The following is a 72,089-nucleotide window of genomic DNA, read 5'->3' as shown; positions in this document are numbered from 1 at the left end:
TTCTACCTTCTATGTCCAAGGTCTTGGGGAAATTCATGAGAGTGGAAGTGAACAGTGCCAGGTGTAACAACCCGGGTGAAAATTTCATGTAATGAAAGTTAATAAAGATAAAACAAGACCACGATTAAGGGACACTTATTCCAAGTTGAATGTTGGGCAAATATATCCTAATGCGCATCACTGGATGTGTTTATGGCTAAGGAATTTGGAAAAAGTTAAGGCATTAAAAGGAAAGAAAGGAATTTTTGGCACATTTATTTATGAAAATAATGGAAATTAGGAGAAAAGTAAGGTGAAAGGTCACAGGTTGCATGTGAGAAGGAAAATGAAGGAAAATAATGGAAAATGAAGAAAATAGAAGCCTCATTAATAAAAAGGCTTCTAAGGATCAGATGGTAACCTTTTGTCAGTTCAAGTTTGGAGCTCTCTCATTATTCTCTCTCTCTCTCTCACTTAGAGTTTCCTTGGAGCACTGTAGTTTTGGAGCAAGGAAGGAAAAACAAGCAAGGGAAAGGAAGGAAAGCAAGGATCAAGGAAGGAAAATTACGATCAAGCAGCTTCAGCAGGAATACTTGCGGGTAACCTTTTGCATGTCTGATTTCCTATCTGGTTTAGACATGCATGGCTTTGCATGTTGGTGTATGATTCTTGTGTTGTCGGTGGCATGGTATTTTTGGGTTATGACAGTGGTTTTTAACATAGCCTTGCCTTTTTCCAGATGTCATGGTGTTGAGATGTTTATTTTGGTTTTGAGCTTTCGTTTGCTGGATGGATTTTAAAATTCAGGGCAGAGGTGGTCTCAAGTTTCATTCCCAAAGGCCTAGGAATCCCTTGATCGGTTTTGGCGAGATACACGGTAAAGCCTGAGGGGGGAGTCTCAGTTTAGGGGCTAGTGATTCGAGTTTGGATTGCAGTAAAGCCTGGGAGACTAGTCTTGGTTTAGGGCCTAGTGATCAGGGATTGGATTGAGGTAAATCCTAACAGACAATGAGACAGAAAATTCGTCAAGGATAGTTATGGATTCCGAATGGCATTCCAAGTTCGATTAAGTTGTGATTGGAGCATTGGATTTGGTGTGATCATGGTTTGATGAGGGTGGAGGTGGTTTAACCTCTGGATTCCCTTCATTGTTATTGGATTGGTTGTTCTATGAGATCCCACATTCATGCTTAGAATATGGCACGGGGGTAACTCGCTGAAAGAGAGATTTGGTTCAGCCATGTCTATGGTCAGGTGGTACGTGGAAGTCCCGAACCTGGTCGGATTTTCCTATAATTAATAAAAGATAAGTTCTCTTAATTTTGCACTTGTTTATATGTGAATGTAATGGCTGTCATATCTCTGATATTTATATGGTTTTATTTTGGTTGCAAGCATGGCTATATGAATGGTTCATGTCATGGTTATTTCATGGTTATTTCATGTATTTACTTGTAATTGTTAAAATGATGGATGCAAGACCTAATTGACGATATAATAGTTCAAAGGAGAAGGTGGTGATCCTTTTGGTTATGTTTCATAAGTGCTTTCAATCATTCACGCTCTGTCTTATATCCTAGACCTGTAGGTTGCATTGATGCCAAGTGTTTGACAGAATGTTAGTCCCGATTGGGGATGCTCAAGCCTAATCCTGAGGTTGATTTTGATTTATTAGCATTGCCATCATGTCTTTGATGGACTCTGGAGCTTGTAACAAGTTCTGGGCAGAGACCGGGATTCTGGGCTAGAAAACTGGCTCAAATCTCGGGGACACTGGAATAGGTCTGATGAAAAGAGTCCAGTGACGCTGACACATAGGCATGTGAGAGCGACTTTGGGTTATGGACATTATCATGCCTATATCATGAGAGCGACCAGGGGTTAAAAGGTTTAAAACATCAATGGGACTCAGGGATAAGATGTATGAGTGGCTGACATGTCTCCTAGGGGTGTTGTCGTTATTGTGGATGGGTTTGTCTAAGGTGTTTCATCGATTCCATTTCCTTAAGGTCACCAAGGAGGTTGAATCACTTATAGTGACCTCTCTCGTCGCATTTTTACCTCGGCTGGTCGGTTGCTTGGGTAGACCTGAGAGGAGGGGGTGTTACATATTGGTATTAGAGCATGGTTGCGCTCTCCTTGGGTGAATGTGTTGGTCATGCATGCATGTCAGTTGCATGTGTGTCTCTTACACTTGCATTCCATGTGCTTGTTGCATTGCATCATGTTGATCATGATTGTAGTAAGGTTGTCATGAGGAACTTGATGTTGATTTTGTGGAATGCATCGTTAGAAGTATATGATTGGTTATATGATTATATGCAGCTTGATTACATCCTTGTATGTTAAGTTGCATTCTTGGTTGTTTGATTACATGTATCAGTCTTGTAGGTTGGTTACAAGAATTGATCGCTTATGCTCGACTACATGCATTCATATGTATGTGTAGTTGATTAGGCATTGCTTATGCATGTTGATAGTTTCATGTGGCAATGTGTACATTGGAGTAATGGTTGTTGTCATGCATGAGGTCATAACATGCATTGTTGATATGGCCTTGCATTGATGACGAGACCCTAACTAGAATAATTTTTATGTGTTGATACACTTATTCGGTATATGTCTATATGCTATTATGTTTATGTTATACATGTATCACGTTGATTTGATGATCTTGCAGACAAGGTATCCTCCCCAAATTATGCTAAGGTACGTTGGTTTATTGTGATTTGGTTTAGCTGACATAGTATGCCTTGCAGGAAAGAGATAAAATGGCTAGCAAGGTGGTAGAATACATAGAATCTCCCTATGAATCAGATGGGAAGCGTGTTGTGGGGCACTCTTATGATTTGGAAGACACGTTGAGAAGCCTAAAGGAAGAAATAAGGAGCTGCAAAGAAGACAATGACAAAATCATGCAGGCACAAGAGAAACAAGCAGAGGTGAATGATATACTTCTTCAAAGTTTTTCTGAATTGCAATGACAAGGGCCACTTCGGATCAGCTATGGATAGGAGGAAAAAAATAATGGGGCATATGGCAGTAGGTCTCCTAGTAGACACAGGTTGATCTGAAACGGTGAGAGATGGTAGGTTGATGGATACTTCAGATAGGAGAGGTTATGGACACAGGTACTATTCTAGTTCTGGATCTGATAGGCATCATGATCATCATCGTTATCATCCTTACAAGAGGAGTGATAGGGGATACTTTCCATATGAGTTTAAGAAAGCAAAGCCACCTACCATTGATGGATAAATTAGGAAATCATAGGATGCAGAGGCATGGTTGCTTGGTATGAAGAAATTCTTCAGATTACATGATTATTCAGAAAACATGAAAGCAAAGATAACCATATTTGCTCTCAAAGGTAAAGTGAATATTTGGTGGGAAGACTTGAAGAATGTCAAAGGTATACATGAGGATGAATTGACTTGGCATGCGTTTGAAAGGCTCTTCAAGAAGAATTACTTGTCGGAGAGGTACTATGATGATAGAGCTAAGGAGTTTTATGAGTTGCGGATGGGTTCTATGACAAATGATGAGTATACTAGCAGGTTTTTGGAGTTGTTGAGATATGTGCCTTACCTCAAGGAGGAGAAAGCCAAGGTTCAAAGATTCATCAGTGGACTGTCAGTAGCGTACAGAGACTGAATTGAGTTCGATGAGTCTAGATCGCTAGAGTTGGCCATCTGAAAGTTGAAACATTGTTATGAGCAGTCGAAGTGCAAATTTGAGCCTAAGCATGACTTGAAAAGAAATGAGAAATCTAAAGGAAAATGGCTACTGAAGCGAGGAAGACCTGAAGATGCAAGTGAGAAAGAAAATGTAGTTCCTTACAAGAGATTCAATAAAGCTGAGAAAGGATGTTGAGAGTAGCAACCTAGAGGCGGTGGTAGGGAACCATTGTAGTGTTGGATATGTGGCAAGGATCATCGTAAGAGGGATTGTACACAATATTAGAGTGGTGGTAGACACCAGGTCTACAGTGCTCAGGATTCGCATACAGTTGGCGATGTTGGCCATAGCATTCCTCAGATTTATGCAGCTGTTGACAACAAGCAGGCAGACCATCAGGCATCAATTATTGAGATGACAGTGAGCTTTGTGATCAAGTTGTTTCTATTTTGATTGATCTTGGATCTAACTATAGTTATATTAATCCTGACCTGGTGGATAAGTGTGGTTTGAGAAAAGAAGTGCATGCAGAATCTTGGTTGGTACAATTGGCTACAGGTACGAAGAAGCGAGTTCACCATTGGGTAAGAGCTTACGCATTTGAGTTAAATGGTATGCCTATAACGACACATTTGAATGTATTGTCATTGGGATCGTATAGTATGATTTTGGGTATGGATTGGCTATATCTTCACAGAACCAAAGTGGATTACTTTGACAAGGCCATTGAGTGTGTGGATGATAGTGTAGAAAAGAGCACCTTGCAGGGAAAGAAGAAGCCTACATCAGTGAGGATGGTTATCGCTATGCAGGCTAAGCATAGTTGTAGAAAAGGTTGTGTGATGTTTGCAGTGCACATTTCTAGTGATAAGGGTAAGGAAGTTGAGGATGTAGATGTGTTAAGCACGTACCCAATTTTGCAGCAATTTCAGGATCTATTCTGTGAGGACATTATAAAGTTGCTACCTCACATGGAGGTAGACTTTTCTATTGAGTTGGTGCTAGGGGCAGCTCCAACATCAAAAGCACCTTATAGGATGAGCACACCTGAGTTGGTTGAGTTAAAGTTGCAGTTGAAGGAAATGTTGGACAAGGGGTACATTAGGTTGAGTGTATCACCTTGGGGCACATCAGTGTTATTCGTGAAGAAGAAAGATGGTACTCTTAGATTGTGCATTAACTACAAGAAGCTGAACAAAGTAACGATCAAGAATATGTACCATTTGTCAAGGATTGATGATTTGTTTGATCAGTTGAAGGGAGCAAAAGTGTTCTCTAAGATTTACTTGAGATCAGGATACCATCAAGTATGCATAAGGAAGAGGATATCTTCAAGACCAAGTAAGGGCATTATAAGTTTGTCGTTGTTCCATTCGGCTTGAATAATGCTCCAAATACATTTATGTGTTTGATGAATAGTATGTTGTGTCCTTATCTGAACAAGTTTGTCATTGTATTCATTGATTATATACCTGTATATTCTAAGAATGAGGAAGAACATGCCGAGCATTTAACAACAACATTGAAATTGCTAAGAGAGCATTAGTTATATGCTAAACTTAGCAAGTGCAACTTCTTCCAGACCGAGGTACATTATTTGGGGCATGTTGTCTCCAAGGATGGCACAATAATGGATCCAAAAAAGATAAGGGCTACATGGAGTGGGCAACTCCTAAGAATGTGGATGAGGTGAGATCATTCATGGGATTGGAAAGTTACTACAGGAGGTTCATCAAGAACTTATCACACATTCAATATCCTATCACATCATTGTAGAGGAAAGGTAAGAAGTTGGAATGGGCAAAAGAATGTGAGGCTAGTTTTGAGCAGCTTAAGTAGTTGTTGACACATGCACCACTGCTAAAGATTACCGATCCAGACGAGGATTTTGTAATGCGTACAAATGCTTACAAGAGAGGACTTGGTGGATTTCTCATGCAAGAGGGACAGGTAGTGTGCTATGAGTCACGAAAACTGAATAAGCATGAGCAGAACCATCCAACACATGATCTTGAGCTAGCAACTATTCTACATGCATTGAAGATGTGGAGACATTATCTTATGGGTAGGAGGTTTACATTGACAAGAAATCACAAGGGGTTGAGGTATTTGTTTGACCAACCAAATTTAAATGCTAGGTAAGCTAGATGGTTGGCCACCCTTAGTGAGTTCAACTTTGAGATCATATACTTCAAAGGGAATGAGAACTGGGTTGCAAATGCTCTTAGTAGGAAGGTACAAGTAAATCATATAGCAGCTATGAGCTCTTATGGGACAGAGTTACAGGATAGGATCTTGCAGGCAGAACAACGGGATGAAAAAAACATGGAGATTATGCACAGGTTATAACAGAGCACAGGTACAGGTACAGGTGCAGGTACAGGAACAAGTGATCGGGATGCAGACTATCATCTCATAGTAGATGGTCTGGAGAGATTTAGAGAAAATATCTATGTGTCGAATTGCAGTGAGCTCAATAATCTTATCTTGAGGGAGTTTCACACCAATCCATACTCGGGTCATCCAGGATATCAAAAGACGTTGACGACGGTGAATAAGTTCTACTATTGGTCGAAATCTAAAGAAGGAAGTGTCAGAGTTTGTAGCTAGATGTTTATATTTCATCATTTCCATCGTGGAAATGGGAGGTCATTTCCATGGATTTCATTACAGGTCTTCCGAGGACAACGAGGCAGCATGATTATATTATGGTAGTGGTCTACAGGTTGAGCAAGGTAGCTCACTTCATTCCAATGAAGACTACATATTCAGCCAGTGAGGTAGCGCATGTGTTTATCAAAGAGATAGTGGGATTACATGGTGTTCCAAAGAAGATTGTGTCGGACAAGGATGCAAAGTCCACTTCCAAGTTTTGGAAGGAGCTATTTGCAGGTTTGGGTACAGAGTTGGCCTTTAGTACAACCTATCATCAGCAGACAAGTGGACAGACATAGAAGGTCAATAGGATCTTGGAGGATATGTTGAGGATGTACGTGATGCACCAACAGAGGAAATGGGAGGAGTATCTTCCATTGGTTGAGTTCACGTAAAAAAATGGTTATCAGGAGTCATTGAGGATGAGTCTTTTCGAGGCATTGTATGGATGAAGTTGTAGCACTCCCATTAGCTGGAGTGATTTAGTGAATAAGGTACTTATTGGACTGAATATGTTGGTGGACATGGAGTAGGAAATGCAGGTTATAAAGAATAATCTAAAGGAAACAAAAGATAGATAGAAAATTTATGCAAATCAGCACAAGGTATTCAAGGAGTTTCAGGTTGGGGAGCATGTGTATTTGTGCATCAAGCCCAAGAAAATATCTTTGAGGATTGGTTCATGTGCCAAGTTGGCACCACAGTATTGCGGGCCTTTCGAGATCCTTGAGAGGATTGGACCAATGGCATATCGACTTGCACTACCTCCAACAATGAAAGTCCATGATGTTTTCCATATTTCATTGCTTAAGAAGTATATAAAGGATGTTGATCATGTTATTGATTGGTCTGTATTGCAGGTGGAGCAAGAAGGAGAGTTCCAGTTGGAGCCTTAGTGCATATTGTAGCAGAAGCATCTCATTCTTAGGAACATAGCCATAGAGCAACTTAAAGTGTAGTGGAAGCACTTTGGGCTTGAAGAAGCTACATGGGACATGGCGCATCAGATGCTGGCCCTGTATCCTTCATTGTTTGTCGATTGAGGCAAAGTAGGTTTGGTTTGATGTTGGTATATATTTGGCATATGTTTTTTTGATGTTTTTGTATGTGTATGTATATGTATGGGGATGTAAATACCACCATAAGCTAAGTTATAAAGCTCCAATAAGCGGTATGGGTGTCATGTTATTATGGTTGTTATCTTGTCATGTTGTCATGAGGTTTTTCTTTTGAGCAGGTCTTTCATTGTAAATACTGCAACTAGCTAATTTATAAAGCTCCATGGGTTGTATGTTTGCTTTTCAGTGGTTTTTCTGAGGTCTTGGTGTGGTTTAACACTGAGAACAGTGTTCCCTGAGGGGGAGGGTTCTGTAATAGCCTTGGTGAAAAGTTCATGTAATAAAAGTTAATAAAGGAAAAACAAGACCACGTTTAAGGGACACTTATTCCAAGCTGAATGTTGGGCAAAGATATCCTAATGGGAATCACTGAAGCTAAGGAATTGGAAAAGGCTAAGGTAAAGGCATTAAAAGACAAAAAGACATTTTTGGCACATTTATTTATAAAAATAATGGAAAATAGGAGAAAAGTAAGGTGAAAGGTCATAGGTTGCATGTGAGGAGGAAAATGAAGGGAAATAATGGAAAATGAAGAAAATAGAGGCCTCATTAATAAAAAGGTTTCTGAGGATCAGTTGGTAACCTTTTTTCAGTTCAATTTTGGAGTTCTTTCATTATTCTCTCTCTTTCCCTCTCTCTCTCTCTCTCTCTCACTTAGAGTTTCCTTGGAGCACTCTAGTTTTGGAGCAAGGAAGGAAAAGAAAGCAAAGGGAAAGGAAGGAAAGCAAGGAGAAAGGAAGGAAAAGCAGGATCAAGTAGCTTCAACAGGAATGCTTGTAGGTAGCCTTTTTCATCTGTGATTCCCTAGCAAGTTTGGACATGCATGGCTTTGAATGTTGGTGTATGGTTCTCTTGTTGTCGCTATCATGGTTTTGTCGATTTATGACAGTGGTTTTCAGCCTAACCTTGCCTTTTTTCGGATGCCATGGTGTTGGGATTTTTATTTTTATTTTTAGTTTTGGTTTGTCGAATGGATTTCAGAATTCAGGGTGAAGGTCGTCTCAAGTTTCATTCCCAAAGGCCTAGGAATCCCTTGACCATTTTTTGCAGGATACATGGTAAAGGTTGAGGGAGGAGTCTTGATTTAGGGCCTAATGATCTAAGTTTGGATTGCGGTAAAACCTGAGAGACAAGGAGATGAAAATTCCTTAAGGATAGTGATGGATTCCAGATGGCATTCCAAGTGTGGTTTGATTGTGATCGGAGCACCGGTTTTGGTGTGATCATGGTTTGATGAGGGTGGAGGTGGTTTAATCCCTGGATTCCCTTGATTGTTCTTGGATTGGTTGTTCTATGATATCCCACATTCATGCTTGGAATATGGCACATGGGTGATTGGCTGAAAGAGAGATTTGGTTCAGCCATGTCTATGGTCAAGTGGTACGTGGAAGTCCCGAACGTGGTTGGATTTGCCTATGATTAATAAAATTTAAGTTCTATTACTTTTGCACTTGTTTATATGTGGATTTAATGGTTGTCGTATCTATGATATTTATATGGTTTTATGTTGGTTGCAAGCATGGTTATATGACTGGTTCATGTCATGGTTATTTCATGTATTTACTTGTAATTGTTAAAATGATGGATGCAAGACCTAATTGATGATATAATAGTTCAAAGGAGAAGGTGGTGATCCTTCTGGTTATGTTTCATAAGTGATTTCAGTCATTTATTATCTATCTTGTATCCTATACCTGTAGGTTGAATTGATGTCGTGTTTGACAAAATGTCAGTCCCGGTTGGGAATAATCAAGCCTAATCCTGAGGTTGATTTTGATTTATTAGCATTGTCATCATGTCTTTGATGGATTCTGGAGGCTGTAACAATTTATGGGCAGAGGTCGGGATTCTAAACTAGAAAAGTGGCTCAAATGTTGGGGACGTTGGCACAAGTCTGCTGGAAAGAGTCTAGGGGCGCTGGCACATAGGCTTGTGAGAGCGAATTTTGGTTATGGGCTTTGTCATGCCTATAGCATGAGAGCGACCAGGGTTTAAAAGACTTAAAACATCAATGAGACTCAAGGACAGGATATCTGAGTGACTGACATGTCTCTTGAGGGTGTTGTTGCTGATGTGAATGGGTTTGTTTAAGGTGTTCCATCGATTCCATTTCCTTAAGGTCACCAAGGAGGTTGAATCCCTTATAGTGACCTCTCTCATCGCATGTTTACACTGGCTGGCCAGTTGCTTGGTTAGACTTGGGAGGAGGGGGTGTTACACCAGGGAAGCCATGAGGATGGCACATATTGTCATTGGGGACAATCTTAAAAATTGATGGATGATAATACTCCCAAGCCACGTTGCAAGGAATTAGCTTCATGAAGGTATGGTTACATTCCTTGAAATTTTTCCTACGATAAATCTCATTAGAATTCTTATATTGTGAAGCAGGAAGATTGTGCGAGTGAGTTTGGCTGCAAGAGGAGTAAATACAACGAGATGATATCAGAGTCTGCAACAAAGCACCAGAGGATTGTAAGAGACCTAATGAAATATGTCTAATGTACTAAATACTATAACCTTTTAGTTGTTACTTAAGCAACTGTGTGTGCAAGTTGAATGTAAATTAGCTACAAATATAAAACACACTATCCTTATGCTTGAGTTAAGCATGTTTTGTTTTTTTTTGGGATCAGAACACTAAGGATGATGTTCCCCCAAGGGGGAGGGGTTTGTAACAATCCTAGTAAAATTAAATCCAATTCTAAATAATTTTAATTACACAAAGTCTGAGAAATGGAACACAAACTCCAGTTTGCTTGAGGTGGATATCACTTGAGGAAATGAGCAAAATTAAATACATCAGCCATGGTTGGCTAAGACAATCAAATAATCTCACTGAGGATTAAATCTAACTACAGAGACAAGGACTGGCCCAGCTGTACTTAGCCTCTAACAACAAGAAAATAGGACAAAACTTAATGGAGTTGGCATGGTCGTTTTCCAAGAAGAGTGGGTTGTGTGGAGTCTGGGAGAAGGAGGAACAGTTCTATCAATTAAGTGAATGGATGAAGGATAATTGAAGACTCCTAAAGAGAAACATGGGGGAATTTTTTTTGATAATTCACCTACTAATTTGGTATGTGCAAGGGAAAATGCAGAGGAAGAGTGTTGTGAAGAGCGTTGGTTAAAAGAAAAGAATTCATAGACTAGTTGAAGAACCCTCATGAAGAGGCTTGTTGGGAAGAATAATTCAAAGGTCAGCTGAAGAACCCTTGTGAAAAGGCTTGCTGGGATGAAAACAGAGAGTGACCAGTTGAAGAGCCCTCATGAAAAATCTTGCTGGGAAAAAAAATATCAAGACCAGCTGAAGAACCCTCGGGAACAAGGTTGATGGAAATAAATTAGAGAGAGAAACAATTGACTGAATACTGAAGGAATCCACTGGAAGCTTGGGGATTGAAGAACTTACTATGTTGGGGAAGAAACACTCTAGTGTTGTGAGACTTAGGAACCACCAAGAGTTTCCTTGGGGCTGAAACTGGTGTTTGCCTCACTAATGAATCACCCATAGAAGTTATTCTTCTATCCAACAATAACTTATCCACTAAAGAAAATTCTTGTAGTGTGGATTCTCATCTCCTGATAGTGAGTTGATAATTCTCTATTGTATAACATCATGATAAGGATGTTAATCTTAGTTGTAAGTCTAAAAGCCTGAGAAGAATTTTGTGTAGTTGGTGGATAAAGGTGTTGCGTCCTTGTAACATCATGTTCAACAAAAAACATGGTTTGGTTCCCTTTCCAAAAAGCACTCCACCTCAAGCATTGGAATCTAGCTCAAGGGTGATCACTGCAAGTGAAAATTGGCTTGGTCCAGGTGGATATTGGCGGCCACCCGCCTATTCCACCTAGACCCGCCAGTCAGTTTCATCTGTTTCCTTAATTGTAGCACAATTTACTATTTTCGGCAGTTTTTCGGGTCCTGAACTTCTGAAGCTGTTTTGAGGCCCTAAACAACATTTTTTTTTGGGCAAAATTGCTTTTTCCATTAGTAATGATATTGCTTAGCTGATGCAGTACTCGAAGACATCTTTCCAACGAGGTATCATACGTGTCAAACAGAGATAATATGACCAAGTTACATCCCGGGAAGTTGGCGTCCCAACTAACCCCAACGAGGCCCATAAACTCTTGGTGTTACATCTCCTCGGGCTAGGGTTTTGGTTGTTTAGGGTTTTCTCTCATTGTTCAATAATAAAAAGGCCCTTGAGCCTCATTGTAACTTATTTTAGAGGCATGTAGCCGCCACATCTCTTCTCAGAGATAAGCTACCATCGCCCGAGCCAGTCTTCTCACCATTCTGTTTGTAAGCATAATTCAATATTTGATATTAATGAAATGAAGTGTTATTTCTATTGCATCTCTGTATTTGTGGTTATATATGTAATTTGTTGCATTCCTGTTTAAATCTAGATCAGTGGTATCAGAGCAGTCTGCTCTTTCTCTGTTTTTATTTGCATGTCCCCAACAAGGTCAGGATATAAGGATTTAGGGCTTGAACTGGTCGAACCTTTGCAAGACCAGCCTCGCAAATCCTGACAACCTCCCATGGCAGATGAAAATAAATATGATGGGGCAGGATATCCTATCAAAATCTTGCTCGAAGAAGCCCTCGAGCGACAAAGGAACACGATGATGGACAACTTTGCCTAAATCCTTCAATGGCTACGCAGGGGCGAAGCATCTACTTCCAGCAGCTACTCTGGAAGTGCCATACCATTTAAGGTACAAGTTAACTTTGATATTCCCATATTTGAAGGTCAGATAGATGCAAACGCCATAGATAAATGGTTAAATCTGCTAGAAGGATGCTTTTTTGTTCATGATTTTTCTAGCCGGAAAAATATTACTTTTGCACTTCTCAAAGCCGCCTCCCACGTCAAGGATTGGTGGGAAACCTACTGTGAACAGAAGGACGAGAGGGAAACCTCACTGTTTTCAGCCGCACCCACTTGGAATTCATTCCTAGATGCCATTAAGGAGCAATAATACCCTATTAGAAGCTATGAGGATAAATACATAAAGTGGACCACACTGCGGTAGGGAAGGGACCAAGATGTGCCATAATTTACTAATATTTTTCATACCCTTCACACGAAGTTGGGTATCAAGGATTATGAGAAACATTTGGTAGATAAGTATCGCGGCTTCCTACACAGGTACATCCAGGATGAAATGGAGTTCCTGGACATCTCCTCACTCAACACGACATACTGATATGCTGTCAAGATTGAGCAAAAGTTTAAACAAAAGAAGCGAGACTCTAGATCTGTGAATTTGAAGCAAGGGAAAGGCTTCCCCAAACCGTAGAACCAAGGACAAAGCCAAGACGGGGTGACCCAAGACAACCCATCGAAGCCGCAAGAAAAGAACAACACCACAAAGTCGAAGGACACAGGAAAGTGGTGTGAGTTCCATAATAGCCCCACTCATAACACAAGTGAGTGTCGGGCCAAGCAGCCGCTGGTGGCCGAGTTGAAGGCTTCAGAATCAAATGCATGTTCTGACTCTGAGTCAGAACACAATAAGAGGAATGACAAAGGGAAGCAGATTATTGATGCGGAGCTCAGCGCCACTGTTGCCATTGATAAGATCCAAAAGAATGAGCCCAAAGATCCAGAGGAGGGGGAGCGTCTTTTGCACTCACAGATGTGGGTGAAGGGTTCGTTGCTACAATTCATAGTCAACAACGGGAGCCAAAAGAACCTCATTTCAACAGAGGTCGTGAAGTGTCTAGGCCTACCGACTACATCACACCTGCAGTTGTACACTATCGGGTGGCTTCATTAAGGACGAGATCTCTGAGTCAGCCACTAGTGTCGACTTCCCTACAACACAAAGCCCTTACCATATGAGGTATTGTGTGAAGTTGCTCCTATTGACGTTTGTGATGTATTATCAGGACAACCATACTTATGGAAGCGACATGTTTTATATGAGTCTAGACCTCGCTCTGTGATTATTTCTTGGGTAATACATTATATAGGATAACGAAAGTAGCCCCACCTACCGCCACCTCTTTGATCTCTGCTAAGAAATGCAGTAAGATCATCTCCCAAACTAGGAAATTTATTTTATTTTTGGTTTGCTCTCAAAGTAAGGAGAAGATAGTAGCCACATCCATGGCCCCCAGGAAGGGCTCCTCCACGCAGCAGAAGCAGGTGGATACATTCATGAAAGAATACAAGGACATCTTCTCCTCACCCACAGGGGCACTGTTGCACTGTCAGGTCAAGCATTCGTTCGATCTAACTCTCGGAGCACCTCTACCCAACAGGCCGATATATCTCCACTCCATTGTGGATAATGCCAAGTAAAAGTAGCAACATGAGCAACATCGGGTGCCACACAAGTTTCAGGTGGGCAACAAAGTTTGGCTTCATTTGCAGAAGGAGTGCCTTACTAGACCCCACCGCAAGCTTCACCCACCATACACCATCACCAAGGCCATCGATGACAATGCCTTCGAGCTCAGCATCCCACCGTTCCTTGGTTTGCACCCAGTGTTCAAAGTAGATCGCCTTTGGCCATACTTTCCACCATTGTTAGACACACCTGACATTGCAAAACAGCTCACACTAAGAAAGCTCAACCTAGACTGCATGGAACAGGCCACAACTGACTAGATCATGGACACATAGATCAAGAACACTCGACAACAGAGGATACAACTATATTGAGTTTTCAAAGCAAGCCAACTCCTTCACCAGGGACCAGGTTCAACAAAATTTCCTCACCTCATGGAGGCTCTGCACGCAATGGGGACCATTGCTTCCTAAGGGGGGAGGAATGATCCAGGTGGATATTGGTGGCCACTTGCCTATTCCACCTAGACCCCTCAGTCAGTTTCATATGTTTCCTTAATTGTAGCATAGTTTACTATTTTTGGCAGTTTTTCAGGTCCTGAACTTTCAGAGCCGTTTTGAGGCCTTAAACGACGTTTTTTTTTGCAAACTTTCTTCAATCTTTACTATGGCAATCACATTAGTAGCTGTAGTCCTCAGAGATATCTTTCCAATGAGGTATCATACACATCAAATAGAGATAATATGACCAAGTTACGACCCCGGGAAGTTGGTTGCCCAACTAACCCCAACGGGTCCCATAAACTCTTGGTGTTACATCTCCTCGGGTTAGGGTTTTGGTTGTTTAGGGTTTTCTCTTATTGTTCAATAATAAAAAGGCCCTTGAGCCTCATTGTAACTTAGTTTAGAGGCATGTAGCCGCCACATCTCTTCTCAGAGATAAGCTACCATCGCCCGAGCTAGTCTTATTTCCATTCTGTTTGTAAGCATATTTCAATATTTGATATTAATGAAATGAAGTGTTATTTCTGCTGCATCTCTATATTTATGGTTATATCTGTAATTTTTTGCGTTCTTGTTCAAATCTGGATCATGGCTGCAACTTTCTATTGTTGGGTGGAGAGTTGTAGTCCACATCTTAGTTTCCAAATCCAACATTAAACTCAAAATAAGTGTTTATCAATGTCTTCTTGCTCATTGAGTTAATGTTGAGTTGTTACATGGGTATGGTATACATTGTGTGAAAGGTTCATGCTTCATTGTGATTGGAATGGGAAATTCTAATGAATATGTACTCTAATGTTGTAGTGTTTTGCTAACGCTCTTGATGCAGGAAACACATAAATACACCTATCTTTACGAGTGTTGTGTGCACTAAGTAAAATCTTGTATGTGGTATGAGCATTGGATGCTCATTATGTGGCTTCCGACCTGTGTTAATGTTCTTTTATGTTCATTGTGTGCCTTATGCTTGGAAAATTGATTTAACATGAGTGCGATGATTGTGGCTTGTCATAATGCTACTATGTTCCTAAATGTAGGATTATGCTTGTCATATGAACTGAACAAGGGGATATCATGTTTATCTATGGAATTTTGACCTTCTTTGGACAATATATGTTTTTTTATTGCCCTTATAAGTTTTGTTATACTCAATTCTTCCTCCACAGAGACCTATGGACCTCTAGAATGATATCCACCTATTCCCACATGTTATTAAGATTTAAGGGGAACAACTAACCTCTAAGGGCTCAGATTGATAAGTCCCTGGTCTGTGTTATGAATTTCAGTCCATCGAGAACCCGAAGGAGTAGAATTGGTCATAAGCTTAGAAGAAATACACCAGTGTGTGCTTCATATAGCATAAATAATGATGTTGAGGTGTTGGCGTGAGTTTAAACAATTATGGAACCACTGTGGCATTATCATGGTCATAAACCTTCACAATGGCTCAAGTGTTAACCTCATTTAATTCCCTTAACATTTAACCTTACCTGTAGTCGCGGCAGAATTTATTAGGCCAAGTAAGGGTTGGGTTTTTGCTAGCCAAAGATTGCAGATATTTACTCAAGGAAATGCTTCTATAATGAGCGATTAAGATTAAGTGGGAAAGGCAATTGACGACTCGGCAAGGGATCGAGGTGACGTAAGCCCAGAGGGGCCGCATCCCAGAAGCCCGCTAAGGGTCACGCAAAGAGAAGAGTCAAGCCTACAAGGACCGTGTTGCAATGGAAAAGTCATCAACTTGGCGTCAAGAAGGACCAATCACAACAGATTGCACGCTAAGCGGCGTGGTTCATGTTACCCCTAAGCCCAAAGGTTATTCCTCGAAAGTATGAAGAGGAGCGCACATTATGATGAGCGAGATGATGTAAGTCAGCTGCGGTGGCTTACACGCGAGCCCGATAAGACATCCATTAGAGTTTTGTAGACCCATAAACAGGTCAGCCTGATGGGTCAACCTAGGAGTAAAATGACAAGTGCACGATTGCAAAGGTCAGGTAACAAAACCTGAGAGACAATAATTTTGTTGATAGCTAACAACTCGTCAAGTGGTCGGTAATGTTATATATATATATATATATATATATATATATAAGGTTTGGATTAAATCATAGTACGGGGTGTGGACCCCAAACCCATGAACAGATCGACAACCAACGAGTAATTACCAAGTGTTGTTGGGAGGATAGCTAAGGGGTATAGCCATGCGACTACCACGTGGCCATGTTGATGAGGTGGTGCTCTCTGATTGGCCATAATTTTAACGATCACATCTCATGATTTGAAGGTTTGATTGAGGTAAAGTTTTATATCACTAGAATCATCTCGACAAGACGAATGCAATGGTGATGTCAAACTAAGGTTTTAAGTAATTTGAAAAGATCAAAATAATTAGACCCCATTTCCATAACAACACTTAGGATTTTGGGTCAGCATAGTAACCACCTCCTCTTAATCGGTGTTATGGTGAGGATTAGGAAGGGGGTTGTTACATAAATAACACCTCGAAACTTGCATTGTGCATGCCTCAATTTTTATGCTACTCCTAGAGATTCATGCCCTCTCTCAACTGTTGTATGAACTACTCTCTCTTTCTCTACTTAGCTCATTTCGCTAAACTTATCCCCTTTGCTTTCTTTCTCCTCTTCTCCAAATCTCATGAGGAAAATGGTGTGCCTCTTCGCTCTCCCTTTCTCCTTTCATTTCTCTTTAATAACCAAAATCCTTAAACCTAGATCTCAATGGTTGAGATTAAATCTCACCATATCAAGATCAATGGTCATGACGTAATTTCACATTGGGCCCACTTAAATCACCTAAGTGACCCAACTTTCTAAAGTTACACTCACTCTATAAAAAGTCAATTTGTAGTCAATTAAAAAGGCACACTTTCCAACTTTATAAATTCACTTTCTGAAGTAAAGTGTCTAGAGAGTGAAATATGCTCAGTCACTTCTACATGCTAAGCACTGCTAATGTAAAAGTACCACCTGAGCTACAAAAACTAATAACTTTTACGAGGCTAGTTGTGGGAGGAAACAATTATGGTTGTATTCATGTTTTGTATGAGAAGACTTGATATTTTTTAGTGATGGGAGACCTTTTTCTTTTAGAGGTAAGCTAGAAGGTTGGGCCCTCTGTTTGTAACTGTTAGAGTTGACGATGTAATGTTGTAGTTTGTAGTCCAAAGGAATGAGAGTATCTCATCTTGGTTGGGTGAAGTTGAAAGGATCTTACCATTGGCCATTTTATGTCTTTTTGTTATGTAGATGTGATGTTGAAGGCAGTGTTTGGGATGATTTTGTAGGTTGGAGAAACTTTTTTAACCTTTTGAAGTCTTGGGAAAGGTTTCTACCATGTTAGAGTCGATTTCAATCGTCTAAAACTAGCTTTGGAGCTTAGTGAAAGACTCAAAATTTCAGGGACGGCCCTTTGATTTTTGGGTTGTTAGTAAAAATTCTGGAAATTTTGGGTTTGGAGGCTTTGGCCCTATCCCCTAATCATATGTTCTGGAAAGGAGGCCATGACCAAGAGCTTAGCCAAAAGGAGATAAGGTTTGAAAGATGTGATGTCGAGAAGTTAGGGTATCAAGCTCTTGGGTCTCAATAACACTTCCAACCACCTCCAAATGTAAACCCTCAATATTGACAAAAATCGAACATCCATTAACTAATGGAGATAGTTACAAGAGAATTTCCCATTGGTTGATGTCTATCAACTGAATCGACAAGTGTCATGAAGCAAAGTTTTTTGTCCTTCTTAGTCGGCCAATGGTTCGGTGGCCTCATGGACAAAATGTTAGTTGATGGAGAAAGGTAGAGTTGCGGTAATTTAATTTCCATTATTGGATTTGGAGAAATAGTTAGACTCTTTTAGTCTTCCCTCGGTAGCCGAGTGGCCCACTGACTTGAATTTCAGGATATCAACTTTTGGAGTATGGGGATATTGACTTTTAGAGTATCAAGATATTGGCTTTCAGAGTAATGGGATATCAATTTTTTGTAGACTCTTAGTGTATTAGGATAGTGACGAGAGATTGGGACACTAACCATCATGTTTTCCTCTCTATACTAGTAGAACCTAATAAAACTTTAATGTGGCATGTTGACATGGCAAGTTAAGTTGGCGTGGTGAGTTGACATGGCATGGTGTTGTGTGATGGTGACACATGGGAATGGTATGAATGTTGACATGCCACCTGGATGACATATTTTCAAATAAGCATAACTTTGTGTCTATAGCTCAAATTTCGATGACATTACATTGTTGGAAAGCTCTTGATAAACAAAAGGTGATGGTAATCTAAAAAAAAAAGTTTAAGATGGTGTTGTGCTCATTAGCAACCGCCCACAACACACCCCCCCCGCCGGCCCCACCCCCCTCATTTTTCTTATATAAATTTCATAAAAAATGGAGACCCTTTATAAAAAATAAAAAAATAAATAATATATATATATATATAATAAAACATTTTTCTTTTTAATAAAACATTTTTAATTTTCATAAAAAAAAATGTAAAACATTTTTTTTGTAGTTTTAAAAACATTTGAATTAGTTTTAATCAACACTAAATTCCAAATAAAACCCTGAAACCAAGCTTATACTTAGCCTTGAGTATTAAAATAATAATCGAAGTTATTTGGATTTTAAATAATAATTAAAGTTTATTTAATAATAAAACCTCGACTTATTCTTTACTGTTCCCCTGCATCGCAAATAAAAAACGCCCCTCCACTAATTCCATTGTGATTGCGATTTTAAGAATGGACCCAACGACGGTCTTAATGCAATTATAGAAGCCATTGCGTCTGCAGATCGCAATATCCGCAGCTTAAGTCAAGAAGGCCTAACTCCATTGCGATTGCAATAAGTCGGACCCGACGGGATAATAAGTTCTATTTTAAAAGATGTCGTGTCCACGTCACCATCATGTCACTACATGGCGACACTCCCACGTCACCATCATGTCACTACATGGCGACACTCCCACGTCACCCTGGAACATCACAATCACAAATTTTTTACAACATTATTCGTAGTCCATTGCTCCATAATCCCAATGTTATCGACCCATCCCTTCTCCGTCATGACTGTGATATCACAAACGCCAAAGCTACAAGACTTAAGCCATTCCTCCGCCCTGATTGAATGTGATTGCGATAAGGCTAAGTTCTATCCCCGATTCTAATGCGGTTTTGATTTTGATTAGATCTTTGTGATTTCAATAAACTCCCGTATTATAGGTGATTGTGATATGATCCCGATTAATGGCGATTATGATTATTCCACTCCTTGATTTTATGCGATTGCGATTCATTTTAATTAAATGACCCTGTCCCGAATGCAATTATGAATAAAAAGCCCAAATGTATTTCTTTGATCATATCATTTATCTGAAACACGGCTTATGGATTTATGATACAGTTTGTAATATATCTCACATTTAATTATTGCTTATCCAACCTTTGTTTCTCGTTTTCAGGTATATGAGTGAATGGATAGTGAGGAAAAGGACAGCGAGGAAAGGAACAACTGCGCAAAAGAGACTGTTCGGTTCCACGAAATCAGTCATTGTTAAAGATTTGCGGAAAAGAACCGCTGCACAGATGAGACAAGAGCGAGATTACCAAGAGATCATTATCACAACTGTTTCTATTTTTTGTGTTATCTTCACAAATAATAAGGGATTTGTTTAACTTCCCAGTGCTATGCGTAATCATTTATTTTTGCATCCTCCATGTGCTATTTAAACCTGTTCATTATAATGAATAAGGGGTCCAGAATTTTAGAAGGAAAGCCTTTGAGGCTTGCACTTTTGTATCTCTAAGTCTTTCCTAATAGAATGATAGGAATCTAGGTTCTTATTTCTTTTCTTTAAAGAGGCTTCAACTAGTCACATTTTTGTACTATTGGAGAGCTTTGGGATGAAGGAAAAGGACCGAGACTGCATATTTTACTAAAGGAGTGTAATTCATATGGTACTTTTATCAATGTTTTTTTTTTTTTTTGTATAATTATCAATCATTGTTTCTTTCAATTTGTTTGTTATATGTATACTTTAAGTACAATTTAGCATCTTTTCACTTTTGAATATGCTATTGCTGTAAATTATTAATATATGTATCAATCAAATTGTTTATTTATTTTGGATTGTGATATGAGCTTAAAATAATTCTTTTATTTAACTATTTAATTGAAAGAATTAATCTTTAATGTTTTCATTTCTTTTTGTAAATGATTAATCTTCATTATCATCTACAAAATATAATCATTTTAGATCGCGCTCAAAATAAACAAGTTAAACCTAGGAAATGAATAGATTTTATATGCATATACCTTAGGAATTGGATATACTTCAATCAAACACTTATGTAACTACTTACTAAGTGCCTGATTGTTAGTATTTAGATCAATAAGGAATTAGATCTCGAGAGCTATCTCCTTGATCTAATTTCTTCATTTTTATTTCAATTCCTTAATGTTTTCTTTTATTAAATCAACTCTTGATTGGGAGAAGAATTTTTCTTTCCTTCAATCAAGATAGGATAGATTAATTGCATACTAGTTAAATCATGCATGTGTTTTCCTAGAAGTCCTCTTTTCGAGGCAAAGCTTTAGATTGGTTTGGTTGTTCCACAAAAACAACTTAAGGGTCATTCTTCTTGCCTGATCAGCTAGAAGAATTGATCCGATGTCCCTAGCTATTAGCAATTAAAGACATATTTAAAGCCGATAGCGATTGGGAAAAGGTAATTGGACCTAATTTAACCAGTCGGAGCCACTACTCCAAACGGAAAAGGAATTTCTCTAAGGTCCGGACTAGGTGGTTTTCCCTAATGTTGTTGTAGCGATTTTCGAGGCTTCAACAGATGGTTAAGGAAGCAGGAATTTGACAACCCCATATCCATTAATTAACCTTAGAGGTAGGGTCTAGATACCTCGTAGACTTAAATCTTGCATTGAGACGTTGTGCATGTCACAAATTGTGACATGGAGTGTTGAGGGTTAATTGAATAATTTGTAAGTAGATATGTTATTTTATTTTCCTTATTTTATAATCAATAGAACAAACAAAAAACCTTTAATTATATGATGTTTTATCATTGTTTATAGAACTCGTAGGAAACCATGGATTAGAGCCAACATAAACTATAGTAAGAGATTACATGAATTATGGTTTGAAATGAATATGTATTGTTTATAAATCACTCTTTAGTATTGTACACTTTTGATTTATGCAGTTAGGTATATTATCCTATAGATGTAGATATACTCATTACACTTTATTTCTATGTTTGTAAATGAAGCATGAAAAACATGGTGCTAAATCAAGTCAATCAACAAAAAATTCCACATAACAAAAATACAACATCTTTTGCAAGTAATGAAGAATTGGGCATGTAAGTAGTTCAAACAACAACAATAGTTCAAGCAATGAATGACGATCATTATAATTTAACGTTACGAGTTTTATATTTTGGAATGTTTATCTAAGAAATTCAAACATTTGCTTCAATGTAGACATAGTGACCCAATTAGATGAGATTTTGTTACCAATCACTATAATAATTATTCATCGACATTTTGAATATTGTGAACTTTTATGTTATCCAATTTTGTATAACAAAGAACCTTTTACTTATATATAATAAAATGAATTTTTTATTCTATTATATTTTCTAATGTTGTAAATTGTAATATTGATGATTATATATATAGATGATTTAGATTATTACAATGAACATATTGGCATATTTTTTGAATGATACAACATATTAATGTAAAAAATTTCCAAATATAATGATTAAAATATAAAATAATTATTATTATTAAAATCCTTATTCATAGTATTTTTAGAATAAGCGTGTCAAAATTACATACAATTTATTCCAAAAATACTATGAACAACAATATGTCTAACCATGAAAATCTTCACGATAAAAAAAATAAAATTATTTAACCTTATGATGCTTAATTGAAATTTTGTAAAAGATAAAAAACTAAGAAGTTGCATTTGCATACTTGCAACATGAAACATTCAACACTAAAACATATTGTTATAGTGTATTAATTTGAACTTAATGGTCTAGTTCTTTAAGTATTGGTCTAAAAACTACTCTAAATAACTGTGATAAACACACCAGTGTTTCCAACGATACCAAAAACACTACTCCCTTCAATAATATTGTTATCACTCTTGTTTCTATTATCACTGGCATAAATCTATCTTAATTTTAGATCTACGAAGCATCGAGAGAGATCAAATTTCTCAAGATGCAAACCTTATTTTTAGTGTTTTCACAATTTCTTTAATTTAATTTTTTAATGTGATATGCATATAATTGATTTTGTGTGTGTTTATTAAGTATATGTTTACATTATTCTTAGTCCGAGCCAAGGTAGGACGCTAGCAATTTATTTGGCTGTTGACCACTATTAGTTTAACATTGACCAATGCAACTTATAATGCATAACTTTGAAAATTAAAAATTTATTTTTCAATAATTGATTTTTTTTTTTTGTTGGTGTGTTGGCTGGCCCACAAGGTGTTTTGAACCTAGAATTTGAAGGAACATAACACTTCATTATCAAGATAATAGGCAATGAGCTACTCTCCTTGGTTTTATTTTTCAATCATTGTTAAAAAAAACTCTTTTTCAAACATTTGATTGGACAATAACTTGAAGGTCTTATTGCATCCTTTGTACGATATAATGTCATATGGAAAACTGTATCACATATTTTATGTCATAATTTATGGATATGATTGTAATATTCATGCATGGATTTTAGATTTTGTGTATTGATTTTTTATTAAGTTTTTCACGAAAACCATCCAAAAATAAAATATTTCAAAATAACTCATACTCAGACTCAGGTAAATAACATATTTACCAGTTACTTTCCACCTTAATTTATGCAAGTCTTTGCATAAAAAATGGATATGAATAAGATGTAAATAAATATACTTGTCAAGAATTACTTCCCACCTTAATTTATGTTTCCTCATAAATTGTAGATGTGTAGGCTTACTAGTGGTTGCTACCCACCAAAATTTATGCACATCGTTGTAACTAATTAAATTATCCAATTCACATCTCAATTTATTAGTTCATGCTAAAGCAATACTATAGGATTACGTTTGCCTATCAACCACTGTTAATTTAGCATTGATCCTTGCAACACTTGTTTCTCTTGTTTAAATTTATTTTAATACAAAAAGTATATTATGGTTTATCTTGGAAAAATTATTTGTAATTTTATTAATAAAAACAAAATTACAATATAACATCTCTCCCATAGTGTGTGCTATATGGACCGACATTTTTTAGTTTTGTATTTTTGTATATATATATATATATATATATATATATATATATATATATATTTAAAAAACATTACTTTCTTACATTACATCTACACACCTCCCCTATACTGAGTTGTATAGTGCCTCTTTGCACAATTTCTATTACAAAGATGTTACAATGCATAAGATAAAATATGCATTAGTACTTTTGTTATATAAATTGTGTATTTGTACTTCAAATTATATATGATATGCATTGGTGAGTGCCATATCACAATTTGATGCATCAAGACATATTATCAATAAAAGTACCATGATGGTCTTAATACCTAAAATACACTTCGAGACTTCAAAATTATATTATATTCACTAGTTCATAATGCATATATTTGAAGTCTTGTTATATCTATATATATATATATATATATTTGGAGCATCGGTATGCATATCAATATAAACAAACCAAAAAAAGCCTCTATTTTAACCTCCAATTACCTAAAATTTTGAGTTATAATGGAACTTTGTTAACAATGGTGGAGGTTTTATTGGAGGTTTTTTGTTTTTGTTTTTTGTTTTTGTGTTTTGTTTTTACCTAATCTTGTAACACTAAAAACCTTCACAAAACCTCTACTAAAAGGTGTTTTCCTTTAGCATAGTAGCATGCCAATTTAGCCACGAGGGTTAGCTCAATTGGTCGTGTCTCGTTGCTAAAGTACCTTGCCATTGGGAAGTCACGAGTTCAATTCTCCTCGACACCCTCGGGGTTATGCTTCGCTAGTTTGGTTGGTGGGATGTGATCACTTCAAGTTGATCTACCTATACATTCCTTGGAAAAGAAAAAGAAAAAGTAGCATGCCACTTTCTTATTGGAATTCTTCAACATTTAATTTTCGTCCTTGACCTTGATCATTCCTCACTTTAGGGTTTTCTGGTCCAATTCCAATCAATATACCATTGAGATGGTTTTTAGGGAGCCCTATTTCGCTAGAACAACATGTTCATCCCATCCACATCCCATCTCCCAATCCTTTGGATATAGTTAATGCATTACACTTTGTAGTCAAATATTCACTAGATAGTCGATTGGTTGGGTGACCAAGACTGTCCCCAACTAAGTTGACTAGTGCATAGGTTGAAGCAAAAAAGTCAGAGATCTAAGTGTGGCTAATGTGATCAAAGTTGACTATGTATTCCTTATCTTATGAGAGTTAGATATGCTTTGGTTTATCTATAGTTGATAATATGGATCAATCTATCAATAAGGTAGAAAATTATGGATTGATTAATTCCATATGTTGTGTTATACTCACATGTGCTTCAATGTTTCAGATATTTCTATCAACACCACCTCTTCCCGTAATTCATTGTAATTCCCTAATTCTCCAAGTTGTTTTTGTAAAAGGAAAATTGATTTACTTGCTTTTGAAAAATAGTCTTGAATGCTAGGAAGATAATGTTTCTCCCTAACATGGACCACATTTAAAGAAGGATCCTTGTTTGTATGTTTCTCCATATTTCTATAGTTAGTGTCATAACAATATTATCATCAAAGTTTATGTGGGAAAATGGCGGCAACTTAAGCTATGGCTATAACCATGTCTATAGGAAGGAGATTGGAATTTAGCAAATTCAAATCCCCATCATGGGTGTCTCTTTAACTTAAGCGAATGATCATAAAATGCAATATTATCATTTAAATTTTTGGGGTTAGAATGATAAATGTTGATTCATGGAGACTAGTTTTCCTAACTTGTTGTCTCTGTTAATTTCTCTCAACATTGAGTCTCAAAATTAATCACTAAAGCTAGACTTGGCACTTGCAAGCTTTTGAATGTGCTTTAAGTTATTATTTTGTTTCCTTGATGTAAATTTTTCATGGATTTGATCTACCTCGAGTTATAATTCAGTTTTGGAAGGGTATTTGTTTTCAAAATGTCACATTATTGAACATTTCAAAGGGATATTTTCATTATCAACATCCTTATGACATACTCTTGCTTATATTCTTAAAGGATTTTTGTTCGTGATAGACAATACTGAAATCCATGTTCACATAAATCTTTCATATAAATTTATTTTACTTTCTTTTGTCACTTTTCAATAGTTGACAAAAGACCACAAATCATCTCCAATAGTTTTCACATTGAATCCATTTAAAAAACAAAATGTAAGAATGGGCATTAAATCTAAACAAAGGTTTTGGAAGAATATTTTCCCTACGACGAAAACTAGTTACCGAATGCTTCATGTATAGCTCAAGTCAATTAAGAAACCAAGGTCCTCCTTAAAAATTAATTCTTGATCATCTGTAAAAGAGAATATTACCATGACATCCTCTACACAAATAAGCATGTTTATTGTTATCTAATTCTTATCATCTTTTTAGTTGTTCATAAGTGCATAACTTCACATATCATCCCCTAAGTTTTGAGTCTGAATAGATTATAAGCAATTTCTCTAACATCGATATCAATGTTAGGCTCACAATCACATTTTATAAACAATCAAATTTTTGGGAGGTGAGTAATTAGATCCTCTATTATTTCCTTATGAGGTCCCTGTGTGCTTTGCTTATGAATGGTTCATGAGGTCTTTATGGGAAGGGGGCCAAGTAGAAATAAATAGGGTTTATTTGGAAGAAGGATGTGAAGGAATTTCAATAATTTATTAAAGCTTTTTATTGTACATAACTTTTCCAAGGATGACACATAAAGCTAAAAAGAGAAAAAGTAAATTAACTTCATAAGAGAAACAACTCAACATAGAAGAAATTATAACATCTATTCTATATTTGTAATGTTAAAATCAATAAATGCCAATTTACTATAACATATTATATAAAATTAAAACTAAAATAATAAATAATTTAATGTAAAAGAATAATAATAATAATAATAATAATAATATCCATTTTTAAGGTCACAGCCAAGCCAGACACCAAATTGGTGTATGAGACCCCCTTGTTTCTGGGACAAGGGACCCACCTCCGCGCAACGATTTGACTGCTAAGTCTACGAAGGCATACATACTCTACCCCCCTCTAGTTTTGAACCTGTGGCCTCTTAGTTTATATTTATATATATATAAACTAAATCATATTAACTATTAATAAATGTTACAATTTTTTGGAGACTTAAACCTATATAATTAGAGAAATGAAATGTTCACCAAACTATTCAACCTATATAATTAGAGAAATGAATTGTTCACCAAACTTTTCAAACTAATTTTTTTTTGTCACAAATTCATCTCTTTTTTTTTGCTTAAGCAAGAGTCGAGCCTTCTATTTCATTAAATCGAATAACGAATTACATAAGGTACAACAGTCCTCAAGGAACTGTGAGCCAAAGAGAAACCAAATCACTGTCAGCCACAAAACCACAAACCGAACCACAAAACCCTCGAAAAGCAGGCCAAAGTCAGACCAAACAATCACCCTCCAGAGATCCGACAGACTACGATAAAATAAGCCTCGGATTCGAATAGGGGAAAGAATCCATTCTGAAAGGATTTCGGGCCCGAACATAAATTTGTCCTGAAATCCACCAAATCCCACCAAGAAGCGTAACATGCCCAGAGGATAACAATCGCCCTGCCCTACACCTTATCCTTGATCGTCGCTTCCCCTTGCCAGATCCAACGATGGTGGGAGATATCGCACGACCCACAAACACGAAGAATAACCACGCATTGAATGCCCTTGACCCACCAACCTGCACAATTAATCATAACCATAGAAACATATTGCTTGATCCAACGGCTGTGATGCATATTGCACGGGCCAAAAGCACATAGATTTAGCGTGCGATGAGGGCAGTATTTATTACCGTACCTAGGCCACGTGTTGATCTGTGAATGGAATCGCTCCCAAATCTGAAAAACCACAAACCGCTTGAAGGGCTTGCGATGAACCCGAAACCACTCCCCGAGCGGAATTGCCATCACCGGAAGAATAAACGGTTTGCCGAGATCTCCAGGATTCCGGCTACTCGCACTAGCCCATCTCCTCGCGCTAAAGCACCAAAGGAAGATGAAAATTCCTCCGTTCCGCCGTCTGCCCGAGTAACAGCTTCTGCCTAACCACATCCTCCAGAGACTTCTGAGAATATTCTTACCATGGTTGCAGAGGCCAACAGTGAACTGCTTCCCAAAAGGGACCTCCCTACAAAACTGACTCTTCATAAGTAAAACCCAATTCATATAGACGCTGGTTCTGTGTCTCTATTATAAAACACCTTTTTGCCCTCGTCCGCCTAATCTAGTCAACGAACCCTTAACCCATTCTGAGGCATCTCTTGCCAGCTCAGCTCAACCCTGCTCATGGTGCAGAGCACCCCTTGATTTGCCAAGATGTCCGCCAATTTATTGGCCGTTCTTAGCACATGTGTGAAGCCCACTGTATTTAAGCCCCGAAGGTGAAGTTGTATCCGCTGAAAGACCTGCAGCAGCCTCCATTGCTTTGAGACTTTTTCTGGTTTCGTACCATAACCGATTCTCTTAATCGAATTAACAATTAACTCAGAGTCATCTTCAACTATGACATTCTGGAGATTATTCTGCTTCAGGAATTGTAAACAGTGCTCAAGAGCCATTAATTCCGCCAAATTATTAGTGTCTCTTACCAAATGGCAGTGAAAAATAGAAAGGATGCATCCATAATCATCTCTTAACACCCCTCCAAAACCTGCTATACCCAGGTTACCTTTTGAGGCCCCATCAATGTTGAATTTCAAAAAACCCTGAGGTGGGGGGTGAAAGTAATCCTGCTTAGTGTTCATTTTCATGACCTTTCTATCCAAGCCCTGTGGGATGAGCTCCCACATCCCCAACTGAAGCAATATCTTCCTTTCAACTTCTGAAGGTGGATTCTTTGGGGAATTTCTCGCAACAGTGCCCACCGTCTCTTTAAGTTGTCTTAAGATCTGCTCAAAGATTTGGTGGGATGATCATTTTTTATTTTTGAAGACTCTGTTGTTCCTTTCTTTCCAGACATTCCATATTATGAAACTTGGCGTTAAAGCCCAGGCTGTGCAGAGAAAGTCATAATCATAGAAGTTTCGTCTCCATTTATTCAATGTGTTGATGATGCTTCCTTTGTCCCTACCTGTCTGTCGGAAAATAGTGGCAAATGAGTCCCACAAACTGGAAGTGAAGTTGCAATTATTGAGTAGGTGCTCTATGGTTTCCTCCTGGGCCTCACAGAGCTAGCATCTGGAAGGACCTAGAACACCCCTCTTTCGAATATTGTCCCAAGTCAGAATTTTCTTGTGTTGAACCAGCCACATGAAGAGTTTAATCTTCATCCATCCTTGATGCTTCCATAGGTTCTTCCAAGCCTTGTCCGGTACATTGTGGTCCAGCTCAAGGAGTATGCTTTTAGCCTCCTTGAGATTGAAGGTACCTTCATTATTATTACCCCATCTAAGTTGATCATGTCCCCCTGTCACTAAAATTTTTCTTTGGTCCAACACTTTCATTAGGGCCTCCACTTTTGCTTTTGAGGGGTTATCATCCCTATACTCAAACTTCTTCCAGATTCTCCATTTTCCATCTTTGTTGTTTTGAACCCAAAAATCCCTAACCCTGAGTAAACCTTGGGCATCAGTTTCTTTCTTGAGATCTAGAAAGTCCTCTGTTAGCAGTGTAGGTTCCCGTTGCCATTTATCCTCCCAAAACAAAGCAAGATCCCCCTCTCTGATTTCCCAAAAGGTATTTTTTTATACTAATCCTCTATTTTCCCAGACCTTATTCCAAATATGTGAACCTTTAAAGATGTCAGTCATCCGAATGTGCTCATTCTCTTGCCAATTGCTAGCATATTTTGCTTTCCAGATGCTAGCCCATTGAGCCTTTGGATCTTTTACCCAGTGCCACCATAATTTCGCCCCTAGAGCTCTACTTAGCACTTCCAGATCATCCAATCTAAGACCCCCCTGATTTTTAGGTTTGCAGATCTTATCCCAAGCAACCAAGGCCCATTTATTTCTCTGCTCCCCCTTGCCCCAAAGAAAGTCTCTTTGAATGTTTCGAAATTGTTGCAACACTCCCTTAGGAGCAGGCAGGGCAGAGAGCATGAAGACAAGGATAGATTGAAGAACAACTTTAGTAAGCACTAACCGACCAGCCACGTTTAAAGACCTAATAGTCCATTTCCTGATTTTATCCTGCATCTTATTGATCACCGGCTCCTAAATACTCTTGTGCAACAGTTTAACAGTTAGAGGAACTCCCAAGTACTTATAGGGAAGGACATCCCTTTGAACGCCCAGAATTCTAGAGATGTTTCTCTAAATAGCAATATTGGTATTAAAGAAAAAAATCTTAGATTTAGAGAGATTAACTTCCATACTGTAGCCATGGCAAAGTCACTTAAGATACGTTTATAGGCAAGTGCCTCTTTTTGACTGTGGGGATTCCCTAAAGCATGGTATCATCAACAAATTGTTGATGAATTAAAGCATGACTAGCTTTAGAAAGCTGAAGACCCTTGATATTTCCAATTTCTTTCGCCTGCTTTATTGACCGACCTAGTCCTTCCATCATGAGGATAAAGAGAAAGGGAGAGAGTGGATCTCCATGCCTGAGGCCTCTGGATGGAGTAAAGGTCTTGGAAGGAGAACCATTAACCAGAATTGAGAAGTTGGAAGTGGTAACTAAGGCCATGACCCATCTGACCCAGTTATGATCAAACCCAAAGGCTATAAGTACCTTCCTGATATAGGACCAATTCAGCTTATCGTAAGCTTTGGCTAGGTCCAATTCCATAATCATGCCCGCTTTCCTATTGCTTTCCAAAGAGTGAACCACCTCATGTGCTTGAATGATGTTATTGAGAATTTGTCTGCCCTCCACATACCTAGATTGCTCCACAGAAACTAGAGTGGGAAGAAGAGGTTTGAGCCTATTGGCCACTACCTTGGATATAATTTTGTACACCACATTGTACAGAGCTATGGGTCTATATTTGTCCGGGGTTAGTGCATTATCCTATTTGGGGATCAAGGATATGAAGGAAGTATTGAGCACTTTCAAAATGGTTCTATTCATTATGGAATCCTCCACCACCTTCAGAATGTCTTGTTTAACAATATTCCAACAAGCTTTAAAGAAATCCACATTGAAACCATCAAGGCCTGGTGCTTTACCATTCTGCATTTCTTTAATGACTTCACCAACCTCCTCTTCAGTCACTGGCCTATTAAGATTGAAATTATCCTCTCTTGTAACAATCCTAGCTATATGCCTTGTTAAGTCCCTGATGAAGTGATCTTTGTCTGAGATTGTTTCCTTTGCTATGTCTCGAAAGTGCTGAACTAGCATCGTTTCTATATCTGCATGGGTATTAAGAATATGACCTTCCTCATTCTTGATCGAAGAGATCCTATTATGAGATTTATTTGCCAAGGTGGATCTATGGAAAAATTTAGTATTTCGCTCCCCTTCTTTGAGCCATTGAACTCTAGATTTTTGTCTCCAAAAAATTTCCTCTTGTTTACATAGATTCTCCCAGTCTATTTGATGTTTGGTGACTTGATCATTTTTGACCTTATCAAAACCATCCATGATAAGGTCTTGATTTAATTCCTGCATTTTGTCTTCAACAGCTTTTTTCGCTTCAAAAATGTTGCCAAATTCATTTTTGTTCTAGTCTTTAAGCCTGAACTTGATGTGCTTTAGTCTTTTGTGTAGTAGAAACATACTTGTACCCTGCAGCTGCAGATCCTCTGTCCACCATTTTGCAATATTACTGTTGAAATCTGGGTGTGTGAGCCAGATATTCTCAAATCTGAAAGGTCTGTTCTTGGGGGTACCGATGCCCTGCATCTCTAGTTGTACCGGCCAATGGTCTGAGCCTCCAAAGGGGAGAATTCTCGCTACTATATCCTTGTCGTTGAGCATAAGGTCCTCTGAGATTATGAATCTGTCTAACTTGGAGGCGACTTGAGACTCTCCTCCTCTTTTATTGTTCCAAGTAAATAGGCCATTACTCATGTCAGTGTCAACTAGATTCATATTATCTATAAAAGTTTGAAATGTTATAGAGTCTTTGCTTAAGGTTCTGGTTCCCCCTTTTTTCTCTGAAAGTGATTTGATCATGTTGAAGTCTCCTCCCATGATCCATGGTACTCCTGCATATCTATCTCTCAAATCCTCAAGAGAATCTAGAAACCTAAGTTTATCATCTATTCTTTGAGGGCCATAAACATTTGTGACCAGATAAGTATCCCTATCTCCCACAGGCTGGATAACCACTGATAAATAATTCTTAGATACCTCAGCATCTATTATTCCAATCTTTTGGGGGTTCCAAAGAGTGAGTAAACCCCCTGCTATATTGTCTGCTTTAACTTCTAAAAATTCATACCAGCTGAGCCAGCTGCTATGCACTTCTTTGATTTTTTGAATGGAACATTTAGTTTCCTGGATAAAGATCATATTGGGTGCTTCTTGTTTCATTCTATGACTAAGTATTCTTTGTTTTCTCTTACTCCCTAGTCCTCTTATATTCCAAGATGTAACTTCATTATTACAGATTTTGTAAAAGAGTAGCTGGTTAGGTCTTTCATCTTACCTGAATCTATCATTAGCTTTCCACATTCCATCAATAACTCATTCTGCTTTTTTCTGCCTCTTTTCTTCCCTGGGTTTTTAGGAGCTAATCCTGGTGAGGTTTTCATAGGTTTCACACCTTCGTTGCCCTGCCTTTATTTGTTTTTATGACTGTCCGGCCCCTTTGCCCAAGCTTTCCATAGGAACAATTGCTATACTCTGTTGAACTCTTCTTGTGGTAATGAGTCTACCCCTCCCATGGTACCCTGTTTCAAGAACCCTTCCAGATCTAGGTGTTCTCTATCCAGAATCTCTTGTAGTTCATGATCCTCCATTTCCATCTCACTCTGGATCATTTCTTGGTCCATCTCTAGTTCTCCATCACTCAGCATGGTTTCTTTCTGTTTGGTAATATCCTGTGTTTGTTCACTATTTACTTCTTTCTCTTTCTCTTTCTCCCTAGGGCTTCCTTCCATGACCTGATCTTCTTTTGTTATCTCCTCCTCTTCTTCAAGTACATGGAACTTATTCTAGCTAACCTATTGCCCTTCAATTTGATGTTGTTTTGTTACCCTTTTGCCCCCTTTTCCTCTATATGCCACTTTGTGGAAGCCTTCATTATCTTTCATTGTAGTAGCTTTATTCTTATTCTCGACTTTACTAAGAAGACAGTCTTTAAAAAGATGTCCATGTTCATGGCACTTGCGGCATCTGAAAGATATATGCTCATAATCTATTGTTTGCACCCATTCTTCATCAAAGACTTCCAAGATGACCTCATCCGGTATAGCTCCAGATAGATCCATCTCCACACATATTTTTGGAAAGGAAGTGTATTTACCCCTTCTGGTGGCCTCAAAAGCTTTGACAAAACACCCTAGTTTATTTCCTATGGCAGATAACGTTTCCGTTTGCCAATAATCAAGAGGTAGGGAATAGAGTCTTACCCAGACCAAGACCGAGGTGAAAGTCTCACACTCCGGTACAAAATTCATCATCCACGGCTGCATGTAGAGTCCTGCTGCTGCATAGAAGTAGGGCCCTCCTTCAAACACTCTGTCTTTGTCCTCAATATTTGTAAAGATCACAGTAAAGAAACCCTTTGACCCCAGATGTAGGTCTATGCTTCCTTTTGGTTTCCAATGGTATTTTTTTCCATGTTTGCAGAGCCTTTTCAGTGGGCCATAAACCCATGAATTTGCAAATGATAACATAGGTCCGCATGTGATCCCTGTGCGCCTACAAAGCAGGATCATTTAAAACTACTCTAGGAGTGACGTCAGCCTTAGGTTTGCATGGTCCCTTATGTGCCTTGTTTTTTGCTCCCTGTTTTTTGTCTTCTTCCTCATTTTCTTTGGTTCTGTTGCCCTTCCTTGATTTGGTAAAATCCCGTTCCTCTTCCATGCTTTTTTTTGCTTCCTCTGAAGGTCCTTTGACAGATTCTAATGGTTTCTTGCCTCGGCTGGCCACGACCTCCCTGTAGGAGGGAGAGGAGCTCCCCCCTTTGCGCTCCTCCATGGGGAATCGCCCCTGCAACAATGAGAAACCCTAGCTCTGCGCCTTGTTCTCCAGGTCCAGTTTTCTCACTCCCAAGGGTATCGTCTTCTCTCCAATTTCATTTCCTCACAATTTCATCTCTTTTAAACACCACTAAATTTACAATTAAATTATTTTTCAATTTTCCATATCTTTTATAAATTAAAAATTAAATAAATACAACATTATCTAATTATTATAAATATTAATTTTTTAAATGAAATTTAGCAAAACAATTTTTAGCAACATCTTAATTTATTATTATTTAAAATAAGTTTTTAAATACATATATGAATTCAATTCGGCATCTTCAAAAACAGTTAAATTCAATTCGGCATCTTCAAAAACAGTTAAGACATTCCTATTATAAAAACTTCAAACACACTTGTTTCTGAACACGTTCAATGAAAAAAACTTGATCCCAAACATCTACACCCATCCTGACACTCTTGGCTCTCAAAGTATACATCGTTCAACTTATAAGACCTAATTTCCCTTCCTCCAACTGATTTAGATTTTATCAAATTTATGCGCCCTTACTGTGCACCCACACCAAAACCTTCACACAATGTGATTTCACTCTGAACTGCTCACACCAAAACCTTCACACAATGTGATTTCACTCTGAACTGCTCATCCTCTAACTTCACCGCAAACGGCATGCTAGATCTCCAGACATGAAGCTCCGGCGAACTCCTGCTGTTCGTTTCTTCAAGGTACATGGTTTTCTAGTTTCCAATTGTGTATCGAAACAAAATGTTTATATTGTCTTGTAATGAGTTAATGACCGTACGAAACTGGAGATAAATCCCACAGTTCTGCATCCATAATTGAATCTGGGTGTCAACCATGGCCGTAAAACAAATATTATGTAGAACATTTGCGACAAAATCGACCTTCAACAGATGCAGAAGCCCCAAACTGCCAATGGCTGCCTCAGAAACGAGTAAAACCCAGTTATCTGGTCCGGCTATGAACTGGCCAGCCATCCAAACTTGTAGTCAGGGGCCATCCGTGTCATCCCTTAAGGTAAAATGGAGGAAGGATAATAGAATGGATGATGTAATGGAGAAAGATAAAAGATGGAAGCTTTGCATTAAAGTTGTCAGAGAAGTACTTAAAGAGCCTGGGCAGGTAATTCCTCTCAGATACCTGGAGAAGAGGAGGGAGAGGTTGCGTTTACCTGTTAAGGTCACCACCTTCTTAAAGAAGAACCCTGGGCTGTTCGATATCTACATGGATAGAATTAAACCTAAAACCCAGCCTGTGAAATTTTTGCGGCCGAGTGATCGCTTGGCTTGTTTCCTTGAGGATGAGAAGAAAATTAAGCAAGATAATGAATTTCTGCTGGTAGACAAGTTGAAGAGGCTACTGATGATGTCCAACGATAAGAGAATCAGTGCCGAGAAGCTTGTCCATGTGAAGAGAGACTTTGGCTTTCCTGATGATTTCATGTCAAGTTTAGTGCCTAGGTATACCAATCTGTTCCGTGTTGTTGGCACACCCGGTGATAATGCTTCTTTCTTGGAACTTGTGTCTCCGGATGCTACTGTTCCCTTGTCTTCCATAGAAAGGAGAGCGCATGAAGAGTCCCGAAAGAATGGCTCGCCTCCCAATCCTGCTTTTGTTGTCCGCCTACCGCCAGGGATGATGTTGAAGAAGGAAATGATGGAATGGACAAGGAGTTGGATGGAACGGCCATACATATCACCTTATTTAGATGCCAGACATCTAGATCCAGCTTCGGCGGAAATGGAGAAGCGTACTGTGGCGGTTATACATGAAATTCTTTCACTTTGCGTGCTTAAGAGGACGGCAGTTCCAATCTTGGGGAAATTCTTTGAAGACTTCAGATTCCCAAATGCATTTCCAAAAATATTTACGAGGCACCCAGGGATATTTTATTTGTCCTTGAAAGGTGGGGTCGAAACAGCAATTTTGCGAGAAGCATATGATAATGCAGAATTGATTGATCGAGACCCACTGGTTGTTATTAAAGAGAAATTCTGTCAGCTTTTAAAAGAAGGGTACGAGGAGCAGATCAAGAAAGAACAGATGAGAAGAGCAGCAATTCTTCAGGAGATGCAACTGGCAGCCATCAGGAACACAGATATTGACGTTACCAGTGATGAGAATGAGAATGTTAACACTGATGACAATGCAAGGGATGAGTGCTCAGCGGAAAAAGGGTTTGAGGAACCTATAAAAAAAACAGAAATGCTTAAGGAGATACAGCTGGCAGCCACAAGGAACAGAGATGCTGATACTATAATTAGGTATGACAATGACATTGATGTTGGTAATGTAATGGATGAGAGGTCCTCAGACTAAGAATAGCATATAATTTCCAGTGATGATCTTATCAACAAGTTACCGGATAAGAGTTATACAAAGGGCACAGTTAATGGTGACCTAACAAATGTTTCTGAAAGAATATTTATGACTGCATTTTCTTTTGAATGAAAACTTATAATAACCGTGGTGCTCACACCTACAAAAGAGGAAATTATAGGCAATGATTAATCTTGTAAAGATTGGCATTATTACAAAGGTCTCAACTTGATGTCAGTATCACTGTTTCCAAGATAGGTGGAGTTGGCATGCTTATTATGCAAAGTAATGTCTAGTTATTATGTTATTAAGAATGTACTACTCTTCTTCCATATCCTGATCAATCCGGATACAGATGTGGAGTCTATGCTCATGAACTTCCTCTGCTGTCAGTTTGTTCCAATCTTTGTCTTTTGGTTGGTTCAATGCTTGCTACAGGTACATTACTTGAGGTATTCTTTGACTGGTTTCTGTATATTTCAAGACTTGTTTCCTGACCTCATTTATTCAACCACTTTCCGTACATCATCTAATGCAAAATGTTTATGGTTGTGTATATATCACATATCCATGATCTTAGCTGATGCTATGGGTGCATTTTTCAATTCAAAAAGGCGGTTACAAATGACCTAAAAATTTAGGATAACAAGGAAAGAATGGTATTAACTTAAGTCTTTGTTCGAGACCTGTTGTGATGGGCAAGTGACTTAGTTGTCTAGATTAATGGACTGCTTCACACTGGCAGATCAACTCACTTCACTTTTTTTTCCACCATTACTCATTTTGAACTTACGCACTTCATTTATTTGAGCTCATTGTTGTGCTAGACTCAGGTCAGAGATGCTTTCTCTACTTTTTGATATCATTTTCAATCACGATATCTGCTTCATTTATTTGAGCTCATTGTTGTACTAGACTCAGGTCAGAGATGCTTTCTCTACTTTTTGATATCATTTTCAATCACGATATCCTTCCTGCTCCCATTAACTGCATGGGCACTTTCTTTATTGCTCTCTTCTCTGTTCACCGTTGAATCAGGACTTTGGCTTTTGTGAATTCTTTGATTCCATTCAAGATTTTTTTCAATTTGAATAAAATGATACATCCATATGGTCTTTTACAGTCTACAATCAAGCCTGAAGGCCTTTTATATGGCCACTACAAATTCCTGCATTTATCAGCCTGCTTAAAGTCCTTGTCACCATCAAGAAAACGAGGAGACAAGGGCAAACCTGTTTTAGTCCTCTTGCAGTGTTGAAGAAGGGCGAAGGAGCATCATTGATTAGAAGTGTATAGGTGGCTTTGCTGAAACAAACCTCTTTCCATTGTATGCCTGTCCTGCCTAAACCAATATGCACCATGACCAGCCAGGTGGAGATGCAACCAATTCACACTCTCATATGCCTTTGGCATATTGATTTTGACTAAGAAGGTAGGCAGTTTACTCATGACTGCAGAGTGTAGTGCCTCCTTTTCCAACCCAACAGTGTCATGAATTTGTATTTGTTCCAAGAAGTGCATCTGCTCTGGAGAGATATAGGATGAATGGATTAGTTTTAGCCTTCTTGCCAAGATCTTTGCAATGATTTTGTAGCTCAGTTTTATAGCAAAATGGGTCTTTAAGAAGCAAAGGTCATAAGGTTTCTATCTCCAGGGATCTTAATGACGAAGGCTATGTTGAAAGTGGAGAGGATCTTCCCTGATCTGTTGACTGCTCCACTGCTTTGGGAAGGTCTACTCCCAGGATGTCCCAGAGACTCAAGTAACATTCTATATGCATACCATCAAGACCAGGGGTCCTTGAGTGCTAAAATTATTTCAAAGCCCTTACCAATTCCTCCTGCGATACTGCTTTTATGATTTCATTGTTTTGTTCTTCGGAAGTGACAGCTCTGAACTCAGCAATTGTAATATCCTCTCCAAATTGAGGGCTTATGGAGGACGTAATAGATTTTGTTCTTCAAAAGTGACAGCTCTGAACTCAGCAATTCTAATGTCCTCTCCAAATTGAGGGCTTATGGAGGACGAAATAGCCTATCTGACCCAGTGTTGCGAACATCTCGATAACATCCTGATTTTATCTCGAAATCACGATTTTTTGGCCTAGCCGATGTTTGCCGATTTTTACTAATATTTTGATGGTATCTTGATTTTGCTGATATTTGCCAAGTTTTTAAGATTTTTTGGTTTTCCGGAACCTTGCCGATTTTATCTCGATGTCGATGTTCGCAACATTGATCCAACCCTGTAGACTATAGTCTTGTTAAAGGGGTAAAAACCCAATTTTTCCTATGTTGGGGCAAATATTGGGCAAAAATTGGGTCGGCTAGGGCCAAATTAGGGTTTTCACATACAACTCACATTGTTGGAGCCCATGGAAAATCTATAAATATAAGAGGGTTGAGATCAAAGGAGGCATCATGAAGTGTGGATCACTTCATTTGTTTCTTGAGCATTAGCTCTTAGGGTTTTGAGACCGCTTTCTCCTTGTCAATTTCGGTGGTGAAAGATTCCATCCTAGTTGACACCATTCTATCTCCTCTCTGTTTTGGCACAGGAAAACTATTTGGAGAAGTAGCGAAATTAGGTGGTTCTTGATCCTTGTTTGGCACCAGAACATCATTTGGGAGGTGTTAAGTTTTGAAGATGTTCTATGCTAAGAGCAATTTCACTTTTCTCACAGCAATCATACAAGTAGTTAAGCAAAATGCGGATAGAACATATAAGCAGATCTTACAGAAGACAAATCAGAAACAGGAGAGATTGTTTCGGCGGTCAACAGGATGCTTCAACCAGCAAAGTCTCCTTTGGTCAGCTAGCCCAGATGTGTCACAAGATCCCTCCAACTAGTAGATGAGTCAACCCAAGTCAATTCTACAAAAGTCAACGCTGTCCTGAAAAGTCAACGCAGGGGCAGCAAGCTAAAAGTCAACGCAGCAGCAAAACGGTCAACCCTTTGACCTCGATTTTTGTGCCAGATAGTACGGCCTTCAAAAATCGAACTTTCCACCAATTTTCAGCTTGATTGGACCAAGCGTTGACCAAAGTCAACGTTGGTCAAACTTTCTGCGAAACCCTAGCAGCAGAAAATCCGTACGGTCTGTCCTCTTCGTCCTTCCCACGTGTGGCTGAAATTCGTCCTCCAGGTAGCGTACTCTCTAAGATGAGAGAGGAAGATGTGAGTTTAGTTGTTATCAAATTCTCTCCAACTTTTCCTGTATATATATCCATCAATGAGGGTGTGTGACACATCTGTTGGGCATGTGAGCCTACATTACAAAACTGGCTGACCTTGCACATATAATTTATTAAGAATAATAAATTCACAATATAAGTTCTGCTCATCGGATTAAGACTATTTTTATATGGATTTTACACCTCTCAGAAAGAGGAATCCAACAAAAATATTAGCCTCTTAATCTGAGCATCAGAACATGGAGTTTGGACCTAGTTGTCCAAATTTAACACTCCCTCTCAACTAGGGAGAACTCCATTTATTAGTGCAATCAACATCGTGAGTCATCCCGCCGAAACTTGCTTTGCTGGCTTCTTTATTTCAGAACAGAAGTGGGTCAGTCACAAAGACATCATTCCCTGACTGACATAGTCAGTCCAGAGGTCCCAGACCTCACAAATCTTGATCCCAGATCAAGTGGTTGGACCATGCCATCCTAGATAGAGAGTACGGCAATCTCTGATGCGTCCATCAGTCTTTGCTAATAGTCTCTAACTTTTCCACACCTCATTGGCCAAATGAGAGGTACTTCCCATGAGCCCTGAACTCAATGGGTAGGATGCATACGGGGCACAGATAAATGAGTGGCGAACCAGCTCAATAATCACAAGGGTGGGGCAAAAGCATTATGAGTGCTTATAGCTCCGAGAAGCTATCCCCAAAGCCCCCCAGAGCTCCCAGAGCTCATCGTCCAACAGGACCCACATCATAGGGTCTTTCCACGACACCAAGACTCTCACGGAAGGTTAGGAACTTGACCTTCCCTAGGGGCTTAGTGAGAATATCCGCGACCTGCTCATCAGTTCCTATATGATCGAGCCTTACGGCGCCTTGCTGTACCATATCCCGGATAAAGTGGTACCTGATATCAATATGCTTGGATCGGTCGTGGAACACAGGATTCTTAGTCATATGAATCCCACTCTGATTATCACAGTGGTATCTAGCACATGTTGGAACAACTCACTAAAGAGCTTCCTCAACCAAACTGCTTCACAACAGGCCATACTAGCAGCAATGTATTTGGCCTCCGCGGTGCTCAAAGCCACCGACTTCTGCTTCCTGCTCATCCATGAGATCGAAGCAGAACCAAGATTGAAACAGCATCCAGATGTGCTCTTACGATCCACCACACTGCCAGCCCAATCGGCATCAGTATATCCACGGAGTATCACACTCCCGGCAGTGTATCTCAGCCCATGGTTTATCGTGCCCCGAAGATATCTCAAAAGATTCTTGGCACCAACCCAGTGAAAATGATGAGGCTCAACCATCTGTTGACTCAAAGTATTCACTGCAAAACATATGTCCGGACGGGTGTTCACTAAGAACATCAAAGCTCCTATGAGTTGACGATACTCAGTAGGATTGGCCAAGATAGGCCCTGCAGCGCTGCCACTCAACTTCTTAAAGTTGAGTTCCATTGGTGTCGACACGGACTTACAGTCCACCATCCCAAATCTTTCCAGAAGCTTCACAATATATTTTCCTTGAGAAAGGAAAATCTCTCCAGGTCTCTGCCAGACCTCCAGGCCTAGGAAATAGTGCATCAGTCCTAGGTCTTTCATCTCGAACTCAGCAGCAAGCTCCCTCTTACATTGATGAATGAGAGGGTCATCACCTGTCAGGAAGAGGTCGTCCACATACAGCACTAGAATGAGAGGCTTTCCTTTCACAACCTTAAAGTAAAGGTTTGGATCAGCATTGCTTCGAGTGAAGCCCAGCTTCATCAAGTAACTATCCATCCTCTCATACCAAGCTTTGGGTGCTTGCTTTAACTCATAGAGGGCTTTCTTCAACCTGCATACATAAGTGTCTCGATCTTGAACTTCAAATCCCAGAGGTTGTTCTACATACACCTCTTCCTTTATTGCACCATGCAGAAAAGCGGTCTTGACATCCATCTGATGAAGACTCCATCCTTGCGTAGCAGCAAGGGCTATGATGGATCGGATGGTGGTATATCGTGCCATAGGTGCAAATATATCGTCATAGTCAATTCCTTCCTTTTGAGAGAAGCCACGGGCAACAAATCTTGCCTTAAAATTTTCAGCACTCCCATCAGGTCCATGTTTAATCTTGTAGAGCCATTTAGAGGTGACCACAGATTTGTCCTTCGGTCTCGGGACCACATCCCAGACATCATTCTTCATAATAGCCTCATATTCTTCATGCATAGCATCCTTCCAGACTTGATGCTTGATGGCTTCCTCAAAAAAATCTAGGTTCAGATTGTATAATAGAACTCATGGTAGCTAGATACCCTTGGTATCTACACGGCTTCTTGCTTTCTCGGAATGTCCCCCTTTGGGGCAGCATGACCCTTAGCATCTTCGAGGGTGTCCCTGAGCCATGATGGCTTCTTTCCTAGAGAAGGGGAAGGATCAATAGGGTAAATAGGCCCTTCAACATCAGGCATAGTCTCATCCTGGGGTTCTTCCAGATTTCCAGGTCTTTCTTCAGATCTAGGAAGATCTACTACTTTCTTCAGGGAAGCATCTTCGTCAAAAGTGACATCATGGCTTATCTCTACTTCCCTTTGACCAGGTACATAGACTCTATATGCCTTAGAAGTCTCACTGTAGCCCACAAACATTCCTTTCTTTCCAGTAGCATCCAGCTTACTTCTCTTTTCTTTCGGCACATGAAAATAGACAGGACATCCAAAAATTCTAAAATGTGAGACATCAGGTTTCTTACCAGAGAAAAACTCTTCGGGAGTTTTGGAGTCCAAAGCGGAATGAGGGCATCGGTTTTGAATGTACATAGCAGTATTTGCAGCTTCTCCCCACAGAAACTTTGGAAGACCCTGGTCACATAGCATGGCACGGGCAGCTTCCACAATAGTCCTATTCTTGCGTTCAGCAGCACCATTCTGCTCAGGAGTATATGCAGTGGTAGTCTCCCTCTTAATGCCAGCTTCTCTGCAAAAGTCTTTGAACTCATTTGACTCATATTCAGTGCCATTGTCAGTCCTCAAAATCTTGATCTTCTTTCCGGTCATATTTTCCACCAAGGCTTTGAAGGTACGGAACCACATGAAAGCCTCATCCTTCTTCTTCAAGAAGTATATCCAGGTTTTGCGAGAGAAGTCATCAGTAAATGTCATATAGTAAGAACATCCCCCTAGGGATGTTACAGGCAACATACCGGAAAGATCAGAATGGACCAGTTGCAATATCTCAGATGTCTTTGTGACACTTGAGGGGAAAGGTCCCCTTGAATGTTTTCCTTCAGCACAGCCCTTACATACACCTTCATGATTATTTCCAAAATCAGGCATCCCTGTCACCACCTTCCTTGCTTCGGGAAGAGCCTTGTAATGAGGGTGTCCAAATCTTCGGTGCCATAGTTTGGTTTGACGGATAGTATCACAAGTCATAGCTCCCAACGGACTCCCTCCAACCTGGTAGAGTGTACCAACTCTAAAACCAATTGAGATAGCTTCCTTGAAGCTCTTCTTCCACATGAGTACCTTTCCATCAGGGAAAGTTACATTGAATCCTTTGTCTTCCATGGCAGATACAGACACAAGGTTCTTCTTCAATTTGGGTACATAGAGTACATCTTGTAGATGGAGGACTTGTGAAAATTGAAATATCACTGCTAGGCATAACTGTCATGAGAGTAAGTGATACTACAATAAGTGCAGAAGATCACTGTCAGAAAACTATGTCATATTGTCATGTTTCACTACAGAAGATGGGGTCTGATAATAAGCCCACTTGACTACCCTTAAGCTCTTCCATATATCCATTTTTAAGACTCCAAAGCATCTGCCTTGTAACAGCCCTTGTTGTCCCTCTCAAGGGACTATACTTGGAGCTTTACCAAGCATCTTCTTACAGCCCATTATACCAGAATTGCAAACTGTCTAATCTGGACCATAATATCTGGCAAATTCATCATTACAAAAGACAAGCACATACCTGTGATAGACGTCATATTTCTGTCCACAAATACATTTCGACCAATGCACAGACCCTGAAATTTCGGCCCTGGTTAGGGCTTTCTGTGGCTGCTACGACAGCCCTACTATACAGCCTTCAAACTTCTTTAATTACTGCGTTGATGGTCAAGGGTACTGCGGCCTTCTTCCTGCTCCTTGTTGGGCCTCTCGGCCCTCTCAAAACAGACTTTTGTCCCATTGTAAAACTCAAAATCACTCAGCGGCCTATGCATAGAGAATAACCCTTGTCTTTATGCCCAGAACTCCTCTTTACAAGCTCGGCTAGCCTCCTTCCTTACTCGGCCAATCAGATCATAAACAAAAGACACAGAAATACTCCTCTTCGCACTTTGGCCAGAGCTCTTAAGCCTGCGGATACTTGACTCTTCATGACTGCAGCCTCATGTCCTTATGACTGCGGCTTCCTTTACTGCCTAAACATATCCTCTACAGCTGCGCTGTATATCTTTCCGTTACAACGTGTATATCATTGATAGCGTATATAATCCTTTATGTACAGCGACACAAAGGCATCCATTGACATCGATGATGATTGCTATAGATAGAGTTTGTCTTCACCTCAGCTCCGATTCCATGTTAAGTTTTGAAGATGTTCTATGCTAAGAGCAATTTCACTTTTCTCACAGCAATCATACAAGTAGTTAAGCAAAATGCAGATAGAACATATAAGCAGATCTTACAGAAGACAAATCAGAAACAGGAAAAATGTGTGAGATTGTTTCGGCGGTCAACAGGATGCTTCAACCAGCAAAGTCTCCTTTGGTCAGCCAGCCCAGATGTGTCACAAGATCCCTCCAACTAGTAGATGAGTCAACCCAAGTCAATTCTACAAAAGTCAACGCTGTCCTGAAAAGTCAATGCAGGGGCAGCAAGCTAAAAGTCAACGCATCAGCAAAACGGTCAACCCTTTGACCTCGATTTTTGTGCCAGATAGTACGGCCTTCAAAAATCGAACTTTCCACCAATTTTCAGCTTGATTGGACCAAGCGTTGACCAAAGTCAACGCTGGTCAAACTTTCTGCGAAACCCTAGCAGCAGAAACCCTAGCAGCAGAAAATCCGTACGGTCTGTCCTCTTCGTCCTTCCCACGTGTGGCTGAAATTCGTCCTCCAGGTAGCATACTCTCTAAGATGAGAGAGGAAGATGTGAGTTTAGTTGTTATCAAATTCTCTCCAACTTTTCCTGTATATATATCCATCAATGAGGGTGTGTGACACATCTGTTGGGCATGTGAGCCTACATTACAAAACTGGCTGACCTTGCACATATAATTTATTAAGAGTAATAAATTCACAATATAAGTTCTGCTCATCGGATTAAGACTATTTTTATATGGATTTTACACCTCTCAGAAAGAGGAATCCAACAAAAATATTAGCCTCTTAATCTGAGCATCAGAACATGGAGTTTGGACCTAGTTGTCCAAATTTAACAGGAGGCAACGAGGTTTTCTCTTTTATTTAGGCTTTCATACAGGAAGCAATGACGTATGGTAGCAAGGCACACTAGATATCTTAAAGGTTGAATGAAATTGTGAATGCCTAGTTTCTGACCAGGTCAAATATTCTATGGCATAATTTCCTAAGACAATCGAGGTTTTCTATGAATTGAAGGACAAGATCTGTGATATCGAAATTATGGTTTGGGCAGGTAATCCAAGTTTTGAGGCTAAAGGAAACCCTCTGAAGCTGAATTCGGGGCATTCTAGACAATCCATATAGATCTCATGCAAAAGTCCTGTACTAGATGCGCAGTATTCTTTCTGTAGGCCAAAGATTTATTTAGCTCGAATTCTATTACAGGAAGGACCGAAGATTGTTGCAAACGCAGGCCGAGTTCCAGTACAAACCTGAGGCAGTGTGTCTAGAGGAAACTCACATAGGCTCGTAGCTGTGGACGAATCTGATCACTGGTTAGGGTACTTTGTTTGTCGAATTTAATCTCTGGTCTATCACTATTAGATATGGCTTGTATTTGTTGCGAGGGATCAAATGTTGTACTGATTTAAATTGCATTGTTGTATGGATTCGTTGCGTAATTAACACTGTACTGTTGAGTTTATCGTATTATTGAATGGTACATCTCTCTGTTGAGATTAACTGTGCTGTCGAGTTTATCATATTATTGATGGAAGGATTGAATTGTTAAACATTATGTTATTCTGTTGAGATTACTGCAACATTGAAAGGGAATAGTAATGATCATAGAAGAATATAATAATTGAATTAGTTTAAACTGTTATACTAGAGAAAGAAATTTATTTGCTATAGAAACCTTAGTGCAGAATTGACCGAGATTGTTAGCCTATGAATAGATGAGCATTATATGTTTCCGGAAGATACAAGCAATGTCATAGTAAGGAAGAAACAAAATACCCATTGTTTAGACATGGGGGATAGAACAAGTCAAGGAGAACAGGTTGTTCCACATGATCCTAGCGTCATGCTAACAACAATACTCTAGAGGCAAGAGCAAATAACCGGTGCATTAATACTAGGGCAACAACAAGGACAACTATTGATGCAGACATTGGCTCAAGGACAACAACAACTTACTCAACTATTGACTCATCTCATAGGAAACCAAAATGTCATTGGCAACAACAAAACTATCAATGAAGGTAGCGTGAATCATTACCTTGGTCCCCCTATACACCCTAACACCAGAACAACCAGTGGAAGGAGTCATTGACTGTTACTTCCTCAATTCACAAATAATCAAGCCGCGACAAACCAAGAAGCTGTTGAACCAAATAGACTGTTGGATGAATACTTTCGGGAGTATGCAACACTAGAAGAAAACACGAGCAACCATGACTTTCAATGAATACAACAACTTCAAATACAAAAATAGACCTAGAGGACAACCTAATTTTGAGCTCACACGCAAGGTAAGTAAACTTTCCCTCCTCTCATTTGGTGGATCATCTAAATGTTTAGCAAGAGCGTGGGTGCAAAAATTGGACACCTACTTTAGGCTCAACCCTATGTCGAAGGCAGATGCTATCCAATTCTCCATTCTACATTTTAAGGGAGAAGCGCATGAATGGTGGTACCATGGTCTAGTTATGTTGGGGCGTACAAACATCACTTCATATGAAGACTTTATGCAAAGGTTAATAAATAGATTTGATCGTAAGAACTCAGACATACACTTCAAAGAAGTGGCACAACTCAAACAAACTAGATCGCATGAAGAATTTATTGCAGAATTCGAGTGAACCGCGGTGATGGTGACAGATACATCTAAAGAACGATTAGTCATGCTTTTCATAGAGACATTAGCTAAACCCCATGTTGCGGGGGAGCGCCCCCCCCCCCTTCGAACCCACTCCCGAAGCGCGCTCCCTTAAAAAAATTTGCGCTCCCTGGTCTGTTAGGGAGCGACACAGGGAGCGATCGCTCCCGGAGCGATTCGAGTCGGGCCGGGAGCGGTTCGGCGGGAAAAAAATCCGCTGGACCCGAAAAAATAAAAAAATTTAGATTTTTTTGTTTTGTTTTATAAGCCCAATGGGCCAAAAAACATTCATTATAACTTCATTGAGCAAAGTTTGGAGTTGGAGCAAGAGCAAAGGAGCGAAGAGCAAGTGCTGAGGAGCGAGGAGCAAGCCTGCAGAGGTAAGTAACTTAGTAATCTCGTTAGTTTAGCTGGTTAGGTAGTTAATTTAATTTAGTTGTTTGAGTTTAACTGTTTAAAGATCATGTATTTAAATTAAATTAATTAATCCCAATAAATTAAATTAATTTGCAGATTCAAGAATCAAAACCCTACAAACATCAAACACCATGGACCTGGCGATATTTATTGGCATTTTCCTCTTCCTGGTCCCTTTTATGGTTATTATGGTGCTGGAGAGTAGGAAACAGAGGAGGCCCCAAACTGAAGAGGGGGATGAAGAAGCCGGAGAAAGTAAAATGGGTGAAAACCCCAGTGAGGAGGAGGTGGAGGAGGGTGAACATGACCCTCAAAAAACTAAACAAGACCAAACTCCATTGTGGAAATATGTTCACAGGGCTGAAACAGGGAGAGGGGGTGGAACCACTAAATTTCATTGCCCCCATTGCAACACTGATTACACAGGTTCATACACCCGTGCTAGAAGACACCTCTGCGGGAAAAGGCCATGGGATGGAGAGAAACAAATAGGAATCAAAACTTGTGCAGCGGTGTCAACAGCAGATAGAGCCAAATACATAAAGGAAGAGGAGGATGCCCAATACAGAACAAAAAGATCAAGGGGTTTCTTTGAACCAAGCTCACAATCACAAAGAACTCCTTCAGCATCCTCCCAAGGCAGTGGATATGGACATGGAGGCACAGGGTCATCATCTTTAAGGCGTAGAACCATATCAGATTTCCTTGATGAGGGGTGTAGGAATGATGTGGATTCAAAAGTTTACAGGTTTCTCTATGCATGTGGGATACCATTCAATGTTCTACGCTCACCTTATTGGCACGAAATGGTTTCTGCCATAAATGATGCCCCTAAAGGATACAAGAGCCCTGGGTATGACAAGGCAAGAACTGTTGGCCTTGATCATGAAAAAGCAAAAATATCACATTCTTTGAATAAAATGACAAGTTCTTGGACTGACAATGGGGTGTCCATTGTATCAGATGGATGGACAAATGTAAAAGGCAAGCCATTGATAAGTGTTCTTGCTGTGTCTGTTAGTGGTCCCATCTTTCTAGCTGCACATGATTACTCAGACAAGTTCAAGACCGCCATCAACATTGCAGAAGCATTACTTGAAACAATTGAGCGTATTGGCCCATACAATGTCATCCAAGTCATCACTGATAATGCTCCTAATTGTAAGGCAGCGGGAGCAATTATTGAGGATAAATACGCGAACATATTTTGGTCTGGATGTTTGGTTCACACATTGAACCTTCTGTTGCATGATATTGTCAAAAACAAAAATGAACAATACCAATGGATTGGTAATTTGTACAAGAAAGGAAAACAAATGATAAAATTTATTACAAATCATAGCAATACCCATGGCCTTTTCCGCAGTCACTCGAGATTGGAGTTGCTGAAGATTGCGAGGACTAGATTTGGTAGCTATTACCTCACCTTCAGGCGCCTTTTGAAGGTAAGAGAGGCATTAGCTAGCATGGTATCAAGTCCACATTGGCAGGTGTTAAAGGAAAGGGCTACAAATGTAGCTGACATGGCAGGTTTTGAAATGGTGGAGGAGGCCGCTCTTGATGGGCAGTTTTGGACAATTGTGAGGCAGGTATTGGATTTCACCAAGCCAATTTATCACATGATTCGGTTTGCAGATACAGGCAAACCAGTGATTGGCGAGGTGTATGAGCAAATGGATACCATGTTGGGGGAAATAAAAGACATTGTTCATAATAGAGATCCCAACTTGTACAAACTGATTCATGATTGTGTGTGTGAACGGTGGAATAGGCTTAACCTTCCACTACATTGCTTGGCGTATATCCTTACGCCAAAATACTACTCTACATCTTGGTTGGGCCAACCTGCAGCAGGGGGTGGGGTTAGGACCAAACCCCATTTAGATCAAGAGGTAACTAAAGGATATCTGGAAGCATTAGAAAAGTTGGTGCCTGACAGGGAGGAATGTGCAGCTGTGCGCCTTGAAATAGGCAGATACTTCAGTGGCACTGGTTTGTATGGTAACTTCCATGCAATGGACGACAAAGATAAATTTGATTCTCTCACATGGTGGGAAACATATGGTGGCCACGGACTTTTGCCAAAATTGGCAAAAAAAGTTCTTTCACAGGTTGTAAATTCTTCTTCTGCAGAGAGGTGTTGGAGCACCTACAGTTATATACATAATGTGAAAAGAAACAGACTCAATGAAAACCGAGCAGAAAGCTTGGTTTATGTGCACTACAACTTGAGGTTGTTGAGTCATTACTGTGATCGGGCTAATGAGGATCCCACATATAAAATTTGGGACAATCATCCAGAGGATGACAATTTGGAGGATGGCATTGTACATATTGAAGAACTAGAAGAGGAACTTGTAAGGGATGAAAATGAAGCAGTAGCCATGCCACCTCCACCTCCACCTCCACCATCCAGTAGCAGTGCTCAAGGTCCGAGTCTTGTTCCTTTGCTGTCGCCACCTCCATCTACACCCTCGCGTGGAGGTTCTAGTTCTGGTCATCGGTATGTGCGGGAGACTCCTAGAAGACCACCACGACCTGCTTATACTCCTGGAGACTCTCGTGGCAAGGGCCACATGTAGATTTACAGTTTACTTGTCTTTTTTAGTTTCTATTAGACTTTAGTTTTCATAACTGTTGAGTTTTGAGTCCTTGACTCTTGACTCATGACCCTTTCATATCATTATGATATTTTTTGTAAACATTATATCACTGTGACAATGAAAATTTGAAGTTTGAAGTTGGGCCTTGGCAATTATAACTCATTGGTAATGATTGTGAATTATGAATATGATGCTTTGTGAAAGACTAAAGTTGTTTCATTTCATCTCATTATTCATGTTTCATTTTATAAATTTTTAACATTCATATCATGTTAACAGTTAGAAGTTAGGACTTAGAAATATCTTCGATATTACTTCTTGTAATGGTTAAACTTGGCTTACAAGTACAACTTTGGTGATCAATGATGATAAATGTTATTAAATTTTCAATTCTGAAAGCTTGAAGTTGAAACTTTAATATTGAATTTGATGAATCATGATTTATAAGACTCAATATGTTGCAGTTGTAATATGTATTTTACCAACTTGTGGACATGGTTGATGACGATTATAATTTCTAGATGATTGATGTGATATGGTTCAATGATCAATTTATGTTTTTTTATGTTTTTTGTGTCTATTTCATCATTCTACATGTTTTTGTTGAGATATATGTATCAAAAATTAAAAAATATAAAAAATATATATATTTTTAAAAAATCGCTCCCGGATTCGCTCCCAAACCGGGAGCTTCTGAAAATGGTCGCTCCCGCTCCCGTTTTCGCTCCCGCTCCCTGCTCCCGCTCCCACTCCCAAGTAACATTGGCTAAACCCCTACAAGGTTGGGTCAAGGCATTCAACCTTGCTACCCTTCAAGAGGTTATCAAGAAGACTCGGGATATGGGAAATGCAACAACTAAGTCTAAGGCTCCATCCAAGCCCTTCATTCTCCAAAAAGATAAGGAAAAGAAGCCCTCTCAATGTGATTGGCCCAAAAAAGACAGGTTAGATGAGGAGACCTAAAGCGAACTGAGGAGGAAGAAGCTATGTTTTACTTGCAGGGAACCATGGGAACTTGGACATCGCTGCTTAGGTAAGGGGAAGATTCACTACATTGAAGTGCTCTCTGACGATGAGGAGGAAGGAGAAGAATCCACACCTAGCAATGAAGAACCCACTGAGCCTAGCAATCCCAAGGAAGAACAACCATGGGAAGAAGCTAAAGAGGAGGAAAAACCCCGCGAAGAAAAGAAATTCTGACCACAAGTTAAGATTGCGACTCTATCAGGAACACCCAGATATTACACCTTCAGGGTCAGGGGAGTCGTCAAGGGACAACGCATCACAACTTTGATTGGTGGGGGAGCTACACACAACTTCATTGATGCAACATTAGTAGCGAAGAGAGGGCTTCCCACAAAATAATTCAAAGGCCTTGATGTGATAGCAGCGGATGGATACAACTTGGATTGCACAAAAATGATCCTAGGTTTGAGTGTAACACTTGGTGATTATACCTTCACTAGTGACTTTTACGTAATAGATATTGCAGATATTAATATGGTATTGGGGGTCCAATGGTTGTATTCGTTGGGAACACACACTATGGACTACCAAGCATTGGAAATGAAATTTAAAGCACCAAATGGCAATAAGGTAGTTTTGAGAGGTATGGCAAATGGTGGCCCATAGGTTGTTTCCGCCAGAAGAATGAAGGCCATATTTAGTTATGGAGATGTAGCATATGCAATAAAATGCAGGATTACGGGCCAAAAGACTCACAACAATGGCAAACCACAGTACAAAACGAACATTCAACGAGTGTTGGACAAGCATGGTCAGGTATTTGGTGACATTCCCCCATGATTGCCTCCTAAAGAGTATTTGAACATACTGTAGAGTTGGAAGAAGGTGACAAACCCGTAATCACCACACCATATCAACACCCAAAGAAATTTAAGGACAAGATAGAAAAGACCATGCAGGAATTGTTAGCAATGGGACACATCAAACCCAACTCTAGTTCGTTTGTCTCATCGGTGGTTTTGGTGAAAAAGAAGGATGGCACGTGGAGAATGTGTATTGATCACCAAGCTCTCAACGAAAAAACCATCAAGAACACGTACCTTATTCCCAGGATAAATGAGTTACTAGATGAGCTATATGGGGCAATATACTTTTCAAAGATTGACCTACGATTAGGGTATCATCAAATTCGAGTTCGAGAGCAAGACGTGCCAAAAACAACATTCTAGTGCCACTATGGATACTTTGAGTTTCTGGTCATGCCATTTGGGTTAACTAATGCTCCCGCCACTTTCCAGTCAATATTTTCAACAAGCAGTTGAAGAAGTTCTTAGTAGTATTCTTTGACGACCTTCTGATATATAGCAAGACATGGGATGATAACTTGGGGCATCTAGTTGAAATTTTGAGCATAATGCAGGAACAGTCACTCTATGCCAAGGCATCAAAATGCGAGTTTGGAATGACGAAAATCCTTTATTTGGGACATATAATTAGTGCAAAGGGAGTGCAGGTTCATCAAGAGAAGATTCAAGCAATATTGGATTGGCCCACACTTAAGGATCTGATTGAGCTACGAGGATTTTTCAGGATTCGCCGCTATTATTGGTGATTTGTCAAAGGGTTTTCCCAATTAAGTGCACCGTTAACAAAGTTGACAAAGAAGGGAGCATTCAAGTGGATAGAAGAATCAGACAAAACGTTCAACAAGCTCAAAGAAGTAACGAGTTCATGTCCAGTCTTGACCCTCCCTGAGTTTAGTCAATCCTTTGTATTAGAATGTGATGCATCAGGAGAAGGAATAGGGGTTGTCTTAATGCAAAAGGGCCATCCTATTTTCATTTGAAAGTTGGAAGCTCCAGGATATATAGAGATTTTACTCCATATATGATAAGGAGATGCTGGCTATCATGCATGCCTTGGCAAAATTTAGACAATATTTGTTGGGGAACAAGTTCGTATTCAGGACAAGTCACAACAACCTGTGCCCTTTCTTGGAACGAAAGGACTTGAATGAATGACAACATAAATGGTTAAGTAAAGTCCAAGCTTATGATTTTGATATTGAGTATGTGAAGGGAAAGAAGAATATCGTGGCCGATGCACTCTCCAGGAAATCGATAACATGTTCCCTCATGGAACTTACAGAAGACTTGAAGGCTCACCTCTTGGCAGAATACGCCAAAGATCAATTTGCCTATGCACTAATCGAGTGACTCATACAGGATGACAAGTACAAAATAGTCAATGATATTATTTATTATAAAGATAGGCTTTACTTGGTTCCCGGATCCATACTCAAGGAGAAGATTTTGAAGGTTACGCATGACATCCTATTAGTTGGACACCGGGGGTTCTTCAAAACCTATCGACAGATTAGGGAATAGTTTTCATGGAAAGGTCTCAAGGATAATGTGATGAAATACGTCAGGGAATGCATGACATGCCAACAAAACAAGGTCGAACGTACACATCCTGCAGGTCTTCTCCAACCTCTACCAATTCTAGAACAAAAATGGGAGAGCATCTCAATGGACTTCATCACAAGGCTACCCAAAACGCAAGGCAAAGATTGTATCTATACCGTGGTGAACAAATTGATGAAATTCGCGCACTTCTTTGCAATCTCAGCTGACTATTCGACCAAACAAGTAGCATAACTCTTCTTCAAAGAAGTCTTCAGACTCCATGGACTACCTAAAAATATAGTCAGTGATCGAGACAACAGGTTTATGGGTGCATTCTGGCAGGAGCTCTTTAGGCTAGTGGGGACAAAATTAACCCCTAGCACTAGTTATCACCCACAAACAGATGGGCAGACAAAAATTGTGAATAAGTGGATTGAAGGGTACTTGCGTAATTATGTGATGAGTCAGCAAAAAGCATGGATCAAATGGTTGTACCTTGGGGAGCATTGCTACAACACCACTCATCATTTATCCATTGGGATGACACCTTTTAGAGTGCTATATGGATATGATGCACCATCCTTTATCGACAAGATTTTTGGAGACAACAAGGCACCCATTGCTAAAGACTGGATACAGGAGAGTCAGGACATTCTCAGGGTACTCAAGGAAAACATGCAGGCTGCTCAAAATCGGCAAAAGATGTACGCAAACCAACATCGAATAGAACGTAGTTTTGAGGTAGGAGACCTCGTTTTCTTGAGATTGCAGAGCTATAGATAATCTACACTCAGCCCTATAGATAATCTACACTTAAGAAAAGCGGTGTAGAAAAGATGAAACCAAGGTTTTATGGACCTTACAAAGTTCTCCGAAGGATTGGCGAAGTGGTGTATGAGTTAGAATTGCCGAGCGACAGCAAAATCCATAACATCTTCCATGTGTCATGTCTCAAGAACGCTGTGGGATAGTAGGTCACCACCTCTATCGAATTGCCACCATTAGACGAAGAGGGACAACTAGAATTGATTCTAGAAACAATCATGGCTGTACGAGAAAAAAAGTTAAGAAGACGAGTAATTCTAGAATACCTTATTAAATGGAAGAATTTACCAGAGGAGGACGTCACCTGGGAAGGAGAACAAATTTTACAGCACCCAAATTTGCAATTGCTTGAGGGAAATTTTTTTGGGTAGGGGGGACTGTAATGTCCTCTTTAAATTGAGGGCTTATGGATGGCGTAATAGCCTATCCAACCCCGTAGGCTATAGTCTTGTTAAAGGGGTAAAAACCCAACTTTTCCTATGTTGGGGCAACATTGGGCAAAAATTGGGTCGGCTGGGGCCAAATTAGGGTTGCACACAATTTCTCACATTGTTGGAGCCCATGGAAAATCTATAAATAGAAAAGGGTTAAGATCATGAAGTGTGGATCAATTAATTTGTTTCTTGAGCATTAGCTTTGAGGGTTTTAAGACCCCTTTCTCCTTGTCAATTTCGGTGGTGAAAGATTCCACCCTAGTTGATACCATGTTGAAATATGTAACTAGGTTCGGTCTTCATAATGACATATGTAATCATGATTTTATGTATTTGATGAAAAAGAGAAAAATAAAATTATTATTGTTATTCTTGAGGCATGGGTTTGATGCTCAAGGTTATTTGATTTATAGGTCAAACACCTGTTGAGTGCTTCTAGGTTTGTTATAAAGTCATAAGAGTCATTGTCACGTATGGAAGACCCTTTTGGGCATGTTACATATTGTAAAGAAAATTTATTTGAGTCAAAAGACCCTCCAAGACCTCATCATAATGCAAAGATCAAGTCAGACTTCAAAGGAGCAAGTCGGCCTATCTAGAAGGACATGTCGGCCTATTAGAGGACTCAAGGAAGCCTATATATAGGAGCACTCGGCCTCATTCAAGGACACATTGATTCAGCAACTAAGAAGTTTGATCAAGATAAGAAGAGACCTAGGAGCGAGGAAGAAGAGGTGAAAGTCAGCAGAAGAAATAGAGTCTTTGGGAGTGTTTCTGGGCCATCTTTCTCTCATGTGCAAAGTGTATTAGGGCATCCTTCTGCAGCAGCAAGTACCGAATTGTAGTCACTCAAAGAGAGCCGAGTTTTGGGTCAAAGGAAGTCTCCCTTGCAAGCTGAGTTGATAAGGAGAAGGATTCATCTCAAGCGAAGGAGGACAAAATCACTATCATTCTCTCACACATGCCACCTAGGGTTTCTGCAGAAGAAACTGCTGGAGGTCGAAGTTGCAGAAGAATTTTCTGGGGGTCGAAATTGCAGAAGTTGCTGGAAGGAAAGCTCATCAAGGAGGAAAGGTTTGACTTGGTCTTGGAGGGGTCTTGGTCAAGGGTCTTAGGTCTTGGAATTCATCATTTGAAGATTCTATAAGAAGAGAAGAATTCTTGGGAGTTTTCCTCTCAAGAAGGAGAGGTTTTGGCCCTGGTTGATCGCCTATATTTCGTGTCCTCTTGTCATATTGTTCTTTATGGTTTGGTAGCTGTTTGATGATAAGAACACTAATTATAATTAAGTTAAAGAAGAAGCTAATTAAGATAAGTAAAATATATCACAAGCAGTTATCAAAGTGTGAGAAATCACCTAATTTGCTGCCCGTAGATTTCTCAACACACCATTCTATCTCCTCTCTGTTCTGGCACAGGAAAACTATCTGGAGAAGCAACAAAATTAGTTGGTTCTTGATCCTTGTTTGGCACAGGAACATCATTTGGGAGGCAGCAAGTTTTTCTCTTTTATTCTTGAAGTTGTTCTGGCACAGGGTTTCTTCATACAGGAAGCAGTGACGTATGGTAGCAAGGCACACTAGATCTCTTAAAGGCTGAACGAAATTGTGAATGCCCAATTTCTGACCAGGTCGAATATTCTGTGGCATAATTTCCTAAGGCAGCCGAGGTTTTCTATGAATTGAAGGACAAGATCTGTGGCACTGAAATTAGGATCTGGGCAGGTAATCCGATTTCTGAGGCTAAAGGAAAGCCTCCAAAGCTGAATTTGTGGCATTCTGTACAGTCCATATACATCTCCTGCGGAGAAAAGTCCTCCTGTACTAGATGTGCAGTATCCTTGCTGTACACCAAAGACTTTTGTAGCTCAAATACTGTAACAGGAAGGCCCGAAGATCGTTGCAGACTCAGAATTGGTATAGAAAGACAGTAACATGATATATGCAGGCCGAGTTCCAGTACAGACCTGAGGCAGCGTGTTTCGACGAAACTCAGATAGGCTCTTAGCTGTGGACGAATCCGATCACTGGTTAGGGTACTCCGTTTGTTGAATTTAATCTCTGGTCTGTCACTATTAGATGTGGCTTGTATCTGTTGCAAGGGATCAAATGTTTTACTGATTTAAATTGTATTGTTGTATGGATTCATTGTGTAATTAACACTGTACTGTTGAGTTTAGCATATTATTGAATGGTACATCGCTCTGCTGAGATTAACTGTGCCATTGGGTTTATCAGGATTGAACTGTTAAACGTTATGTTATTCTGTTGAGATTATTGCAACATTGAAAGGGAATAGTAATGATCATTGAAGAACGTAACAATTGGATTAAATTAAACGGTTGTACTAGATAATGAAATTTATTTGCTACAGAAACCCTAGGGCAGAATTACCCTAGATTGTTACAACAATGCTTTCAAAGGCTGCTCAGATGTTCTCCTCCCTTGGTCCATGTACATATCTTTATAGCGTCTCATCACTGCCTCCACAATATTTAAGAAGGTAGTGCAGTTCTCTCCTTTTCTGTTCCTAATCTTCCAGATAGTATTTACTGCTCTTTGAGCTTATGGTATCCTTGTGAAAGAATTTGAATTTTGCTCCCCTCAGCCAACCATGTTACTTTACTTTTTTGTCACCACTGTGCCTCTTCCCATGCTAGCAGCTTACGTTCTCTCTCTTTGTGGAAAAGTTCTTCAAGAATTTCTGATGAGGGGTCTCCTTCTAGGTGTTTTAGCTGCAGTGTAGCTAAGTCCCTACCAATTTCTAACTTCCTTTTTGCTGCATTTCCAAATTTGCTTTTTGCCACATTTTCAACTTTTGTTTTCGCCCAATTCTTGAGATTTTTCTTAGCAATTTTAAGATTTTGTCGAGTGCTCCAGTGCAGGTTAGGACAATTTTATGAGGAGCGTTCCCCGAGGGGCCACTCCTTCCTTGGAACCACGCTCTGATTAGGAGCATCCAGGGAGCTTGTTCTGAGCTTCCTGTGAGGCTCCTTGATATTGTAGGGTGTGTGGCGCTCCTGGGATGCTCTTGGAGCAAGGAGAGCATTCCCTAGGCACTCCTTGGATTGTCCCTGGATACTCCCAACGCAGTCTTTGCATGCTCCATAGGCGCTTTTAGGATGCTCCCATGCATTCATTGGATGCTCCTTAAGTGCTTCTTGGATGCATTGAACTATGATTGTGGGTTGTGGTTTTTGAGTAGGTTTGACCAAATTTTTTAACAATTAATGGTAATATTAAATTCTTAAAATTTTTAAAATAAAAGGATAGAAAAGATAGATAAAGGAAATGTTACTTAAATTTTTAATATCACCAACTATGTCACGCAGTTTGGTTCAACAATCATACAATGATTAGATTCGATTCAAATTTGAATTTTTTGATAAAGTTCAGATGAGGTTTGCCATTATGTTCGACAATATACATTTTTCATTTTTACGACAAAATTTATATTTATAATAATATAAAAAATCTATAAATAATATTATATATATTATATAAAGTAATATATAATTTTATGTCCATATAGCAAAATTTAAGTGATAAATTATATTTTTATATAATAAAATTTAGATGTAATTATAATTTATGCAATATCTTTTTCGACAAAATTCGTACTTATAATAATATAAAAAATCTATAAATAGTATATTATTATATAAAGTAATATATAATTGTATGTCGATATACAAAATTTAAGCGATAAATTTTATATTTATATAATAAAATTTAGATGTAATTATAATTTATTAGCATAGTTGAAAACTTAATGTATCTTTTATTCAAATTGCAATTGAGAATTGGTGACTTAATACAATGGCGATGATTGGCAATTGGTGGCTTACCTAGCTTGATAGCCACATCATCTATAGTCATATACATCGGATGGCTCAAAGGGCACATTTGACGGTTGCATGGAGGTTCGAGGACACATTTCATTGTGTTTTGTTCAATCACCATTTAAGAATCCATAGTCATATACACTTTGGTGGCTTATCTAGCTTGACAGCCACATCATCTATAGTCATATACGTCGGATGGCTCAAAGGGCACATTTGACGGTTGCATGGAGGTTCGAGGACACATTTCATTGTGTTTTGTTCAATCACCATTTAAGAATCCATAGTCATATACACTAAACAAGTCATGAAGGGAATATTTGATGGCTATCTAGGGATTCGAGAGCACATTTCATTGCATTTCGTTTGACCTCCATTTAGAAACCCATAGTCATATACGCTAGATGGGTCATGAAGGGCACATTTTTATTGCATTTCCTTTTGTCACCATTTAGAAGCATGTTGAAATTTATTTATTAAGAGACAATGAGGTTGAACCGAACACCTAAACCAAAGCTAAGTCGAATTTGTTTTGAGGTTTGCTGAACTTTGAACCTCAAGGTTCAAGCTTGGCTAACCGTGTGACATTGATTGTAATTAATTGTTTTAGGATGTTTAAGAGTATCAAATTCACTGGACTTCATATGGAGGAGAAAGTAAAATTTCTTACCTATTCAAAATTTACCAGATTTAACAGTGTTTAGAATTTCAGGATTGATGGGATTGTAGCATTATTGGATTCTATCATGTATGAGTGTGATTGGAATTTAATCAAAAGCACTAAGCCCGTTATGTACTCCAATCTTGGTGGTGGAACATGTTGATAGTTGAACTCCTTTGTCTTGACCTTAGCAAAAATGTACCCTTCTAGAACCAAAATCATTGATTAGGCATGTTAGGCTTTCTCAACTATGTTTTAAGGCTTAGATTAGGCAGTTTCATCAAAATTGGGTGGTGTTGATTGATGTCCCTAGATGATCGAGGTAGAGGCAGTTTGCAAAGGTCAGAGGTAGAGGCAATTTGCAAAGGCTAGACAAGAGGCAAAGGATGATACTAATGATGAGGATGGCATTTCCAAACTTCATAATAGTTTAGTATTCATCTACAAGTAGCACAAATATGCACAATATCACATATGGCACTCTTGAGGTTTTTCAAGAAATGGCACTCTTGGTTGAAGACAGAGGGATGAAGAAGCCTCAAGAAATGGCACTCTTGTTGGAAGATCGAGGGATGAAGAAGCCATTGAGCCTGTCCATGCATGAGTAGAAGATCGCCCATGAGCCAAATCCATCTGCAAAAGACAAGACTGCTAGTGTGTATGAATGTGTCCGAATATCATGTTAGAGTGCATAGGTCAACCTTGTAATAATCCTCTAAGCAATAATCAAATCTCATTGATGCTGGTTTTTCCATTTGGGTTTTCAAGGTAAAACACTCTTTGTTGGTTCGTGTGTTGATTTGTGGTAGCATCGGATGTGTTGTAGCCATGAAAATTGGTGGAGAGGCTAAAGCACAAAGATCTCCAAGACCCAGAAATGGTTTGGGGAAAATTCCACCCGGTTAGAGAGATATTAAAATAATTAATATTTTAATGGGGTTCCTAAGTCTAAACTTAAGAAAATTAAAATATTAATGGTTATTAATATAAAACTGGGTGAGAATGTTCTAAATGACATGGATCAAGCCAAATCTAATCTTAGCTGTTGATTAGAGACTTAATCTCGGCCGTTGAAGACTCAACAGGGAAATAATAAGAGGAGGCTTGAGGGTCAGTTGGAGATACACCAAGATTGATTAGTCAGTTCGATTTTCTGGAGTGGGGTTTGCTGAGAAAATTCGAACAAGTAATCTGTTGCAGTGAGGGGCAATGAGTACATAACAGAGAAGCAGAGATAGTGCCTGAGGGTCAGCGTAGTCACTGAAGAGGCTAACGCAGAGGCAGCCAGAGCTACGTAGAAGCAGCTAGAGACTGTGCAGAGGCTGAGGGGCCTACGTGGGTGAGGTAGAAGGCCAGAGGGCTGATGTAGAGAGGCAGAACGCTGATGCAGAGGGTTCTAGAGCTACGCAAAGGCTAGCAGGCCTGACGCAGAGCCTTGGAGAAGCGCTGAAAGGATTTTTGTGGGGCAGACTAGTGCTGAGAAGTTGAATATTTGTCTCCGAGAAGAGGTATTATTGTCATGTAAAAATCTCTGTTGGGTGAGCCAGTTCGACACCTTAGTTGTACTCAAGAAATCTGCATAATAATAAAACCATCAAAACTGTTGCACCAATTTTCCCGCATTGGGTTTTTCCAGGGACGATTGTCCAAAAATAACGGTGTCCCTTGTGTGTTTGTCTAGTATTTCAGTTGCTGATCTGTATATGAGTTAAGGCTACATTTGTGTTTATTTTCAGTATTTATATGTATAAATAACTTGTTAATGGAATAAACAAGTAGGTGAAATAAACCAGATAATGCAGTAGGGATTTCTAACGTGTCAGACTTAGAAATTTCAACATGGTATCAGAAGGTTGCAGATCACGGGAAAACTGAAGGCACCAACAATATAAAAAATTTGCAGCAGTTGCAGCTGTCTCGAGAGACATAGCTCCTCCTAAGCAGAAGGCAGTAGAGGAGTGACGCAGAGGGCCTGCGTCATCATTTCGAGCCAAAGAGAGGGCCAGCGCAGAGGCAGAAGAGGCTCACAAATAGCCACATCATCCTACTTAGCCAGGTAGGCTTGACGCAGTTGGCCAGATGATGATTCAGCCTTTGCCGAGATTGCATAGTGCTGGAAGGCTCAGTTTCTTCGATTGCCGGGGCTTAGGGAGCCGTGGGCAGATTGTGGGGTTGGTGGGGTTCTGTTTCTGTCGGAGCAAAACAATACCTAACGGGATAGAACCAATGTAGAGGGAGTTGCTGCCTTGACGAATTTCTAGCAAAGAAATCCAGATCCGAGTTGCAGCTGCAAAGAGGATTGGAGAGGAGCGGTTCGATAGTCGGCGGGAGGACTTCCAGGAGGGAAGTCGAGACTCAGAGGGAGTTCAGAAGAAGAGCGGAGATGGCAGTGAACGGACTGAGGGATCAGGACAAGTTGGACGGGGCTTCCAACTTTGTCATCTAGAAGGCTAGGATCTTGTCAGTGCTGGATAGACATCGCATCAAGGGCTTCGCCTTGAGAACCGTGGCTATCCTAGTAGACCCAGCTAATAATGAGAAGTATGAGGATGCAATGGCGAGGGAAAAGTGCATAATCCTTGATGGGGTCAAGGATCATGTCGTACCACATATTGCCGAAAAGAACACGACAAAGGAGATGTGGGATACTTTGACGACATTGTATCAGGGAACTTCCGTGCAGAGGAAGATGCTATTGGAGAATCAACTGCGGTCGTATTAGATGTAGAAGGGGGAGAAAATAGATCTATACCTCCTCAGATTGTAGGAGATTAGGGACCAACTTACTTCCATAGGGGCCATGCCGAATCAGGAGTTCATGGTGAAGACCGCCCCAAATGCAGTCTCCGAGTAGTGGGAGGCATTTGTCCAAGGCATTTTGGGCAGAGCTACTCTTCCAGGATGAGAAGAGATGTGGGCAGCGCTTCGCCACGAAGAGATCAGATGGCTGACCAAGGCGGGAAGTAGCAACAAGGGAGGTTGAATCAAGAAAGAGGAGCAGGAGGATGCAACTCTGGCATCTACGGGACAACAGAGGAAGAAGGCGAACATCTCCAAGGTGAAGTGCTTCCATTGTGGGGAGCTGGGTCATTATGCAACCTAGTGTCCCAGGAAGAAGAACAAGGGAGAGGCTTCCTTCTCCAAGGCAACTCCAGCTAAGGCGAAGAAAGAAGTTGAGGCTGATGACGACTGTGCCATGAGTGCTCATGCACCTCTAGAGAAGAGGTGGGGTGACATCGAGCTGTAGTCCGGAGGATTACAGAAGATGTAGGGGCAGGATCCTTGAGGTACCCAGACTCTTGGATCATATTCGGCTACGGGAGCCTCGAATGGCAGTAGCATGATGACGAATGTTGATAGAAGCAATATGCAATGGAGCGACAAGGCAGTGCTAGAGTGCAGAGGTCTGTAACAATGTAGTGGGGGTTGCAACAGTGCGAGAGGCACAAAGGAGGTTGCAACAGTGTGAGAGGCATATAGGTGTTTGCAGCAGCGCAAAGGCAACAAAGGGAGCACAAGATAGCAACAGAGGTAGCTTCAGCATCAGGAGGCTTCTGGACTGACAAGGATGTTAGTCAGTTACTTCTCGGTAACTGAGTTGCAGTGTAGTAGTTAGTAGTGGTAGTGCTATGGGCAGCATGATGCATTGTGTTGAGAGGGAGCTATAGTACAGATGTAGCAGTGGTAGTGGCAGAGCCATGGGCATCAGTACAAGAAGCAACAATGTAGTGGATGTTGGGCAGCAGGCGAAGCATCAACGCAGGTACCGGTGCGGAAGGATTAGTGTAATGTTCAGTGGTGGAGCATTACTAGAGCACATTCCTTGCTAAGAGGGAGTGTTGATTTGTGGTAGCATCAGATGTGCTCTAGCCATGAAAATTGGTGGAGAGGCTAAAGCACATGAGATCTCCAAGACCCATAAATGGTTTGGGGAAATTCCACCCGGTTAGAGAGATATTAAAATAATTAATATTTTAACGGGGTTACTAAGTCTAAACTTAGGAAAATTAAAATATTAATGGGTATTAATATAAAAATGGGGGAGAATGTCCTAAATGACATGGATCAAGCCAAATCTAATCTTAGCTGTTGATTAGAGACTTAATCTTGGTCGTTGAAGACTCAACATGAAAAGTATAAGAGGAGGCTTGAGGGTCAGTTGGAGATACACCAAGATTGATCAGTCAGTTCGATTTTTTGGAGCGAGGTTTGCTGAGAAAATTCGAACAAGTGATCTGTTACAGTGAGGGGTAGTGAGTACATAGTAGAGAGGCAGAGATAGTGCCTGAGGGTTAGCGTAGTGACTGAAGAGGCTGACGCAGAGGCAGCGAAAGATACGCATAGGTAGCTAGAGACTGCGTAGAGGCTGAGGCGCCTGCGTGGGTGATGCAGAAGGCCAAAGGGCTGACATAGAGAGGCAGAAGGCTGACGCAGAGGGTTCTAGAGCTACGCAGAGGCTAGCAAGGATGACGTAGAGCCTTGGAGAAGGGCCAAAAGGATTTTCGTGGGGCAGACTAGTGCTGAGAAGTTGAATATCTGTCTCCGAGAAGAGGTATTACTACTGTGTAAAAATCTTTGTTGGGTGAGCCAGTTCGACACCCTAGTTGTACTCAAGAAATCTGCATAATAATAAAATCCTCAGAACTGTTGCACCGGTTTTCCCGCATTGGGTTTTTCCGGGGACGATTGTCCAAAAATAACAGTGTCCCTTATGTGTTTGTCTAGTATTTCAGTTGCTGATCTGTATATGAGTTAAGGCTGCATTTGTGTTTATTTTTAGTATTTATATGTATAAATAACTTGTTAATGGAATAAACAAGTAGGTGAAATAAACCAGATAATGCAGTAGGGATTTCTAACGTGTTAGACTTAGAAATTTCAACATGGTATCAGAGGGTTGCAGATCACAGGAAAACTGAAGGCACCAACAATATCAGAAATTTGCAGCAGTAGCAGCTGTCCCGAGAGACAGAGCTGCTCCTAAGCAGAAGGCAGCAGAGGAGTGACGCAAAGGGCCTGCATCATTGTTTCGAGCTAGAGAGAGGGCCAACGTAGAGGTAGAGAGAGGTAGAAGAGGCTCACGAAGAGCCACGTCATCCTACTTAGCTAGGTAGGCTTGATGTAGTTGGCTAGAGGAGTGATTTAGCCTTTGCCGGGATTGCACAGAGCTGGAAGGCTTAGTTTCTTCAGTTGCCAGGGCCTAGGGAGCCATGGGCAAATTGTGGAGCTGGTGGGGTGCTGTTTTTGTCGGAGTAGAACAGTACCTAACGAGACAGAACCAAGGTAGAGGGAATTGCTGCCTTGACAGATTTCTAGCCAAGAAATCCAGATCCGAGTTGCATTTGCAAAGAGGATTGGAGAGGAGCAGTTCGACAATTGGCGGGAGGACTTCTAGGAGGGAAGTCGAGACTCAGAGGGAGTTCAAAAGAAGAGTGGAGATGGCAGTGAATGAATTGAGGGATTAGGACAAGTTGGACGGGGCTTCCAACTTTGTCATCTGGAAGGCCAGGATCTTGTCAGTGCTGGATAGACATCACATCAAGGGCTTCGCCTTAAGAACTGTGGCTATCCCAGTAGATCCAGTTAATAATGAGAAGTATGAAGATGCAATGGCGAGGGAAAAGTGCATAATCCTTGATGGGGTCAAGGATCATGTCATACCACATATTGTCGAAAAGAACACAACAAAGGAGATGTGGGATACTTTGACGACATTGTATCAGGGCACTTCCATGCAGCGGAAGATGCTATTGGAGAATCAGCTGTGGTCATATCAGATGCAGAAGGGGGAGCAGATAGATCTATACCTCCTCAGATTGCAGGAGATTCGGGACCAACTTACTTCCATAGGGCCATGCCGGATCAGGAGTTCATGGTGAGGACCGCCCTGAATGCAGTCTTCGAGGAGTGGGAGACATTTGTCCAAGGTATTTTGGGCAGAGCTACTCTTCCAAGATGGGAAGAGATGTGGGCAGCTCTTCGCCAAGAAGAGATCAGACAGCTGACCAAGGCAGGAAGTAGCAGCAAGGGAGGTCGAATCAAGAAAGAGGAGGAGGAGGATGCGGCTCTGGCATCTGCGGGACAGTAGGGGAAGAGGAAGAAGAAGGACATCTCCAAGGTGAAGTGCTTCCATTGTGGGGAGTTGGATCATTATGCAACCCAGTGTCCCAGGAAGAAGAACAAGGGAGAGGCTTCCTTCTCCAAGGAAGTTCCGGCCAAGGTGGAGAAAGAATTTGAGACTGATGACGACTGTGCCATGAGTGCTCATGCACCTCTAGAGAAGAGGTGGGGTGACATCGAGCTGTAGTTAGGAGGACTACAAAAGATGTAGGGGTAGGATCCTTGAGGTACCCAAAATCTTGGATCATATCCGGCTACGGGAGCCCCGAATGACAGTAGCAGGATGACGGATGTCAGTAGAAGCAAGATGCGATGGAGCGACAAGGTAGTGCTAGAGTGCAGAGGTCTGTAGCAGCGCAGTGGGGGTTGCAATAGTGCGAGAGACGCAGAGGAGGTTGCAGCAATGCGAGAGGCACAAAGGTGTTTGCAGCAGCGCAAAGGCAACAGAGGGAGCACATGATAGCAGCAGAGGTAGCTTCAGCATCAGGAGGCTTCCGGACTAACAAGGATGTCAATAGTTGGGTAGATCAGTTACTTCTTGGTAACTGAGTTGCAGTGCAACAGTTAGTAGTGGTAGTGCTATGGGCAACATGATGCAACATGTTGAGAGGGAGCTGCAGTACAGATGTAGTAGTGGCAGTGGCAGAGCCATGGGCAGCAGTACAGCAAGCAACAATGCAGTGGATGTTGGGCAGCAGGGCAAGCATCAACACAGGTATCGGTGCAGAAGGATTAGTGTAATGTTCAGTGGTGGAGCATTACTAGAGCACATTCCTCGCTAAGAGGGAGTGTTGATTTGTGGTAGCATCGAATGTGCTCTAGGCATGAAAATTGGTGGAACGGCTAAAACACATGAGATCTCCAAGACCCAGAAATGGTTTGGGGAAATTCCACTGGGTTAGAGAAATATTAAAATAATTAATATTTTAACGGGGTTCCTAAGTCTAAACTTAGGAAAATTAAAATATTAATGGGTATTAATATAAAATTGAGTGAGAATGTTCTAAATGACATGGATCAAGCCAAATCTAATCTTAGCTGTTGATTAGAGACTTAATCTCGGCCGTTGAAGACTCAACAGGAAAAGTATAAGAGGAGGCTTGAGGGTCAGTTGGAGATACACCAAGATTGATCAGTCAGTTCGATTTTCTAGAGTGGGGTTTGTTGAGAAAATTCGAACAAGTGATCTGTTGCAGCGAGGGGCAGTGAGTACATAGCAGAGAGGCAAAGATAGTGCCTGAGGGTCAGCGTAGTGACTGAAGAGGCTGATGCAAAGGCAGCCAAAACTACGCAGAGGTAGCAGGAGCCACACAGAGGCAGCTAGAGACTGTGCAAAAGTTGAGGGGCCTGCGTGGGTGACGCAGAAGGCTGCTGAGGCTAGCAGGGCTGACGCAAAGGGTTCCAGAGCTACGCAAAGGCTAGCAGGGCTGACGTAGAGCCTTGGGGAAGCGCCAGAAAGATTTTCGTGGGGCAGACTAGTGCTGAGAAGCTGAATATTTGTCTCCGAGAAGAGGTATTACTGCTGTGTAAAAATCTCTGTTGGGTGAGCTAGTTCGGCACCCTAGTTGTACTCAAGAAATCTGCATAATAATAAAACCCTTAGAACTGCTACACTGGTTTCCTGCATTGGGTTTTTCCGGGGACAATTGTCCAAAAATAACGGGGTCCCTTGTGTGTTTGTCTAGTATTTTAGTTGCTGATCTGTATATGAGTTAAGGCTGCATTTGTGTTTATTTTCAGTAGTTATATGTATAAATAACTTGTTAATGGAATAAACAGGTAGGTGAAATAAACTAGATAACGCAGTAGGAATTTCTAATGTGTCAGACTTAGAAATTTCTCGTGGTGTTTAAATTCTATGCAGTTGATGAATGGCCATGTGCTTGCTTGGTTTTGAATATGTTAATTAATTGCTGGTATAAAAGACAATCATAATCTGTGCACTGTTTAATTCACATATAACAGCGCAGTGATTGAGTTATTGCAGCACTGGAATGATACCCAATTGTAATTGTCTCAGAACCAGTTCATTTGCATTCCCACATCACTATTTCTCGTTAGCTCTGTTTGCTGGTGTGAGTAATCACATTCTACAGCACTCCTGTGAATCTATGGCCACTGCCTGGGTTTCCTCCGAGTGAGTTTGTTGAATTGCTGGATGCACCCACAGATTGATATCACAGCTAATTGATTCATTGATTGGCATCTATTCCCAATGGTTTCCTTGCTCTGTCGCTGTTACCATGAAATTGGAACCTGTACAAGGGCAGCATTCTCATGTTGTTGGTTCATTGATATGGATGCTAGAACTGTTTTTTGAAAGTCCAATGTAAATCCCCATGTGAATGTATGCTGGATGTTAGTGATCCTCTTTGATTTAATTGCTGTGTGTACCATATCTTACAGCCATATGTTTGGGTTCAATCTATGGGGTTATTTTATTGTCTGGTTGTATTGGAAAAGGGTTCAGATTTATATTGGCTTGATGGTTTGAGTGACAGCTTGCTACAACCAAGCAAGTCCTTATAGCCAATTCTGTGCATGAATCTTGTTATTTAACAGATTTGGGAGTGCACGATATTTAGTCAATAGATTTAGATTCATTGTATCATGTGAATCAATGACATTGTTGGGTGCTGTTCCAGATATATACAACCAGTGAAATCGCGATCAAGGCCATCTTCAATGGGCACATTCAAATAACAGAGTGCTAATCTGCTGGAGCACGTACATATGCTTGTACGGGCAGAGAAGAGAGTTAACCTTTTTTAATTCTTTGGGAAGATTTCTAATTGATTAATTGCCTGAAGTTATATTGGATGTGCATGAGTGATGTGTTGATTTATAGGTGGAAGAAATGCTGGAAGCTTGTGGAGTTCTGTTTGGTTGGTAAAGTGCCTTTGCATTTTCACTAGAGCGTTGGTCTTGGCAATGTTAGCAAGTAGCCCAAGCTTGGAAACAGATCTCAGAAACATAGCCATTTTTGTATGATTGTTGATGATTAACAGCAGATATTTTTTCACTCAGAATTGCACCAAGAATAGAGAACTTTGTTTATTTCTGTAGGGGATCTGTGTTGATGAGATGGACAGGCCATAGGCCTACCATTTACAATTATTTATGGAGACTGAGGATGGAATCTTAAGTTGGTTTCAAGAGTTTAAAGCTCTTGTAAAGAATCAGATAGGTAAAAGGATCATAGTGTTGAGGTCTGACAATGGAGGAGAGTACACTTCCAAGGACTTTGATGCATTGCAAGGGAGAAAGAGTCAAGAGGCTGCTGATAGTGCCTTATAACCCACAATAGAATGGTGATGTAGAGAAGAAGAATTTGTCTATATAGAAAGCCAAGCTCATGATCCATGACTCGGATTTTCCGATGTGTCTTTGGGCAAAGATGTGCAATATAAATGTGTACATTCTGAATTGATGTTCTCATAGGGCATTAAAGGACAAGACAGCAGAAGAAGCCTATGCTGGTGAGGAACCACTAGTATCTCACTTTCCTGTTTTTGGTTGTCCTTTTTATATTCATATGCTTGACAAGAAGAGAACTAAGTTTGAACCCTCAAGTATTAAGAGTATTTTTGTTGGGTGTAGTGAAATATCCAAGGCTGACCGGATCTGCATTCCAGCATAGCAAAAGTCAGTCATAAGCAGTGATGTAAGTTTGATGAGGATGGATGGTACTTAAAATTTTGATGAGGATGGATGCGTCTCAAGTTCTTAGGAGCCTCCATCAGAGATTGTGGAAGTTGAGAAAGTGGTTGATCCAATGTCTGATCCAGGGGGTAAATGAAACTCAGATTTAGATCAACATGGTCATTCAACTGAGATTTAGACCAAGAAGATCCCCGTTCACTGGACAGGGGTTATTACCCTCATATTCAGCTAAAAAGTCAAGATGGCTTACTCAAACATTGGAGAAAACAGTGGAAATAGGAGCACTGAGATCTACTTTTCGGGTAAGTCATCCACCTAGAATATATCCTTCTGATGTTCCACTGATGTCTTCTATAATTGACGCAGAACCTTCTAGCTTTTAGGAGGCTAATGTAGGGTAGGTATGGCATGATGCCATGGTTGAGGAGGATAACTCCATCTTGATGAGTGCTGTATGGGAGATTAGATTCTGGATCACTATTCAAGATTAAGCATACAACAGATGGGGGTATGGAGAAGTAGAAATGCAGATTCATAGCCAGAGGTTTCTCCCAGAAAGGAGTTAACCATGAAGAGACTTTTGCTCCAGTTGCAATGTATACTTCTATTGAAGTCATCATGTCTGCTGCATCAATTTTGTTTGGCCTTTATAGTAGATGTATGTAAAGAATGCTTTTTGAATGCCTTGATTGAAGAGTAAGTATCCATAATCAGCTGAGAGGCTTTGAGGTACATAGGCTAGATACCCATGTGTGCAACTTGGATGAGGTCCTTTATGGGCTTAAGCATGCACCATGTGCATGGTACACAAGGATTGATGAGTACTTAGAAGTCGAGCTTCACTAAGGCTGCAACATAACTGAATCTTTATAATTTATAAGATAAATGTAATTTGATTGTTTTGGTTCTTTACGTAGATGATCTAATTCTTATAGGTATTTATGAGCAGCTCACTGTATGGTGCAATAAAAAGTTGGGAAGCAAATATAACACGAAGGACGTTAGGCTTATGGATTATTTTTGGGTTTAGATGTTTGGAAAGGTGCAAGTGAAGCTTTAGGTAAGGGAAGTTCACAATGGAGATTTTGAAGAGATGGTAGGCTGCAAACCTTCGTCACTCCTGTAGTGCCAAATTCGAAGTTATTTGCCAATTCAAGTTTTGATTTGGTAGATCTATCTTTTTATATGCAATTATTTGGTTCACTTATGTATCTTCTAAATACTGAGCCTGATGTTTGTTTTGCTGTGAATACCTTGATCCAGTTCATGGTTGAACCCTGATAGACTCATTGTAAAGCTGCCAAGCATGTGCTTAGATATTTGAAGGGTACAGCTCATTATGGCATGATGTACATGAGAGATGGATAGTTACTCTTACATGAATTTGTAAGTTTAGATTGGACAGGAGATACAAGCACGAGGAAGAGTACTTTAGGTTACTGCTTCAGGTTGGGATTAGGGATCATAACCAGGAAGTTGTTGGCAATTGTGTTTAGTTCAGATGAAGTAGAGTGTATAGTAGTTTGCTTGTTGTGAGGTCATTTGATTAAAGAGTTAACTGATCAGATGTTGGAGCTCACTGTTTTGTATTGTGACAGTTGGAGTTACATTAGGCTCTCTAAGAATTGAGTGTTTCATGATTACTCCAAACTAGTGAAAAATTTATGGGTAAATTTTGCCCATGGGCTAATTTTCCATGCTTTTTCCCAAAAAAAAATTCGGTAATTTCCATTTTTCTAAAAATGATTAGCCCAAGTTCTATAGAATAAAAATTGTTTATCTAAAAAATCGCCAAAATTTCATAAAAATGATATAAAATCCTATAAAATTTGCTTTTTTAAAAATAAAAATTAAAATATCACCACAAATTTTATAGTTTCCATATAAGGAGTAGTAGGATTCGCGAAGGTTCCTATACATTGAAATAAATTTCCATCCTTAAAATTTTCCCCTCTCCAAACATAGATATCTGATACATTCATTGAGAGATATAGTACAGAAAGGAGCGATTGTTATTGACTGTGTTTCAATTGATTTACAGGTTGCTGACATTCTGACAAAACCTCTAGCAAAGAGGAAGTTTAAGATTTTGAGGGAGAAGCTATGGGCTGGTGTAGAACACCTTTCTTGCACTCCCTTGCAAAGGAGAAGTGTTATTTTTTAGTTGCTCTGAGTTGTTCTCCCAGGAAGATGGCACACTAAATGATGGATGGCACATCAGCTTTCGAGCGGATTCCTCGTAGCATGGTTGTGCCATGTGGGAGAGATTCCCTTACACCCTTATGATAGATTCCTTACATGTATGGCAGTTATGACAGATTATACTTACACGAGTATGACAAATTTTGACAGATTCCCCTTGCAGAGTTATGACACAGTTATGACAAACTTTACATGGGTAGGGTACTCCACTAGGAGAGATTTTTTGGCACTACCTTTGTAGCTATTAATAATTGTGAGCAAGTTGTTTTGTAACTGCCCTTCCCTCTTGTCAAGTTTGACTGGGTGAGGGTGGATGCACTAGTTAGGGTTTTCATTCTTGCATATATGGAGTGTGGGAGAGTGCCCAAGGCTTGTGAGAAGCTATTGTAGTCCCTTGAGAACAATTTTGTATTTTTCTCGTGTGAATGAGAAGATAAAGTTTGCTGTCCACTACATTAATGTTGCTGTTTGTGTATATCAGATTTCATATATTTGCAGGGCTGATTTCATCTCTTGGTATGTGGTGTTTGCACTTCTGAGTTTTATATTCAGCATTGTTGTTTATGCAGATTTGAAGCTTTGATTGGTGTTCCAGTGTTTCTGTTTTAGTTAAAGGAAAAACTCTGAGTGCAGATCTGTGTATCATTTTGATATCAAATTACAATGCCGACTGACTCTCATTCCAGTGGATTTACCTATTGCATCCATTACTCTGAACTACCAATCCTTCCCATACTCATTTAGTGCTGCTTTGCTACTGGCACTGCTTAACATGGTTTTCTTGGATGGATAGAGTGTCAGGCTTGTAAATCTCCGGGCAACATTTTAACTGAGATACAGTAGATGCTGGGGTAGGATTATGTGTCATGTATCGCTTGTTGGACACATTAACATGTGTGCCACCCTGCCAGAGTGTGTTCAGATGTGTTGGACACCTTGGTTAGAAAAAGGAATCTATGGGAGGCACAAACAGAGTTAAAATGCATTTTTTTCCTCTCATTTTTCTTCTTCAATCACATGAAATCACTCTAATAGTCTACAGGTTAAGGAGAAAAACCAGATTTGAAGGGATTCCAGGTTTTGTAAATGATCTAAAAATTTGTTTCTTATTTGTGTTTCAGTGGGGTCTAGGCATCCCATGTTAGATGATTGTATCATTGTGTCCCCATTTCATTGTGTCATGTGACTCAGCATTTTAGAGACTTTGGTGTTGGGGTCAACCCACATCCTATGTTATCAGCTTCATTTTGCAACCTTTGAAAGGGCTGCATTCTTAAGGGCCGCAGTCAGTGTTATAATTTGGCATTCATGTTCATCCTTGCTCGTCAAACAAAAATTCATGAAGGCCAAATATGTTCACTGCCCTTCAATTTAGATTCATACAAATTTCAAGTGTCAAAGTACAAACTAAGTTAGGCCACTCAAATCACTTGCCAAATATTTACAGTCAAATTACAAACAACTATTATAATAAGGAGATAGAAGACAGGCAGAGACAATATGCCTGGATTTATAGTTTCAAAGTACAAACTAATTTAGGC

The 72,089-nt window shown here is 39.9% G+C and overlaps 1 protein-coding gene across 1 annotated transcript; it reads left to right on the top strand.

Annotated features, from left to right (window-relative positions):
• Positions 1 to 34,048: 34,048 nt before the first annotated feature.
• Positions 34,049 to 70,770, top strand: LOC149260401 (protein WHAT'S THIS FACTOR 1 homolog, chloroplastic-like). The gene is made up of 2 exons (XM_089379997.1): positions 34,049 to 35,911; positions 70,388 to 70,770. The coding sequence occupies exons 1-2, from the start codon at positions 34,485 to 34,487 to the stop codon at positions 70,401 to 70,403; spliced, it is 1,443 nt and encodes a 480-aa protein (XP_089236123.1). The 5' UTR covers positions 34,049 to 34,484; the 3' UTR covers positions 70,404 to 70,770.
• Positions 70,771 to 72,089: the final 1,319 nt, after the last annotated feature.

The sequence above is a fragment of the Pinus tabuliformis genome, chromosome 6 (assembly GCF_031772625.1).
Source record: "Pinus tabuliformis cultivar Carrire ecotype Pingquan chromosome 6, CPIR1, whole genome shotgun sequence".
NCBI lineage: Eukaryota > Viridiplantae > Streptophyta > Pinopsida > Pinales > Pinaceae > Pinus > Pinus tabuliformis.
The sequence above is the reverse complement of the archived record's forward strand: the minus strand, read 5'-3'. Positions and strand labels throughout refer to the sequence as shown.

Bases quoted from the DNA above. Each gene is read 5' to 3' on its own strand.
- LOC149260401 (XM_089379997.1), top strand. From the start codon at position 34,485: ATGGCCGTAAAACAAATATTATGTAGAACATTTGCGACAAAATCGACC.